Consider the following 72089-nt stretch of genomic DNA (forward strand, 5'->3'; position numbering starts at 1 on the left):
AAATGTTTATCTTTGCTTAATTAGTCTCTCATTACCATGAGAAATTCACTTTACAGTATTTTAGCTTATAATTGCTCGTGTTCATATCTTAGCTCGGAGAATATTTATAATTTATTTCTTATTTTCTGGCTCAAGGCAAGAACTAGACCAGCCCATTTTGATACAAGACATCACTTTCGCATTTTTAATCCACCCTCCCCAGGCTCTTTCCCTGGGAACACCTTACAGGTGAAATTCGAAAAATTAGAATATCGTGGAAAGGTTCATTTCTTTCAGTAATTCAACTTAAAAGGTGAAACTAATAGATGAGATAGACTCATGACATGCAAAGCGAGCTGTGTCAAGCCTTTATTTGTTATAATTGTGATGATTATGGCGTACAGCTGATGAGAACCCCAAATTAACAAAATCAACTTTGTGGTTTTCATCAGCTGTGCGCCATAATCATCACAATTATAACAAACAAAGGCTTGACATATCTCGCTTTGCATGTCATGAATCTATCTCATATATTAAACTCCAGTAGCTAATGAAAACAATTGCTTACATAAATGGACTTTTCCACGATATTCTAATTTTTCGAGTTTCACCTGTAGAGGACTCTTCATTTTATTTCTAAGTCTCTAAGAGAGGGAGAAAAGATTTCAGAAATTAATACACCTTTATGTCCTCTTCTCATGAAGGAAAGAAAAAAGTATATAGCTGTGAACATTGACAGGCAATGTACAAAATGCCCTTTTATGCTGGCCGTTTGTACACATTTAGCAACATTGGAAGACAATTCCTAGCCAAAGGGCAGCGTAAGTCAACAGACAGGCTGAATCTGAATGCAAAAATATGGAGATGACACTGAAGGATACTGAGGGTGTAGTGACTCATGATCTGGACAGTTGGTGATGCATTGCGACAGCTGCTTTGCTGAATATTTGGTGGCTGTTATTGCCCAGTAACCCACAACGCTCCACACCAAAATAGGCTTGCAAAACCAGCCCTCAGGTTTCGCCCTTGCTAATACAAAGAGCGCCACACGTAACAAGAGTAATGTGATGAATATGTGATGAAACATGCACGATATTGAGTGGAGGCAGTAGAACAGCCGCTCAGAAAAGTGGTGGCCCGGGTGGGAGATTATGAAAATGTATTGCTGAATAAAGGAATACCACAGGTTGAAAGAGTGATGTATATGCATAAGGGGAAGCGAAAGGAAATAATAGAATAATGTGCTTTAGAAAAGAACTTGAAAAGGAAAGAAAGCTGTTAATTCCTGAGGGTGGGTGGAAGAATAGGGCGGCTTTTGACTAGCATGAGAAAAAATACAGACCAGAGGAAGACAAGAAGAGAAGAACGTTTTGTAAAGTTAAAGACAAGAGCTTGATTAAATCTTTGACTATGTCCCTAATGAATGTCAAGGCAACTGGGCTTCCACTTTATTTGCAGACCAGGAGTTTGCTGTAAACTTTAATATATTCCAATTGATCTGCCTGTTTTTTTCTCCACTTTTAATTACCTGCTTGATTTAAGAGCTGCTGTTGGGGAAATTAACCGTCATTACTGCCATATTACAGAAACCCAGGTATGTACAGTGACCAGGTTCAGAAACAGGCAAATTCACCCAAATCACCTATTCCTTTCCAAAAGATGTTCAGGAGAAGAACAAGCAAGCCAGGAGCAAAGGCAACGCTGGTATGGAAAGAAAACAGTTTCCCCTTTCTGCACAGTCCAAGCACAATACCCATCCGTGCTCTTGTAGGTCTTCTTTCAATCTGCTAATATTCCATGCATGGAAAGTGAGAATAGCTTTGCTGTGATGGAGGCAGATTTATACAGGTGAATTGTTGGGCTGGCTATGCAAAGTACTGAGAGAGTCATTCTGCATACACCCCCCAGTCCTCTTGATTAGCATAAATTGCTTTCAGGATTCCATAGGTAACCAATTTCCAGCAGTACTAGTACTTAATACCATGCGTAAAACCAGGGCAGCTTTGTCCTTGTGACCAATTTATTGTATGGAGGCTGTGACAGCAATGTGATGGTTGGAAAGTTTGCCCTCTGTTCATTTTTTAAAACCAAATTCACAACAAAATGTACTTGCAACCCCATCAACACGGGTTGGAATCCAGCTTGCAAAGCATCTTGAGCTCAAGAATTTGCGTTTTGATCTCTCGGTGGTAACAACGTGGCTTTTCAGTTAGTTACAAAGATGACAAAACAGAACAATACAAATAAAATAGCACTCAACCAAGGGTGTGTGCGTGTAAAGAATATTGGAAGGAAGGTCTCACACGTATTTTTATCTTTGCAGGCAAACAGTTCTTTGCATAGGACAGGTGCTCAGTGGACCTTGTTGTCCACTGTGAATCCAATTGTTGTGTTTCGCAAAGTGAACCTAGCAAAACTGAGACGTCTTCCAAAGCAGAATGACTAGCCAAACGTTTTTTTAATTAAACAGGCTATTAGCTGAAAAGTTTGACAATGTTATAATATGCAAATTCACTGGATGTCACATCCTGTACGTTGGAAAAGCAAGCACCTACAATTATTCATACCCACTACAGAAATCACACATCTGCAACCACAGCCAAGAATACAGGCTTCCACATACGTTAATTTAAATGACCACTATTTTTCAGATTTGGAAACATTTCCATCATAAAAACCAACCAATTCAGAGACATTGGATACAGATTCAACTTGTCTTAATTTAGAGAATAATAATAATAATAATAATAATAATAATAATAATAATAATAATGCATTTTCATTCATTTCTGAAACCTCTAAGAACATAAAAGTCCCCTCCTGGATCAAATCAAAGGCCTCTCTGGTCCAGCATCTTGTCTTCACAGTGGCTACCCAGATACCTCAAGAAAACCAACGAGCGAGCACATTAGCATGATCTGGCTTGTGATCCCCATCAGTTGGTATTTAGAGACACACTGCATCTGATACTGGAAGCAATATAGGCATCATAACTAGTAGTTTTTACATTCTTATATTCCATGAATTTATTTAATCCCCTTTTAAAGCTTTCCAAACCTGTGGCCATTATTACTCCTTGTGGTAGCAAATCCCATGACTGAACTATGCCCTGTGTGAAGTACTTCATTTTATCTGTCATGCATCTTCCCACATTCATTCACCAAACAAGGTAATCTTTCCTTATAGAGTTGCATTTTAGTTGGCCTTCTCCACCCCTTTTCCAGCTGTCTATCCTTTTGGTGTTTCCGTGCGCTGCTCTGGTTCACCAGAAGCTGTCTGTGGACAAACACCGGCTCCCTCGGCCTATAGAGTGAGATGAGCACCGCAACCCCAGAGTCGTCCATGACTGGACCTAATGGTCAGGGGTACCTTTACCTTTACCTATCCTTTTGGCACTTAAATGAAATGTATATGGCTGGTGTCAGCTTTATGAGAATTCTCTCTATCACCAGCATTCTTGGACCTCTGGCTCCCACTGCCTATTCTGAAATCTGGCTGGCTTACTGACAAAGGTGGAAGCCGATAGTTCTACAATTCAAGAAATTTATTTACGTACACACAGTGCTTTTTTTCTTTTAGAAATGTTTAGGGGTACTCTCATTTTGACTCAAGAAAATCACCATTTTATAGTTCAAATCGGGGAAAATAAATACAGTAAATGGACAAAAGTACAAAGATTGACAAAATGTTTTTAAGGGTATGTGTACTCCTGCATATCCCCAGAAAAAAGCACTGCATACACAACTATATACTGTTGAAAGCTGTTATGATGGGACTGCAATGGACAAGCATTGTAGCAGGAGACTCGTGCTTTGCTTGCTTTCACAGACTGCTGTTGTTGCTGTGCTCTTACAGCTGTGCTAGGAGGATGGGAGTGTCAAATGTAAATATGCTGGCTCAAGTGGGTTTTGGGTTGAGAGCCGAAAGCCCCATTTATTGTAGACTGCCTCTTTCAGATCCATTAACGGCAGTGACTTGTGCAGCGTTGTGTTAACAAATGGATACTGTGTGCAAACATCTCGACTACCTAAAGTGGTGCCTTTCCATCTGCAATTAACAGACATCAGCCACACAATTATCTCTCTGTGTTCAAAGAGGTACACTTGCAATGTCAAGGTGGTTCATGTTTATGCTGGGGGGAATCTGAAGAAGGTTGAGAGAGAGAGAAAGCTGTGATGGTTAAAGCAGTTCTTAATTACTCTGGCCTCTGTGTATGTAAACTTTAGAGCTTTAAAGCTCAATGCCAGTACCATGAAGTGGGTCAACAAACCAATTACATAACATGCAATATCAACATTATAAGCCACACAGTTGGATTAATTGAGAGCAGTGGGCTCTGTGTATAATACAACAAAGCATTGCATGTGTTAGATACTGTAATGACCAAGTGCGCACAATTTTTCAGCAATCAACAAAATGCAATACATTGAGATGAAATACATGGCAAAACCACAAGGGCAGGAAAGCAGCCTCCATCAGTAACTAATGCACACTCTGCATATGAAAGTGGTTCTTTGCCGTAACTCTTAAATATCATGGTCAGCCTTGTTGACCTTTTTCAGCTCGTTCCTATAATTGTGTGAATCCGACACCAGGCCTAAGAGGATGACATTAACAGCAGAGCCACTCATGTTCTTATAAGGACCCTGGAAATCACGCCTTTCAATATGTCTCTGTTTCAGGTATTCTGTGCCTGGAAGAAATGCAGCAATTTTCACAGCAGCTGTACCGGTAAGAAATTATCAATAAGCAGTATGCAATGTTTATTTATTTATGGCATCTATTCCCTGCTATTTGTCCAAGCAGCTCCAGGTAGAACAAGGGCTTCCCCTTCTATTTTCACAACAGCCCTGTGAAGTAGGTTAGGCTGAGAGACAGTGACTGGCCCAAGGTCACCCAGTGAATTGAGTGAGGACTTGAACCCCAGTTTCCCAGGTCCTAGTCCGGCACTCTAACCACTACACCACCGCTGACTCCAATAATGCCCACCCACCTTTGCAACATAAATCCACCATTGCAACGGGACTTCTAGTTTCTCTTCTCCCTCCTTCAGTGGAGATTTGTGGTTGGTGGGGAGAGAAGCCCTGTTGCATAAGCAAATAGCTGCTTGGGCTATCTTGGATATTGCCCAAAGTGTTTGCTTCTGCTCCCCTGATGCTAACCATGCTTATTTGGATATAAGTACCATCTTGTTGCAGCAACAGTTATTATGTAAGTCATAAAATGAGCATCTGCTACTTTGTATATACGCAGCCTGCCACTCCATGACTATAAAATAAGAAGGAAAAGATGCTGCAACATCCAGTGACCTTCCCCAGTGGGCCATGGCCCAGCCATGCTGACCTAGGTGTGTGTTGCGCAGTCAAGCAGAGTCCCCCAAACCCCAGGCAGCCCCCGAGCGGAATAATGACATAAGACAATGTGCTATGGGATTAAAATTGGCCACAACTTTATTAAGATTCAGATGTAGGGAGACCTTGGCTCAGGCATTGGACGTTTATCCTTCCCAGCCCCCAGCTGGGGATCTGGGTAACTTCAGGATTATCCAGCATGTGTGGGGATTGGGCTAGCTCTGGAGAACATGTGTTCAAGCAGATAGCCCGCCCCCCTGTTTGCCACCACTGGAGGGGGAGGGCAATGACAACCTCTGGCCGTATGGCCAATGCCTCCCCCCAAGACCCCTTTAACTGACCCATGCCCCCCCCCATTTAGGAAGATGACTGAAGGATTCCGCCCAAGGCCTGCAACCGCCAAAGTTGTGACGAATTGCTATGGGAAAGGCGAAACCTGCCAATGCAGGGAAATTTCTTTCCAGCCCTTCAACAGCGGGCTTGTCATAGCAGCGCCTGCATGCTTGTGTGCCTGTGGGAAAGAAGTTAACCTGCAAAGTAAGCGTTAATTGAGGGAGTGGAGGGTGGGAGAAGCTCTGGAGCCAACTGCTGCTTCCCAGGTAAGCTACACCCTCCATTGTGTGTGCTGTGTGGTCCCTCCTCCTACCTGGCCAATCCCTCGGCAGCACCTCCCCAGGCGGGATTGGCGGCTGACTGGGGTAGGCGGAGACCACAGGTATCATGCCCGGGAAGGTGGCGCCAGTCCGAACTGCGAGGTGCTGCACTGGGAACCAAGGGAGCTGCACATGACCACACAAAATGTGCCTCCCATTTGATGTGGGGAACGGTCATTGCCACTGCCCCCGCTGCCTCCAGCATTCTGGGAGACTCATTGGACTTCAGTCCAACTGCACCACTGAGCAGATTGAAATAACTGTTACACTAATGTTATGCTGAATTGTAATTGGCATTTTAAATCATTTTGGCATTTCAAATCATTTTAAATTAAAGACGAATAATTAAAGTTCTGAAAACCTCGGCTTAAAAGTATAGCGGGGAAAATAAACAGGGACTGATATGGTGAGTATAACCGAGACATCTGGAAACACTGTGGGCACAATAAACAATTTAAGTCACATTGATGTCAATGAGGCTGTTAAACATGCACTTAGTTTTGACTGGATTGTGTTTTTTCTCCAGTGGAACTACAATGTGAATATTTTTGGACAGGCAGGAAACGGGGTCCATTTCACACACCAAAATAATACTTTTAAATCTCTGTGCTTTAGTCGGTGGGAGGAAAATTGTGAATATATTTTTGTGCTTTTATTTCCAAGTGCGCTGCCGGTAGAATCCTGCACAAGCAAAACCAAAACCAAGCGGAAGCAGCAGGATTGTTAAATATTAATAAGTCAGCATAATAAAAAAGTATATTGCCCAAGGAGCTAATTAACTCCATTGCTTATTGATCTGCCTGCAAGTCATTCAGCAGGTCATATGCGGTGTTTACATTTTCTGTAAAGTGCATATGACTTAATATCAATCAAAGCTGATGTCTCATGGTACCATATCAAGTAAATTATAAGGCAGCTGCTAACTGCAGCAAGGTAAATCTTACAATTTTGCAAGTCATACCCTGTATAGACGTGCAGAGTGTGCTGTTCTTTAATTACACTAACAGCCTGATTCTGTGCTCTGAAATAAAAGTTGGAAATGGTTGGGTGCGAAGGCTGGAGCAGTTGTTCAGCAATGCAAGTCCAACAATTTCTAGAAGCCAAACAGCTCTCCAATACATTTAGTGGTAATGTTCCATTGGGTACAGAATAGGCAGTATATAGACATGATCTCCACTATCAGGTGCCCATCACAAAGGGAAAGGAACAATAAAAGGACAGTGGGCCAAGTATGCAGTTAACAAAGGAATTCATACAATAATGAAGGTATTTTGTGCAGATAAGCTATATTCAGTTTGCATAAATGTAGACAGTACAATATTTTGTGATGCCTCTTTTTAGTGTTGCAACAACATGCAATTCCTTGGTTTTGAAATGATTGTTTGAAATAAGCGCATAATTTCCAGTAATGAGATCAATTAGTATGAAGCATGTGTGCATATAGCCCATAGTTTTGCAAATTTATGCTACTGAGTGTCTTCATTACAACCAGGAAGTGAAGCTGGTGGAGACGTGGTTTCTTTTCCGGAGTTGGAAGTTGCATGATAGATAGAGCCATTGTTGCTCATGGTGTGCACAAACTCATTTGTCTGGCCAAACAGTTTTTAAGTTGCTGTTTTTGTACTCCTACATTCAGGCCTGCCAGCTTGGCCCGAGGACTGTGGGTGACACATGAATGTCAGTGGTGTGCTGACATAGGATGTGCATGCCAGTGGGAGCCCCTGCCATGTGTGCAGCCCTGGTGCAAAAAAGTGGGTCCCTGGCCCCTTCATAGGGAATGTTGTGGGGGCTGGAGCACCCAGGGCCCCCCCACCCGGCACCCATGCCTCCTCTATTTTCTTTTCATCTTCCCCCTACCTATCTGCAGAGCTTGCCCTCTTCGCATGTGAGGGCTGTTTTCACTTTTCTCCCCAGAATTAGACTGTTTGCAAATGTTGTTATACACAGTGCAACCCTACACATGCCTAATCAGAAAAAAGTCCTACTGCAGATTTGGAGGCGAAACACATAGCCATGTGCACATGTATTCATTCACCCTCATTCATTTGCACACACAGTCTTTTTCTCTGTTGAAGCATAGGTAGCTCAATTGGTAGAGCACGAGACTCTTAATCTCAGGGTTGTGGGTTTGAGTGCCTCATTGGGCAAAAGTTTCCTGCATTGCAAGGCATTGGAGTAGACCACCCCTCAAGGTCCCTTCCAGCTCTACAGTTCAGTGATTCTATGCAAGTCACAGATTTCTGTTCTTCGGGGGGGGGGAATAAAAACAGAATAAAAGTTCTTTTGAATTAAAGAAACATTGAAGTATGGGTGATATCCGACATTAGTTATATGCAGAGCTGTCTCGTTGAAATCACTGGGTCTACTCTTAAAATGACTTGGCTAAAGCTCACCAAAGTGTCTGTAGCAATCAAGTTCAAGAGCAGTGTAGGCATTATGGACATTTAAAGTGGAAGCTGTGTTGAGAACAGTGCTGGATTACCAAATAGGCAGAGTAAGCACCGGCCTATGGGCCCCATGCCTCCTAGGGGCCCCGCGACAACAGATCAAAATAATATTGATTTGATCTTGAAAGAAAATTAAGAAGGGATCAGGGGATAATTTGCGGGGAGGGAAGATTTCAACTGCCTAGGGGCTCCACAGGTTTAGAAGCCATTGAAGGTTTGAAAAGGACAGTAGAGAATGTTACACAAAGAAACAACAGATCAAGGAGCCATGTTCAAACTGATCTATAGGAGAGAAAAATAACACTACATATTGAATAATTTATCTCTGAATGGTTTTAATGACTCTAATGTATTGCACTTTGGACAGTAAGGCCACTGAGATGGACTGGCTGAGCTGAGACAATGGATCAAGAAGTTTTGGTGAATCTCTCTTTATAAAAAGAAATATTGCATTTGCTTCTCCTGAAGTGAAGCTGTGCAGGGGTAGGAAACCACTGGCCCTGCATGGGTCCAAATTTGCCCCACAAACTATGCCCACCCACTCCAAACATAGAGAGTAAATAGGCAAATATTCCTTTCTTCACAAGCTTCAGCTGAAAGGGGTGATGAAAGGATGTTTCTCTGCAAGCACAGTTCAAGCCACACCCACAATGGAAGATTCTTACTTTGGGTCAGCTGATGTCATTGTGACACCAGGCCAATAGGCAGTCCTGCCTGGCAGTCTGTTATGTACTGAGCTGAATCCTAGAACAATAGGATCCAGAATGCAGCAGCCTGATTGGTCCGAGAACAATAGGATCCAGAATGCAGCAGTCTGATTGGTCCGGAGGAGCCACCCAATCCAGCTCCAGGTGAAAGTGAATCAGCGACCTGATTGGCCTACAGGAGTAGCCCAGAATTAGCCAATCATGCGGGGCCCATTGTGTAAATAATGTATATAAAGCAGACTCATTCCTTGCTACTATGAGCTGAATAAAGAGCATGAAATTCACACTTGTCTCCGAGTATATTTCACAGTCAAAATGGCCCATACGGTGGAGGAAGCCAGGAGTTGATCCACCAGTCAAATCCTGTCCTCCACTTTTATACTACAGGCTCATAAACGTACTTGCTGCATTAAGGCTGAAATCCAATGTACGCTTGATATACATAAAGAAAGTGGGACTTAGAATTCTGAGCAGAGATGTATGAACTCAGCCTGTATGTCTTTATTGTATCTTTATGCCTTACATTTGCATTCTTTTCCAGTCAGAAGCAAAATAATACTAATAATAACTCAAGGAAGCCTGGCATTACCAGACATACTGCTGCGCTGACCTTTTTGCACTATGCAGAATATGAGCCATGTCAGCTAAACTTTGTTAAGAGGAAATTGGCAAGATCTGCAGTGTGTGCATCTAGGTGGCTTATCAGTAGTTTAACAGAGATGCTGGTATGTAATTGTGTGGAATAATGGAGATTATTGTTTCAAACTCCTAAACTGCTCATTATACAAAATGATTTTCCTGGTTCCTTTGAATTCGTCTTTTATGTTCCTCGCTAAGTGAATGCAAGTAAAACTGTAGCCTTGAAATGTGACATAGCTCTTGCATCCCTGAAAGAGCAAAATGGAATGGTCCCTTAGGGTCCAATGAGCCATCAGATCAAATAATAACTTTATATGATTGTTAGAGCCTCATGCAAGTAAATGGGTATTAATATCCAACAGAAAAGAGAAATGTTATTTTTAGAGGCAGGTGTGCAGGAGGAGTCCAGTAGCTGTTAACAATTACCGGTAGTATCCTGTCTCATTTCTCACACATGTTATGTTTCTGAAGGGTTCTGGGAAAAGGTCTGGACTGCAAAATAATTTTACTGTGAGCTTTGCTCATTCTTTGGAATTTAAAAAATGGAATGGGCTGTTTCCAATGGGACCTTTGCACTAGGGCAAGATTGGGGAACCTAGGGCCTTCCAGATGTTGTTGGGATGCAGCTCCCATCACTCCTAGCCAGCATGGTCAATAGCCAGGGAAAATGGGAACTCCAGTACCCAGCACCTGAACGGCAATATTTATCCAATCTCTGAAGCTGGTTAGAGTGTGTGCAGGTTCAATCCCCGTATGGGACAGCTGCATATTCCTGCATTGCAGCAGGTTGGATTAGATGATCCTTAGGGTTCCTTCCAACTCTACAATTCTGTGATCTATGCTTTCACAAGGTGGGAAGCCACCCACATACCATAGCAGCTGCCCCCAAGACTTTGGGGGACAGTTATGATATATGGCATGAAGTCCTGCAGTTGTCAGGGAAAATTGGTGCAAAACTGGGCGCTTCCACATGCAGGCATGCTTTCTGCTACTAAAAAGCAACAACTGGGGTGTGAACAAACCCTAATTCCTATAATGTGGAAACAAAATAGAAAATTCTTTCCAGTAGCACCTTAGTCTCTAAGGTGCTACTGGAAAGAATTTTCTATTTTGTTTCGACTATGGCAGACCAGCACGGCTACCCTCCTATAATGTGGGCTTTAAGTGGTTTGCAGAAAATCTGGTCTGGTGTGCTGCACTGTTGCTAAACACCTGGTACTACAAGCTTGGAAAGCTGAGTCCTCATCATAGGCTCTTGATTAGAAGTGGATCTTAATTTTATAACTTTATATTGCTGTTTGTGATCTTCCCTGTTTAGGGAAGTTTTTTAATGACTGTTGTTTTAATGTATTTTAAATCTCCTGTTGGAAGCTGCCCAGAGTGGATGGGGAGACCCAGCCAGATGGGTGAGGTATAAGTAGTAAATTATTAATTAATTAATTAATTATCTCAACCACAGATTCCAGGGACTGAATTGGGTACGCATTCCCATTTACAGTACCTCCACTATTGGTCTGGGAAGTGGAGTAGACATGACTTTAGCTACAATCCATATGCATCCTGTATCCATCCTGTTGTTTCTCATGAAATGCTGTGTTTTGATAGCTTTCTCCACAAGCCAGCTCTGATCCAGTCTGAGAAAAATAATTATGTAGCTGCATTTCAAGCTGGTAATGTATACACAGCCCTGCTTAAAGATGCAAAGTTTCAACTATCTGTTACATTCAAGCCTGGTCTCTTTTGTAAAATTGGGTTGTTTTTGTTTGTTTGGAACAGTTTCTAAAGACTGCATTCCTCCTTGCCTTCTGCACTAAAAGTTAACAGAATTGCTTATGCAGTCTATTGAAACAAATTAATAACATTTGAAGTTCATAGCGTGTCACAAGTAGTAGCTACGGTGTGATTGAAAAGTCACATATTTTTTTCTGTTTTCTGGCATTTATAGCTTTTTCTTCCAGAATATGCTACTTCATATATAAACAATTTTCTCATTTATCATCTGCCCAGTTAAGAACGTTTTTGTGGGAGTGGGTGAAAATAAAATCTGCTCAGCTGTGAACATATATAAATACAGGTGTGGAAAGGATGTTTTTAGCCAGCTAAAATATGTTTCACGTCACGTACATTCTCTAAAAACAAAATCCCATGTGCTTTATCTTGACATAGATCTGGTTCCTCTGGTTGTTTGCCTCTGTCTCATTTCAATAAATGTAATTTCTATGTGAATATAAAAATTGAGGGCGGGGAGGAGTTTTTGTTAAGGAATATCTTTGCAATACAAGGCAAAGTGTGAACCTGGTAAAATGTGGTGTAAGCTCCACAGCCCTCTTCTCCACATTAATAGTCTGTGGAGAAAAATAAATTTACCAGAACTTGGGTAAATCAAGGTTCTAAAACAAGCAGCCTAGACAAGTAGAGCAGATCTATGCTGCAGATGGACCTGTCCCAATGCCTGGAAGATAATGGAGAGGAATGTGGGGCACAGGAAGACAGCTTGATGCACAAACCTTTCTCTCCTTCATGCAGTGTTAATCACGTGGGGACAGGAACATCTGAATAGGGCTCCCTTTGGCCTTACTCAGCCAAGGCTTTCCTTTGTTCAGGAAAAGCACACACATTTTTTCACTGCTGTACACATCTAGACATTTGAAGTTCCTACGGCGTGCACTTCGGGAACATAGATGGCTAATTTTCAGCAGCCCTCAAAACTGCAGCGTTTCTTGGAAGATGCAATTCAACCTGCAGGAAGTGCTGTTGTCACAAGCACCTATTGGATGTTGAGTGTAATGTGAGCAATGGCTAGAGGCAATCTTTCTCTCTCTGTTGAAAGAGTACTCACTGTTTATATCACTGCTTACCACTGTCTGTATTGTAGACAGTGGTAAGCAGAGATATAAACAGTGAGTACCGCTATGCGGTTTCCATTAGTTCAGTGCTAATGCAGCACATAAACCTACGTATATCACTATTCTCACTCAGAAAACTTATTTATTGTCTTCTGCCATAACATGTCACTAACAACAACAACAACAACAATTTATTACTTATATCCCACCCATCTGTCCAGGCCTACCCAGCCACAGAATATTAAAAACACGATAAAACATTAAACATCAAACTTGCCTTCAGATGTCTTCTAAAAGTCAGATAGTTGCTTATTTTCTTGACACCTGATGGAAGGGTGTTCCACAGAGCAGGTACCACTACTGAGAAGGCCCTCTGCCTGGTTCCCTGTAGTCTCACTTCTCGCAGAGAGGTAACTGCCAGAAGTTCGGCACTGGACCTCAGTGTTCGGGCTGAACGATGGGGGTGGAGATGCGCCTTCAGGTATATGGGCTGAGGCCGTTTATATGTGGAATACACACACACACACACACACACACACACACACACACACCAGAGGACTTGCCATGCACTAACTGATCTCTGGCTTATAGTGTAATTGAATTGTATTACTGTTTATAAATATTTTAAGACTGCAATCCGATGTACAAATACTGAGGAGTAAGCTTCCTTGAATACAGTGGGACTTACTTCCAAGTAGAGTGGCATAAGATTATACTGATGATGCCAACTGGGCAGAGAGGCAACTTCTATAAATGAATACTATTTCCTCACAGACATATATATATATATATATATAATTTGGGGGAGAAAATTATTATTTTATTCAAATCTGGCCAAGTGCTTTGCTCTTAGATTAGTGGCAAGTGCTATGTCCCATATTCTCTCAGACATTTTAACTAGAATTCAACTGAGTGGAAAGCTGTAGCCTTATCTGGATATTCTGAAAAGTTGCCAGAGAAACATTTCATTATTCCATGAGCATTCTAGTTCAACACATCCATTTAGAATTGCAAATCGAGATCAAAGGGGCTTGCGTGTATTTCAACTGTATTTCTGTCATCATAATTATCAACATAACAAGGCACAGACAGTTACAAATTCATTATAATCTACTACGCAGTATGTACTGAAGAACAATTAATCAAAATGTTTATCTTTCATTAAAAAGAGAGCAGTAATTTCAGCGAGAAAAATAATATATTGGGTGAGATGGCAGCAATTCTCTCATATAAGTAGCTGTCAAGAGTTCTTTTTACATACAATCCCAGAGTAAGAGGAATGAGGAAACTTTGGCTGTCCAACTGTTGTGCGACTCCAGCTCCCATCAGCCCAGCCAGCATGGTCTATAGTCAGGGATGATGGGAGTCAGAGTTCAACAGCATCTGAAAGGCTACATTTTCACCATCCCTGATGTATAACATGCATAGCATACACCAGTCACTTTTCCAGAAATACCAGCTCTTTTCTTTATTCTGCTCCAACATGGCAAATAAATAGTGCTCCCTCAGACCGTCACTTGCCGCTGACCATGAGCGATTTTGATGTCTCTTCTCTCACCCAATGAATGGGAGTCCACAGTCTCCCATGGGAGGCCATTCCAATGTTGAACAGCTCTCGCCATCAGAAAGGTCTTCTTGATGTTTAGTTGGAATCTCCCTTTTCATAATTTGAATCCATTGGTTCAAGTCCTACAGGAGAAAACAAGCTTGTGCCATCTTCCATGTGACAGCCCTTAAGATATCTGAAGATTCCAAAGCGTGCTAAAATAACCAGCTATAGCAAAGACAACCAGTGACGGGGATGAAAACAACAGCTGGTGGGTCGGGGGGGGGGTGAGAGGGGAAGAAGAGGAATAAACAGGTTGAAAAAACTCAAACTGATGTACTAACGTTATGTTGCTTTACCTACTTTAATAGGAATCAAGTTGGTTTGAGTATTTAGGTGGATTATTTTATCTGTGTAAGTCCCTGGTAGTAATGATGCTTTTCTTGTTACTACTAGTTTAAAAGCTGCTGCTATTAGCAAGAGGTACTGTTGCTTTTCACTGACTCCAGTTTTCTTTTAAGTTAAATACCGGTATCCTTACGAGACAATGATGGAGAGACTGACTTTTCTGGTTGGCAAATGAGGACAAGGGAGGATTGGTTTAATTATTCTCGATCCCTAGTCGCATAAAACACCTCAGGTTTATGGCCTTATTAATTACAGCCTTGTAATTGCTGAACTACAGAACAAATGTTCATGTTTATTTCTTGCTTTGGTTACCCTTCCCTCTTTGCTGTGCCCCCACCCTCCAAATGTTTGGGAGCACTGCTGCATGCTCCTTATAAAGCCAGAAAGTCCCTGCTTCCAAGGAAGCAACACCAGTGAACTAACTGCCTTCACTTATCTTCCACGCCTGCAGCTGGAGCACAAAGTTCCTGCCACTATTTCTCAGGGACTTAGTAACTGAACAGAGCAGTAGTGGTGGTGACCCATGGCAGGGCAGCACTCATCTCCTGAGCTGCTGGCATCCACCCTCCTGCAGACACAAAGACTTGCAGCACCATAAAATAAATTTATTTATTGGGGTGGGGGCAAAGACAGACACAAGAGCGTATTTCAGGGTGTGTGTGACAGAGAATTTTATCCCAGACATTGGATTTCAGAAAGAAGAAATAACAGTATATTTCACATTAACACTCCCATCCTAAATGTATTTTCTCTGAAATAAGTCCTATGGATTTTTTATTATTATTTAAGAGCTAACTTTTAAGTAATCGTGTTTAGGATTGAAGCTTTTTTTTAAATTTCCCCCCTTTCTGATTCAGTTATAATTGCCAGATGTTGGCAGACACGTATGTTCTCTGAATAGGATTTGCACATTTCCCCCTTCCCACCCTGCATTACTACTGACTGATCATGTATGGAGCCCTGAGAACATGCTTGGAGGCACCCTTATACTACAAATCCCGTTATATCCCAACAGATTCTCAGGGCCAAAATTCCCACTGCATAACACACATTTGCATGAATATTTTTCCCCCGCCCAAAATTGCTCAAAACAGCTCACAAAAATCTCTAATAATAATAATAATAATAATAATAATAATATCAACACCTCCGCATGCAACAGATCATTTCTTTATTGAAAAACCCAACAACCCACAATGCAGTTTAAAACCAATTACTAATAATATATATATTTTTAATTTTATCATTTATACCCCGCCCATCTGGCTGGGTTGCCCCAGTCACTCTATCAAAAGATGCCCCCTCCTCCCCCCTGTTTTCTCGTATGCCTCAAGCACTCTTCCCCTCCCATTGTGCGGGTTCGAACCGCTGACCTTCTGATCGGCAAGCCCAAGAGGCTCGGTGGTTTAGACCACAGCGCCATGCGCATCCTCGGTTGCTGCAATAAAGTGCAAGGCCATGGTGAAAAGCTTCCTATCTGCCCAGAAGAGCTTTTCCCTGAGAAAACTGAGAGGAGAAGGAAAGCCAAATATGGGAAGGGGAAATGCTACAGATCCCACCCCACCCCCTCAAAAGGAAACAATGGGGAAGAGCTGAGTGTCAGTGGAACTTGTCATTTGATTTCCAGTTCTGAAGTTCTCTTCCCTGCCCCACTTTTGCCACTATCAGGCACCTTTGGAGAAAGGTGCCATATATTATATGCCTATTGATAATAAAGAAAACGCTTTGGGGTGTATGGAAAGAGCCAGAGAGGTGCAACAGTGGTGAGGGAGGGAGGTGATTTTGTGTTGGGGCCATTTGCCTGCCCCCTGACACCACCTTATACTAGTAGCCTTTTGAAGTGAAAAGGTGTCACCATGGCACTGTGTACATTATCACTTGCCACAGTTACCACTCCATTCATATAGGCCTGTGGCAAATAGTCAGTTTAATGTGGTGGTGTGCTCCATATCTGAAACATTTTGCAATCTTATTTAGCTTTTTGTTGCCCAAATAATCAGCTTCTGTAAAATTCTCAAAACTCTGATTCATCAGAGTTTAATGGAATGGATGCAGGTGGCGCTGTGGTCTAAACCACTGAGCCTCTTGGGTTTGCCAATCGGAAGATTGGCGGTTCGAATCCCCGTGACAGGGTGAGGTCCCGTTTGCTCTGTCCCAGCTCCTGCCAACCTAGCAGTTCGAAAGCACGTCAAAGTGCAAGTAGATAAATAGGTACTGCTGTGGCGGAAAGGTAAACGGTGTTTCTGTGTGCTCTGGTTTCCGTCACGGTGTTCCGTTGTGCCAGAAGCGGTTTTGTCATGCTGGCCACATGACCCGGAAAGCTGTCTGTGGACAAACGCCGGCTCCCTTGGCCTGAAAGCGAGATGAGTGCTGCAACCCCGTAGTCACCTTTGACTGGACTTAGTCATCCAGGGGTCCTTTACCTTTTTACCTTTTACCTAATGGAATATCTTAGCTGCTGTTTTCATTGTGAGTTCTATGTTGAACTTGGATGTGGTATTATAATTGTTCCTGGCAAAATTCCTGGAAGCGCGTTTGCATAAAAGGAGGTAGTAGCCATGCAGCATTTATGCTTGTGTCTTAAATCACTGAAACAGATGTGGTGGGTAATCTGTTCACTGTAAATACATCTGTGGGGTGTAATTTGTTTCTGGAAAAAGAGGCTCTTGAATTTTCTTGGATCATAGATGATGCTGTTTGGTAGAAGGTGCTTAACTGGCAATGCCAGTCAGATTTTAATCCATCTTGATTGTAGAGCTACCCCACTGATGCTGTTATTTATTATGGAGAAAAATAGTGTTGTGCTACATGCCCCAATTAAACCAATTTTTATTGGAATTCTTTTTGCATTATTCTAATTATGTTGCCCCCTTCATGGATCACTGCCTTGTCGTGGCGAAGGGGCTTGAATTACTCAGGCAAGCTATGGACAGGTCAAGATGGACAGGTCATAGCGGAGAGTTTGGACCAAACGTGATCCACCTGGAGAAGGAACTGGCAAGCCGCTCCAGTATCCCTGCCAAGAAAACTCCATGGACAAAGACAACAGGCATATAAAAGATATGACGCTGGAAGATGAGCCCCTCAGGTCGGAAGGCGTCCAACTTGCTACTGGGGAAGAGCGGAGGACAAGTACAAGTAGATCCAGAGCTGATGAAGCGGCTGGGCCAAAGCCGAAAGGACGCTCAGTTGTGGATATGCCTGGAAGCGAAAGGAAAGTCCAATGCTGTAAAGAAAAGTATTGCATAGGAACCTGGAATGTAAGAACCATGAACCTTGGTAAGCTGGATGTGGTAAAAAATGAGATGGCAAGAATAAACATTGACATCCTAGGCATCAGTGAACTAAAATGGACAGGAATGGGCGAATTCAGTTCGGATGACTATCATATCTACTACTGTGGGCAGGAATCCCGTAAAAGAAATGGAGTGGCCCTCATAGTCAACAAAAGAGTGGCGAAAGCTGTACTGGGATGCAACTTCAAAAATGATAGAATGATCTCGATACGAATCCAAGGCAGTCCTTTTAACATCACAGTAATCCAAGTTTATGCACCAACTACCAGTGCTGAAGAAACCGAAATTGACCAATTCTATGAAGACTTACAACACCTTATAGAAATGACACCAAAGAAGGATGTTCTTCTCATTATAGGGGATTGGAATGCTAAAGTAGGAAGTCAAGAGATAAAAGGAACAACTGGCAAGTTTGGCCTTGGAGATCAAAATGAAGCAGGGCAAAGGCTAATAGAGTTCTGTCAAGAGAACAAGCTGGTCATCACAAACACTCTTTTCCAACAACACAAGAGACGACTCTACACATGGACATCACCAGATGGGCAACATCGAAATCAGATTGATTATATTCTCTGCAGCCAAAGATGGAGAAGCTCTATACACTCAGCAAAAACAAGACCTGGAGCTGACTGTGGCTCAGATCATCAGCTTCTTATAGCAAAATTCCAGCTTAAACTGAAGAAAGTAGGAAAAACCACTGGGCCAGTAAGATTCAATCTAAATCAAATTCCTTATGAATACACAGTTGAAGTGAAGAACAGGTTCAAGGATTTAGATTTGGTGGATAGAGTACCTGAAGAACTGTGGATGGAGGCTCGTAACATTATACAGGAGACAGCAACGAAAACCATCCCAATGAAAAAGAAATGCAAGAAAGCAAAGTGGCTGACCAATGAGGCCTTACAAATAGCGGGGGAGAGAAGACAAGCAAAATGCGAAGGAGATCGTGAAAGATACAGGAAATTGAATGCAGATTTCCAAAGAATAGCAAGGAGAGACAAGAGGGCCTTTCTAAACGAGCAATGCAAAGAAATAGAGGAAAATAACAGAATGGGAAAAACCAGAGATTTATTCAAGAAAATTGGAGATATGAAAGGAACATTTCGTACAAAGATTACCACAATTAAGGACAAAAGTGGAAAGGACCTAACAGAAGCAGAAGACATCAAGAAGAGGTGGCAAGAATACACAGAGGAATTATACCAGAAAGATATGGAGGTCTCATACACCCCAGGAAATGTGGTTGCTGACCTTGAGCCAGACATCCTGGAGAGTGAAGTCAAATGGGCCTTAGAAAGCCTTGCTAACAACAAGGCCAGTGGAAGTGATGATATTCCAGCTGAACTATTTAAAATTTTAAAAGAGGATGCTGTTAAGGTGCTGCACTCAATATGCCAGCAAGTTTGGAAAACTCAGCAGTGGCCAGAGGATTGGAGAAGATCAGTCTACATCCCAATCCCAAAGAAGGGCAGTGCCAAAGAATGCTCCAACTACCGCACAATTGCACTCATTTCACACGCTAGCAAGGTTATGCTTAAAATTCTACAAGGCAGGCTTAAGCAGTATGTGGACCGAGAACTCCCAGAAGTGCAAGCTGGATTTCGAAGGGGCAGAGGAACCAGAGACCAAATTGCAAACATGCGCTGGATTATGGAGAAAGCCAGAGAGTTCCAGAAAAACATCTACTTCTGCTTCATTGATTATGCAAAAGCATTTGACTGTGTCGACCACAGCAAACTATGGCAAGTTCTTAAAGAAATGGGAGTGCCGGATCACCTCATTTGCCTCCTGAGAAATCTCTATGTGGGACAAGAAGCTACAGTTAGAACTGGATATGGAACAACTGATTGGTTCAAAATTGGGAAAGGAGTACGACAAGGCTGTATATTGTCTCCCTGCTTATTTAACTTATATGCAGAATACATCATGCGAAAGGCTGGGCTGGATGAATCCCCAACCGGAATTAAGATTGCCGGAAAAAATATCAACAACCTCAGATATGCTGATGATACTACCTTGATGGCAGAAAGTGAGGAAGAATTGAAGAACCTTTTAATGAGGGTGAAAGAAGAGAGCGCAAAATATGGTCTGAAGCTCAACATCAAAAAAACTAAGATCATGGCCACTGGTCCCATCACCTCCTGGCAAATAGAAGGGGAAGAAATGGAGGCAGTGAGAGATTTCACTTTCTTGGGTTCCATGATCACTGCAGATGGTGACAGCAGTCACGAAATCAGAAGACGCCTGCTTCTTGGGAGAAAAGCAATGACAAACCTAGACAGCATCTTAAAAAGCAAAGACATCACCTTGCCGACAAAGGTCCGTATAGTTAAAGCTATGGTTTTCCCAGTAGTAATGTACGGAAGTGAGAGCTGGACCATAAAGAAGGCTGATCGCCGTAGAATTGATGCTTTTGAATTATGGTGCTGGAGGAGACTCTTGAGAGTCCCGTGGACTGCAAGAAGATCAAACCTATCCATTCTCAAAGAAATCAGCCCTGAGTACTCACTAGAAGGACAGATCCTGAAGTTGAGGCTCCAGTACTTTGGCCACCTCATGAGAAGAGAAGAATCCCTAGAAAAGACCCTGATGTTGGGAAAGATGGAGGGCACAAGGAGAAGGGGACGACAGAGGATGAGATGGTTGGACAGTCTTCTTGAAGCTACTAACATGAGTTTGGCCAAACTGCGAGAGGCAGTGAAGGATAGGCGTGCCTGGCGTACTCTGGTCCATGGGGTCACGAAGAGTCGGACACGACTGAACGACTGAACAACAACAACAACAATTATGTTGCTCTACAGTCCCATCTGAAAAATGTGCCTATTACTGCTGCATACTGCATGCCACTTTAATTATAAATGATGGTTCAATTTCTTGGTAACTGTTGTGCAGGACAGCAAGAGAGCACAACCTGTAAGCAATTTGTCATCTTCCTGTGCTACTTTAATTGACAAGACAGTTAGGACAGAAATCATTTCACGACTGTATCTGGAATGTTATTGGTCAAATTTTCCATTATTTGCACCACGGGGGCACTTCAAGTTTTCATTTGTATCCACAGAAAATGAAGGCTGAACAATGAACTAACTAAATAATCGTTATCACTTTGGCTGAAGCTAGATGATATTGGGACAGTTTGGACACTGAACTAAGTGGCATTTATGCATCAAGTACTAAAACAACTGATGTGTTGTCACACTGGGAGCATCTTGGCTCCTTCAAGTGGCAACCAATGAGGATGACGAAACTCACCATCAATTCTGCTACACCACAACTTTTAGTTTACTAGCAACTACCAGAGAGAGATAGGAGCAGCTAGTTTCAACCTCATTGTACACCACTGGTTTTAGAAGGGAAGGCGTCAGTTTGTAAGGCTTGACCCACAAAAGCAAATAATAAATAACTTTGATGAATGAATAAATAAAATTATCTGTGGTGTATAATCTCATCCTTATTGTTGGTTTGCAGTCATAGTCTTCTGAACAGGATTTAAAAGCTTCCATTTGATTTCCCTATTTAAAGGTCAATTATTTGCCATATATGTTTTTAGGAAGGCTTTGGAATGAAATAAAAAACAAAGAGGTCTTTGATTAAGGTAAAGGTAAAGGGACCCCTGACTGTTAAGTCCAGTTGCGAACAACTCTGGGGTTGTGGCGCTCATCTCGCTTTACTGGCCAAGGGAGACGGCGTAAAGCTTCCAGGTCATGTGGCCAGAATGACTAAGCCGTTTCTGGCGAACCAGAGCAATGCACGGAAACGCCGTTTACCTTCCTGCTGGAGCAGTACCTATTTATCTACTTGCACTTTGATGTGCTTTTGAACTGCTAGGTTGGTAGGAGCTGGGACCGAGCAACGGGAACTCACCCCGTCATGGGGATTCGAACCACTGACCTTCTGATCGGCAAGCCCTAGGCTCTGTGGTTTAGACCACAGTGCCACCCGCGTCCCTGGTCTTTGATTAGAATGCTTTAAAAACCACCTGTGTTTATTCTATTTAAATAGTGCTATCCAGCTTTTTAATACTAACCATGCATACCCAGAATCAAATCCTGCAGAATTCGTACCGACGAAAGAAGAATGGACAGTGAAACTGATGGGATATGCAGAACTGGATAAAATGACGGGAAGAATCCGGGAACAGCGGGACCAGAAATTCATCAAAGACTGGTTAAAGTTTACGAACTATTTGAAAGACAATTTGCAATTGAATACGCTAATAGGACTTAAAGAAGTTTTGTAGTTAATGTGTAGAAATATTATTGTAAGTATGGTAGTTAGAGTATGTATGAGATTTATGATAATGGAAGCAATGGCAGATTAAAGAAGTATAATACTAAGATATAATTTTGAAAGCCATGTGGAAGGTCTGATCTGAGGGAAGTCACGGCTATGTTAGCCAAAATTGGAAAATGTATGTGAATGTATGTTTGATTTTCTTGTTGTAGTATAGTATAAAATAATAAAAAATATGCTTCAAATCCTGCAGAATTCGGTGTATCAAGATGGTCCTGTTAGCTAGGGATGATGGGAGTTGTAGTCCCTAAATAGCTGGAGTGCCAAGACTGCCTATGCCTGATTTAGGTTGTATTCTAGTACACACTTACATGGGAGTAAGGCTCATGGAACTCAGTGAAACCTGCTGCTGAGTAGATAAAACATAAGATAAATGCGCTCCAAGAAATAAACAGGCCCACCAGGAAAGGGGTGGTCAAATCATGCAGAAATAACAGATTTATTGCCCACCACCACTACCTCCCATGGCCAACTGAAATGAAAACTGAAAAGTCTGGTTTTCACTTGGCATCAGAAGTACAAAAGGGCTTTTTCACACATAAGGGTTCTGAAAGGTTATGGGCGTGACCTGGAAATGCACGAGTAGATCGGGTGCCACAGAGTGAGAAAAAGCCTGCCTTTGGTTACTGCTACACAACCCTTTCCATCCATTTGACTGAATGCTGGTCAATGGTGGCACTGCCTGCCATTGGGAAAAGGAATTGTTGTTCCCAGCTCCACCTCAGCAAGAAGTTCATATTGCAAAGTTAGACGAAGTATGTAATTAGAGGCAGTTTAAAAGGGGAAGAATTCTGGAAGCCAGGGAAGGATTGGGAGCAAGTCCTGGGGTTCAGGGAACCCCATAAAGGTATTGATATGAATATGGCTTTGTGAAAATAAGTGTAAATATCTGTGTGTATATGTATATGTGTGTATGTTTAAAAAAATATGTTTTCTTTTTGATAATTTTTTAAAAAAATAAAAGCAAAGTAATTTCTCTCTTACACATGCATGCATATGCACACGAATATAAATTTGTAACAACATCTAAACATATAAGTAAATTAAAAGAGCTAAAACAGTGGTATATTTTTCCTGGGTTGAGCTGAAACTATGCCAGGTGATCCCTGAAATGGCAAAAGCACACATGAATGCTGATAGTCATCTAAAGGTACCATAGCAGGGAGCTGTGTTTAACTCGGAGTGGCAATACAGGTAGTCCGGATGCGTGTCTGTCTCTTTCTTTCCTAGCACTGGAGAGATGGCAGATTTTAACTGGGAAGAGATGGGGGGAGAGTGCAGACAAGCACATTCCCTGTGCGTTTCAGTTATTGCTTTCTGCTTAGCCCAGAATCTGGTTGCTGGGTCTGTATGTGGTTTATTGAATACTTAAAAGGCCATTTAATAGCTGGGCTGGGGAAAGTGTGTCCCTTCAGCTCAACAACTTGAGTGATCTTTTTCCTTCTCTGTTAGTACAGCCTGCAGCTAAGCTCAACAGTAGAAAAGAAGGGCAAGCGAGATGAACACCCATGATCATCTCTGTTGATTTGTCTTTGAGGTAAATGCAGCGTTGAGCCCTGAGGACTCTGCGTGGATCTTGCTCAGTAAAGATCCAAAGTAAACCTGTAATACTAGGAGAAAGCAGGTTATCTGGGCAGGGTTTGAGATGGGGAGCAGGGATCAAAGCCAGGAGGGAAAGTTGAGAAGGCAGAGAGTGGTGAATTGAATGGAGCTGGGGTGATGATTCCCACTAAAGCAGGAGCAATTGTTTTAGGTGGCTGAACTAAAAATATGATTTTTTGTTGCCTTGGGTAGCTCATGTGCCAGAGTTAGTCATTTGAGTTTATTAACTGCATAGCATTGTATTATTTATATGATGTTAGCCGCTCTGAGCCTGGCTCCGGCCTGGGAGGGCGAGGTACAAATAAAATATTATTATTATTATTATTATTATTATTATTATTATTATTATTACTACTACTACTACTACTACTACACATTTTGTTGTCTCAGCACTAGAAACAAGAGGAAATGTTGAGGAAATGGGAGCTCGGGAGTAATTATTACAAAGTAGCGAAAGCCCTACCCCTGCCCTCAATTCTTCTTTAGATTCAGCAAGAATCAATCTGTGGGATGTGATTGAATCTGCATTTCAAATCCTAACCTTAGATTTCACCCCATTTTTCATCCGCTTCAGAAACTCTGTCATAATACCTAGCACTGAAAGGGTTTGAGAGGTTTCTCCCCTAAGATTTGTTAATTTGGAATCTCTGAAAGTGCCTTGCATCACAAAAGCTGAGCTGGATAGTTTGAGAATGGTTCTCCTGTTTTGAAGCCGGGGCATAAGAAATGACCATTTCCTAGAAGATGCACCTTTTATGAATATATGCAGGAGGGTGCAAGTTGGAAAGATGTGTCATTCAGCTGCCATTAGGCCTGTCAAGTTTCTTGTGCTTCATTCAATAGCCCTGTAGATTCTTCAGAACTGTTCCCGCCGCAGTAACACTGTAATGTCACCAACTTTCACAGTTAAGAGACGTTGTGTGCCAGCTGAATGGCATGTACAGTGGAATCCTACACTGTTAATTTGTCTGCTCCTGACCTCAGCGGGACTTACTCCCACTGTGTATAGGATTGCAGCTGCCAGTCATTGCATGACTTAACATATAGTTCAGGTAATATGTAATTTTAAAAAGATGCATTTCTGTGCATAGTTTAATGGACAGGGCTATTCATTTATATTTTTTATATTGTGCTATTAGTGTCCTTTGTGTTCTAAAGAGTGCTCGTCCTGAAGAGTTTAGAATCTGAAATTCAGCACTGGAAATGGAAGAAGAGAGGAATGTGGAGGCAGCGAGAAAGAGACTATGCAAAAATTTCCATTTCCTGTACTGTACTTAGTTAGGCTGCTTCTACACTGAGCATTTATTGTGAAATGGTTATGCTTTGTTCACTTACATTTTATGGGAGAACGGCAGAGTGTTGTGAACTAAATTTCTTCATCTCCTATTTTTTTTCCCCTTCAGCTTTAGTTTTCTTTCACAGCTCATAAAAAAATCCAATTTCTTCTTCATTTTAATAGCAGTGCAGCTTCCCCACTTGCAGATGGCCTATCATTCAGCTGTCCTGGCTAGTTATGGTCTGTATCGTGTATTCTAGCCTTTTCCTTCTCTAGGGTCTATCTCTCTTGTCTAGGACTCGTCTTCCCTTTGTAAACAACATTGCTTTTATTGCCCTTTTTTTAAAAAATCCACCCCCTAAAGTGCAGTAAGGATGGGGGATCATGAATGTGAATGTTGAAATTCCTCAGGACCACATTCTTGGAGTTTTCCACCCCCACCTTCATGATCATATCCATAAGTAAGCTCAAGGAGGGAGAAATTTGGGCAGTAGGATGGGCAGAACACCAGCAGGATCCTCACGCTGTCTCTTTGGTCCATGGCCAGGTGCAAAACCCTTGTTCCTAGTCCCTTGACCAACTAGAAAGGAAAGTGGAATTCCTAGAAGGCTAGGACACCCCACACCCTGGTCCTTCTGTCTGTGCTGAGAAGGTGAGTAAACCCACCCAGCTTATCTACTGAACCCATTGTGGATTATTATGGACGGACCAACCGTACCATCAGATACCATTGATTGATTGAGCTCAGTGCTGTGAGTTGTGATTGGCAGCAGCTCTCCAAGACTCAGATAAAAAGCATTTTTGTACTTTTAAAGAAAAAGCTGAGCGGATGTTCCTTTTAGCTGTCACAGATGAATTCACCTGGAAACTGTCCCTAAGTGGAAAATGACGATGAGGAGGGGCAACCATCGTTTTGTATGGAAATTGGGTATTCCCCATTAAATGTTACAGGGGCCTATGCAATTAAATGTTCTAGTGTTGCAACTGAGAGCAAATACTGAAGTCCGTGTTACAGACAGCTCACTTTTCATTCATATTTTCATCTGGTTGGAGCAAATACTTCTTCTGAGATGCTTGGGTCCTTGAAATGCTATGCTTCCTGAGTGCGTTGATTCCATAAAGAAATGCCAGTGACTCTGAAATGGTGCTCCAATTTCTCTTGCTAACAAATGTTAGCAGTGGAGCTGTATATTTTTTTTTCTCTCTGTATCGAATAAGCTTGCTTGGACAAACTGCACGTTATGCTTGAATCAGTTATATGATGCTTGTGCAATATAGCCTGCCCCCCCCATTCATGTGCAAGAAGGAGTTCAAGTAATTTATTTAAGTGTATTTAAAGGAAGTGGGTGTTTGTGGAGTACCATAAGGCTTTACATTCAGCTCTGCAAGCTGTAGAGCAGTGACTTTTATCAGGAAATCACTGGCTGAAAAGTTAAATTGGTTGCAGCAATAAATGACAGTACAATCCTGTGCACTGGGATAACTCCTGAGAATATTCCTCAAATTGCAGCTTTAATTAAAAATATCTAAACATGCTTGCACAGAAGGAAAACCCACTGGATGGAATTCAGTGTTGTTGTTGTTTAGTCATTTAGTCATGTCCGACTCTTCGTGACCCCATGGACCAGAGCACGGCAGGCACTCCTGTCTTCCACTGCCTCCCGCAGTTTTGTCAGACTCATGTTGGTAGCTTTGAGAACACTCTCCAGCCATCTTGTCCTCTGTCATCCCCTTCTCCTTGTGCCCTCCATCTTTCCCAACATCAGGGTCTTTTCCAGGGAGTCTTCTCTTCTCCTGAGGTGGCCAAAGTATTGGAGCCTCAGGATCTGTCCTTCCAGTGAGCATTCAGGGCTGATTTCCTTAAGAATGGATAGGTTTGAGCTTCTTGAAGTCCATGGGACTCTCAAGAGTCTCCTCCAGCACCATAATTCAAAAGCATCAATTCTTCGGTGATCAGCCTTCTTTATGGTCTTTACACTATGACAAATCTACCACCTGTGTAAGCATTCCACCTTGCTAAGCAAAACCCCCACCCCGTTCTGGGGGTTCTCCTGACCCACCTCACAGCCGATTTCAGGGGGTAGGGGAGAAAGAGAGGGGAAGTGTTGGGTGATAACGCCAAGGCCTGTTGCCTCCCCCAACACAGTGTCGCCCGGGATTCTTCACTCCGGTGGCTGTCATGCTGATGTGGCCCATATCCAGGGACATGAGCACACGATGAGCAGAGTTCAAAACAGAAGCTCAGCCTTGAGGAGTAAAATCTAAGTCTAATTTGTTGCAAATTAAATCAAACGTAACAGAACAAATAAAAACATGGCCTCTCTCTCTGTCTTTCTTCCTCAGAGAGAGAGCTGCAAAAGCAATACAGAGCGGAAACAGCATATCTCAATTTCCTCTCACAAGACTCCAACTATCAGTGCCGGAATGTAAACAGACATGTAACAATCCCACACATCTGTCTGCAGCATGGGAGGAATGGGATTCCCAACATCCTCCCCCATTTCATGTAACCCGCTGCTGCAGTATTTCAGCTTAACTGCAGCCGCTTTTGACAACAGATCTGCAAGTATTTCTTTTCCTGGCATGTAGGACACCTGAATGAGTCCTTTCTGGATACGCTCTCTTGCACGTTATAATTTTAACAGTAAGTACTTGGTTCTTTAGGAGGGACGTGGGTGGCGCTGTGGTCTAAATCACAGAGCCAAGGGCTTGCTGATCAGAAGGTTGGTGGTTCGAAACCCCGCGATGGGGTGAGCTCCCATTGCTCGGTCCCTGCTCCTGCCAACCTAGCAGTTTGAAAGCATGTCAAAGTGCAAGTAGATAAATAGGTACCGCTCCAGCGGGAAGGTAAACGGCATTTCCGTGCGCTGCTCTGGTTTTCCAGAAGTGGCTTAGTCATGCTGGCCACATGACCCAGAAGCTGTACGCCAGCTCCCTCGGCCAGGAAAGTGAGATGAGCACCGCAACCCCAGAGTCGTCCGCAACTGGACCTAATGGTCAGGAGTCCCTTTACCTTTACATTTACTTGGTTCTTTGCTTACATGCCTCAGAAGTTAGCAAAGACAGACACGACCTGTTGTCTTGGTAAACCTGTATAGGACTCTTTACATTACCCCTCATCTCCTCAAACAGTTGCAACAACCATTCACAATCCAAAAGTGAATATGACAGAGCATTGAGTTCAGTTTCACAAGAACTTAGGCTCACTGTTGTCTGCTTCTTGCTTGACCAATCAAACAGACACTGGTTGTGCATGTAGCATACCCCGGAAGTGCTTTTGCCATCCGTGGTGTCACTTCCAAAACTTGCGTCTGCAAATATCTCAAGACTTCCAGACTTCTGAGTACTGAATTTCAGTCTGTAGTGCATAGTACCCTTCAGATAGCATGCTATGCACTTCAGTGCCCCATTGTGCAAGTGGAAGTCCTTCCACGGGGCTTCTGCTGGCTAGGCTCGTTAGGTGAATCCCACCAGTTGACTTCAATGCGAACTTTACTCCCACAAAGGTTTCCATAAGATTGCTGCTAAAGTGTATTACTGCTGCAATGGCACCCTTGGAACCATTTTATTAAAGAGGTTCTTTGATAGGGGGTGGGGAAGCTTCTCTTTTCTTTTACTATGTTTTATTTGTTTTGAGGCATGAAAGTGTTTCTGCATGAACATCTTTTGCCTGTTTTTTCCTGGGGTGGTGTTACAGAGCATCTCTACTTTTCTCTTGGTATGAAATGGGTCTTTTGTTGTGCCCATAGTGGTTTCTTAAATGTTCAGTTGTGCACACAGGCCCCAAAAGGTTGGGGACCCCTATTCTAAAATATGGGGAAATAGTTTATTAAAAACAGTTTGCTGTAGCTCCACCATCATACTGTACCCATTTATTTCATTTTCGCCATTTCCGTTTACCAATATCAAAGCCTGCATCTCCTACCCCCTACTCTCAGACAGTTCTCCTCTGTCAGCATGTGGTGTTAATCAAAGCTTCTCTTCCAATATTTGCCACTGAAGTTGTGTTGTGTGAGACTTTCCAAATGATTGCCCTTTAGTGTAGCAAATGTGCAATGAGAATCAGATTCTTAAATTGCTCCAACGGGTGAGAGGGTATTGACCAGGCAGAGCTAAAATCTGTTTGTAAATACATATTTGTAATGCATTCACTGGTCTTCTGCTGGTGTATTTCAGCGAAGAGGAGAACAGGACTACCAATACCAGATTGAACTCTAGTAACATGCATCTAACACCACAGGACTCTGATTCCTGGAATTTCACTCTGGACTGGTAGCTATGCTCTTCTCTTAAATTAAAAGGCTATGCAGTAGGGACAGCTGGGAGAGGATACAGGAAATCCAAAAACAAAATTAGACTAGGTAAAAAATAAAGAATAAATGCCCGCCCCCCAATTTATTTAGCTCTCTGATGCTATGTGTAAATGTGGAGACTGTAACTGAAATGAAAATTTTATTTTTATTTTTTATTGATGTGTTAACAAGTAAAAACAGAAGAAAGTGGTCTTTAACATACAAATCCATATTTACATATATATTACTGATACTATCAACAAAAATGATAACAATATTAAAAGTTAGAGAAAAAGAAAATGTGTTCAATGTGTTGTGCGCACTCGCACTCGCACACACACACATGCAAAACACACACAGCCAAGCAGGTAAGAGCAGTAAGTTTGGTTATTCTACAAATAGCTAAATTTCTTTTTTAATAAAGCTAACCACAGTCCTCCTTCCCAGCTGCATGTAGACTGGATGTCACATATTTCAAGGAGGACTTGCCAAAATGCAGGTGCGGCTGTGTTTTCTGATTCTTTAGGAGCTCTGTGGGCAGAGCTCAGAAGTCCCACATAAAGACTTGGCCAACTGCCCTGCAGTAAAGGACCTTGAGCCTGGGAATGTGTGAGCAATTTTGATGCAAGGTCTCTATGCCGGATGGGCACTGGAAGATTTCGCACTTAACTGCTTGAATGGTGCAACAACAGACTGAAATATATTGCAGGAAAGCAGTAAATGAAAACTGACACCTACTTCCATTTCCCTTCTAAAATGAATGGTAGGTGAAACAAAATATCGAACAGGAGACGACATGAATAAATCTCTTCTTGGAAAATGTAGCCTGTTTATCAATGCGTAGCACTGGATAGATCATGCTGCTCTTTGTGATAGTATTTTTAAGGGAAACAAAGCAAAAGTACAGCAGTTGATTTCCGGGACATAGGAACGGCTGCAGAATTGGTGGTTTCCAAACTTTTTGTTACCATAACTCACAAGTGCAGATATAATTTTGTACTGATCTAAAGTCACTGTCTTGAGCTGTATTACGATTAGTGCTCTTGATGAGCTGGGACTTTGACTAAACTCTTTAGCCCCCTACACAAATTAGTAATGCAACTCTTTGCATGCCTTGCCCCATTGAGCAGAATGGCGCTAACTCTGAGATAAGTAGACAGAAGGTTGCAACTTTAGGATCTTCATGTACACATCTTATTTCCCCTTTAACCCATCTTTCCATTCTATTCTTCCTCTCCCTCTTGCTTGTCAGCCAAAAATTGTGGGCTACCAGAGAAGCCAAGTTCTGCCCAACATTGGCGGCAAGGCTAACCACCGTGAGGTCCAGAAAGCCCTGGATCCTCAAGATTGGGGGGCTTAGTCCCATCCCAACAGACTTTGATGGGGCTGAAGACCCCTGGGCCCTATGGAGTTTGCGCCTATGTGTGCTACTTATTCAGTGACCAGCCTCCCTCCCCCCTTCTCACTCTCAAGCTTAATTGATGCATATGCATAAAGGGGTGATGTTCACAAGATAACTGAGACTCCAACCAAACCTTCTGGGAATTGCCCTGTGAAAATACAAATGGTGTGTATTGGAGGGGAGCAGGAACATTGGGATGTTGATGTCATGCGTCATGCATCATGCGACGGTTGGCACCCCTCTCCATTCTCCCTCAGAAGTTGGTGCCTCTGAGCACATCCTTACCACCATACATATTTCTAGTGTCACAATCCATGGACTTGTTTGGACACAACCCCAGAAATCTCTAACAACACATCCATTTAATTCAATGGATGGTATTTAACTGAGTTTTACTCATAAATTAACAAACATGACTAAGTTAGATCTGTTTAAGCTCTACTTTGTTTAAGTAAAACAAACTTATTCTTTTTTATAAACTTTTATTATTTTATTATTTTTAAAATAGCACCTACAGCTTCACCAAAGCAAGGCTTCCACCTGCTAGCAAATATTTATTATCCTGTGATATACACAATTGCTTTCAAACTGTCAGACTACATTTTATTTTTGACACTATATTGATGCTACTTGTAAATGTTTCATTCCTCTTGCTGTTGGAGATTGCACCCATTGATTGATCTAAGCCTTGCCCGGGCTAGGAAAACTGATCTGCTTCTGGATTATTTCCTTTAAATGAATAAAACACAGGAAATAACTTTTTTTTTTATTAGGGTGAAGCACCCTAATATGGCTTTGCTTTTGTTGTTGTTGTTACAGAAATAAAAGATAAAGATGTGATGCGGTACTTGAAAACCTCACAGTTGGTGCTGGCTTTGGAGATTATTCACTCAAAGCCAGCAGATAAAAGCAGCAAAGAATAATATGCAGAGCGCATGTCCAAAATAGTATCCAGACAGGATTCAAAGCAGAAGTCAAGAGTTGAAGCTGTAGAATCTGAAGGTATTCATTTGAGGCAGCAGCTCCTCTTAAGCAAACTTTTTTTCCCCCTGGATGCTGTTTGAAAAATAGTAAGTTGCTAATTTCCATTTTGAATGAACTCCGGACATCATGTCCTGCTTAACTGAATAATTTTCAAACATGAAACGTATTTTATGTTTTCATTTTCATTTTTCACCTGCAAATTTTCTCTTAAAAGGGGGATAGGTAGCTAGAGGGGTATGTTTGTGTGTGCATGTAATCGCCATTTAATGCCACTGGATGTGGTACCTGAGTCCTTCTGTCATCTGCTCCAACTCCATAAGGTTGGACTATGGACATCTCTGATATATTAAGTCAACTATAGCCTGTCTTCCCATGCTAAGACACTAAGTTAAGTAAAGGATGGAACAGCCGTCTCTCTTGCCAGGAAATTCATGGAAGATAAGTTGCTACTAATAGCTTCCCATACCTCCATATGGGAAGCAACATGCCTCTGAATACCAGGTGCTGGGGATCACAAGGATATTCATTTCAAGCTTCTCATCTACTTGCACTAATCAGGACAATTTCTTCCTCAGGTGCCGAACCTTTGCCCTTCCCCCATTGCACCAAGGTGCCTAGAATGTGTACATAAAGGTCGGTGTTTAACACATTATATTCCCAGAGAATCTTTATTTTTATGCAGTTGCATTGGTTAGTGAGTTGCTTCTGAAACCACACTGTCACCGAGGCATAGCCTATATAATCACATCCTGTTTGAAGTGCAATCTGGCTTTCAAAGTGTTTTTGCCACTTTTGCTTTTCATCCATTGTGCTGCATTTCTTGAGTATTCCTTTTACTTCAGAACACCTTTTAAGTTATTAATTCAGTGAGATCAAAGTGAAAAGAGGGACCATTTCTTGCATGTTTGCCTTCATTATTTCTACTGCTAAGAATTGTAGCAGGCCTAATTTCTTGAAACTTTCAGCTTTTATATTGAAATTGTTTGTTTGTTTGTTTGTTTGTTTGTTTAAAAATATGTTGCATCCTCTGTTTACCACGTGGCAACTTCCTTCACTGTGGACATAAGTTGCCAGGACTAGATTGCTCTTGCTTCCTGCCTTTTGCATCCCAGGATCATATGTTCTTGCAAACACACGTGATCTTCAACAGCCAACAAAAACTGTGCTTCCCTGCCTGCAGGATCTCTCCCTGTAGCTATCATTCATAGCCAAGGTTCGTGGAGCTTTACAGGTCTTCCTAATCCCCAGCAGTGACTGAATTCAGATTGGCTTGGAATAAGCAGAACTATTTCTCCATTTGGAGGGTAATCTCTTGGTTTACTCCTGAGCCAAGATGAGATGAACTGTAGGGAGCACATAGGAACAGCTTATCATCTGGTTACACACATACATACCACAGTAGAGGACTGAGCAACCTGTGGCCCTCGAAGTGTTGCTAAACTACAACTACCATCATCCCTGACTATTGGTCATGCTGACTGGGCTGATGGGCATTGGAGTCCTGTAGGGCCACAAGTTGTTCATTCCTACCACAGAATTCTGGCAAAGCTTATCTTTGGAGGCACATTTTTGTGATGTTATTGTTCCTTGCCACGTCCCTGTGCTATTTTTTTCTGTCCCCATAGCAGTTCTTATAGTAAACAGGCCACCTGTTTTATTGCTACCTGTTTTACTACAATTAAATGAATTTTTGCAAGCTGACACAAACTTCCTCAGTGTAGAAGCACGTAGCTACTGTGGTCATAGAAAGATAAGGACCCTCATAAATTTAAGAGAGCCAGTGTGGTGTAGCGGTTAAGAGCGGTAGACTCATAATCTGGGGAACCAGGTTCGCGTCCCCGCTCCTCCACATGCAGCTGCTGGGTGACCTTGGGCTAGTCACACTTCTTTGAAGTCTCTCAGCCCCACTCACCTCACAGAGTGTTTGTTGTGGGGGAGGAAGGGAAAGGAGAATGTTAGCCGCTTTGAGACCCCCTCGGGTAGTGATAAAGCGGGATATCAAATCCAAACACTTCTTCTTCTTCTTCTTCTTCTTCTTCTTCTTCTTCTTCTTCTTCTTGGGTAGGGATGTAGAAAGTGTTTATGCTTTTGGAGACAGCATCTTAGTCATGGGATTTTGTGATTTAATGTAATGTTACTGAAACTTTTTTGTTCTGTTTGTTTCTTTATTTGCATTGTTACCCTTCCTTTCCTCTAACATAGGGAGGAAAGTGTAACCCCATCAAGAGCAGGCAACCTCCCACCCAGCTGGTCTAGGGAACCACCCACTAACAGTGCCTCAGTCTTATCTGGATTGAGCTTCAGTTTGTTGGCTCTCATCCAGTCTGGGTATAGGGTGGTATATAAATTCAATAAATAAAAATAATATATATATTTTGCAAAATCTAAAAATCAGCTATTTTAAATTAAATTTGCCAAAATCTACACTTCCTACATGGACTGCCATATGTCTGGATTTCCCTGGACATTCCAGCGAATTCCGTTCAGATGCTGTTTACGAGAACCAAATACCGGTTATGTCCAGGAAATTCTGGACGTATGGCAACCCTAACTCCAACTCCCATCAGCCCCAGCCAGCATGGTCAAAGGTCAGAGAAGAAGGCAGTTGTTGCCCAGGAACATCTCAAGGCCCACAGAGCTCAAAGTTGCATACAGTATATGGATTGTATTCCTCACATCAATGGCTGTTTGAGCATCACAACAGCCAAAAGAGATAGCCTGGGCTGAGAAAAGTAACTAGCTCAATGCTCAAAGTCACCCAAATGAGCTCCAGGACTAGGCAGAGATTTGAACCTGGGTATCACCATTCTACCTTCACTGTTGGAGGCAGTATGTCTCAGTATGTCAGCTGCTGGAGGTCACAAGTGTGGTGGGTGCTCTTTCACTCAGTTTCTGCTTTCAGGATTCCCATAGGCATCTGGTCAGCCACAGTGAAAACAGGAGAATGAACTGGATGGGCCTTTGGCTTGATCCAGCAGGACTGTTCTTGAGATTTTATGTTCAGTTGCAAGACTGACTCTGCTCCTACTGCAACACAGTGACTCACTGTGTTTGTGTTTCAGGGATTCCAACTACCTACTCATATGGAGGTGTGCTTAGGCCATTTTGATGATTCTGGATACAATATCTCAAATAGGTATATCGCTGATACACTAGAAACCTTACCTACCTTCAGCATTGACTATATTTCTGCATGGCCAATATTGTGCCATAACAAGCAAGTCCTTGGTTTCTCATGTGCAGTTCCCACAACCTTTCCTTGAACTGGCATAGGTAGGCTGGAGGTCTGAGAACAGATGGGGGGAATGTGGAAGGAATTGCTCCACAATATCTGACTCTATCTCTAAATTGCTCAGTGACCTGGTTGCTTCATATAGTTCTTCCAGAACTCAACTTTTCACATCTTATGACTCAGGCAGTTTGAGTCGTAACAAAGTGATTAAGTGGTGCAGGTGTAGCTAGACAGATTTTGGGACAGTGTCTCAAGAATCTGGAAGTCTCTGTGGAAAGACTTGTAGCCACTGTTTTGAACAGCAACCATCTCAACAGAGTGAATAAAATGCCCCCCCCAATTTACATATTCATGGAATTACTGTTTGTGGCAAGGCAAGCATTTGGAGTGGCTGGGAACTGGGAACAAGGCATGGTGTGGTGCTTGTGTTGCAGCCCTTTGGTGAGAGAGGGTTGCTTATTTGCCAGGCTGCATTCCAGGGCAGATTTTGGTTGACTGCCCAAAGGACTCTAGTGCAGGTTTGGTCTTCTATCCCTTTCCCCACCCTCTCTTTTTAGCCCCAGACCCTTCAGGGAGCTCCATTCATGTGTGACCCTGAAATGGAGCTCCTGCAGGGGCAAAATGCATACCATTCTGGGGATTGCCAGCAGTCATGGGACATCATAGTGCTGTGTGACAGGAATGAAGCCAGCGTGCAGCTTTTGATCTCGTGGAGGTTAACTTGCATAATCGAGAAGTGCTAATGACACGTCTCAGAGTTCCTGGTGTGCTCATTGGTAGCTGTCTGTGAAAATTACAAGCCATCTAATGAGCACGCTGACAATCTGGGTGCTCAACAAGACTATTAGCATCAGTTATGGCATGATCTGAAAATTGCTCAAATAGCATATTATGCATGAGTTGTAAGATTAGCTCATGCCAACCAAATCCAGATATTTTACCCCATAGGAGAGTTGAGCTCTTCCATGCCAGCTCACGGGTTAGAAATATAGACACAGGCAGCTTCAGCTTTTGAGTTACGTTTGCTGAGAGTTTTAAGGAACTTCAGCATTTGAAAATACTTTTGCCATTTTGAAATACTGTAGTGGCAATCTACGAAGCACTCATACTTAAGAGGCTTCTCCAGGCTTTCATTAGAGCGTAACAAGAAAATTTCTTTTAGAAGTCTTCATTACCCCTTTAAATTTGCTTGTGTTTCCACTGAACACCTGTTAAAAAAAGATTTAAGAGTCATGGCTTATGTAGAATTTTTATTTTGGAAAACCAATTAAATGGATGTCACTTAGACTATTTTGAAACTTTGAAAGAGAATGTTGCAGTACCAAATGAGCTACTATTTGAGAATAACTGTGGGTGTTGGTTAATGTAGTAATTCTAAGTCTAGTTTCATCTTCATTTTATTGAGCCAAACAGGTGCTCTGTACAGAGATACTGAAGAGGCGCAACTGGAGAGGCAGCAGGAGTTGAAAAGAGATCTGTTTTGGTTAACTCCTGTGGCAATTTTCCATTCCTCAGAAAAATGTACCAGTCACTTTTTATTATTGTTTCTTTCCTTAAATCTTTGCTTGTAAAAGTATATCTCTGTTTTGGTTATCTATGTCTGGAGTGGCGATATTTAGTAGACGCATATGAGAGGTTCACCCTATCGTGCCATTGGATTCAAAGTCTGTGACAAAAAATATCTCAACCTTATCTCACAGTAACAGGACAATTGCTAGCTAAAGCTAGGCATATGCATTGATTTTTATTTTTATAAGGAGACACCTGATAGAACCACTCTTTCCTACTGTTGGAAAATGATGGTGAGAGTATTCCCGGTTCACATTAAACTTCAGCATTGCTGTTATATAAGGCCTCTTTAGCAAAGACTTGTGGCTGCTGGTAAGACACTAATTGGACACAATATTCTCCATGGGTTCCTGGACTCAATTCTTCCTTTTCACTTAACCAGAGAGCCAGGGAGGCTGTCTGTCAGGTCAGCTTCTTCCTACACAGAGAATAGGCCTGCCTCTGACCCTCAGTGCACTTGGGCTCTGTGACTTTGGGCACTTCCCAGGGGCCACCATTTTCAGGTGGGATTTTATTTGTTATTTGTTTGTTTGTTTGTTTGTTTGTTTGTTTGTTGCATTTAGAGCCCACCTTTTTCCTCCACAGAGCTTAAGGTGGCTTACATGGTTCCTCCTGTGAGGTAGGGTAGGCTAAGAGTGAGTGACTGGCCCAAGGTCACCCAGTGAGCTTCATGGCCAAGTGTGGATTTGAACCCTGGTCTCCAATGTCCTAGTTCAGCACTCTATCCACTGCACCACATACCATCATCAGTAAGTTTATTGTGCTAGCCAACGCCAGTCACATAGCAGTAAATTCTGGTTGCGCAGTTATAGTTGATTGGAAGGTCTTGCTCAGCAAACCCACTTCTCCAAAAGATTGGACTTTTTATGATGAGAAATGTAACAGGGAAATGCACTAGAAAATGTGAGGTAACACTTGCTTTGACACAACCTTGTCTAATGTCCCTGCCAATCACGATGAATTTGCCATATAAAAATTAGGTTTAACTTTAAAATAATTGCAGAAGAAACTATTTTTGAAAGAGCAATCCGACCAACAAAAGAAACAACATGCTAACAATGGCAATGCCCAGCTCCCTCCCATCTTCAATTATTACTGGAAATGGCTGGAAAGTGAGAGTACTGCATATAATATGTCATATCTGCGGGGTGTCAAATGGGTTCTTTATTGGAAAATCAGCTTTCCAAACATTAAAACGTCTAATAGGGCCATTTATTATAACAGCAATTACGAGAGACACAACACTAGTAGTATCCCTAAAGCTAATCTTGTAAATTTCCTGTGCTGTGTCAGCATCGCCACCTGTTAACCTTCAGCATCGCAGCATTCTTAGTTGTGTCTGGCACAAGACACAGCCAGGCATGGTACCTGGCCCCTTGCTAAGAACTGCCAGTGTGGATAGACCTGAATAAGTAACCTGGGGTATACAGGGGTGCAATAAACCTTGGGGCAGTGTTTAGGCTGGACACACTTCTATGCTGCCTCAAAGGAAGGTGTTCTCTTGGAGGTGTATGTTTATGTTTTGGGATGGCTCAGAGATTATTGTGCAGGTACACACTCCCAGTTTTTCTTCTCTGAAATGGTTATTTGGTGGTGCCTGTTGCAGCTGAAATTAGCCTTACCTGAGCACTGTGTGATATCCAAAAGTGAATCCTTAATCTTCTGCCTCCCACATGCCTCTCCCCACAAAAAACCAGTCAAAACACTGTTATACACCCTAAAACAAATACTACCACACAGACAAAACCATTTGCCAAGTTTGTGACTGCCTAGAGCAGGGGTAGGCAACCTAAGGCCCGTGGGCCAGATGCGGCCAAATCGCCTTCTCAATCCGGCCCACGGATGGTCCTGGAATCAGCATGTTTTTACATGAGTAGAATGTGTCCTATTTAAAATGCATCTCTGGGTTATTTGTGGGGCATAGGAATTTGTTCATCCCCCCCCCCCCGCAAAAAAATAGTCCAGCCCACCACATGGTCTGAGGGATGGTGTACTGACCCACGGCTGAAAAAGGTTGCTGACCCCTGGCCTAGAGATCACACTCATGCAGCCGAATCCAATTCAAATTTACTCTGAAATTAATCCCACTGAGTTTAAATGAGATTGAAACAAAAGCAACTGTGCATAGGAATGCTACCTTTTCATGTTTCTACACCATCCTCACTCAAACTCTTCAAGATGTCTTAAGGCTAACATTATTTCATGGCTAAAAGAAGTATTCATATATTTTAAAGAAGAAGAAGAAGAAGAGTTTGGATTTGATATCCCGCTTTTTACTACCCGAAGGAGTCTCAAAGCGGCTAACATTCTCCTTTCCCTTCCTCCCCCACAACAAACACTCTGTGAGGTGAGTGGGGCTGAGAGACTTCAGAGAAGTGTGACTAGCCCAAGGTCACCCAGCAGCTGCATGTGGAGGAGTGCAGACACGAACCCGGTTCCCCAGATTACGAGTCTGTCGCTCCTAACCACTACACCAAACTGGATATTTTTTTTTAAATTACTGGATTATTTTTCAAAAATGAAGCCGCTACCCACAATATAAATCACTCGGGATGGAGTGAGTGGTGAACTGGCAATTAGTCTTCTTTCATGTATTATGCAAAACTTTTATCAGAGATATTAAAAACAGCACCTTGCTGACAACTGAGAACCGTTATAGTACCGTACTCTAATCTTGAATCTGTGCCTTGGACAAGCGAGAGGATCTTCCCAGGTGTTGGGCAGGTGTCATTTCAAAAGGGGTGACATAAGCTCCGTGTTCAGTAAGTTTTCATGCTGGTTTGTTTGTTTGCCCAGCACTGATAATAAGCTGGTTTGCAGATGTGGAACTGCTCCATACAAATATAATGAATTGCCTTAGGTTGTGAATAGTCTCGGTGACTTTAGCTGGCTCTCTTGCCACTCTGCGAGCTACCCAGCACAAGGATGGATAATATTTAAAAATAGATTAATGTGTCTCTCCAGTGCCTTTTAAGTTGAAAGCCACTGAGCTTCTATTGCTTTAAATTAATTGAGTCTCAAGAGGATTTATGGGTATGACTGAGAAAGTCAGGCACATTCTGATCGGCCTTTAATAATATCATATAAAATGACAGAACAGTGGCACCAACTAAAGAAACATTCAAAATTTATTGGACTATTATTTGGAAACACACAGGGAGAGCTGGAAAGGGATCACAAATGCCTACAGCCTGCTAATTGTATTAAACTTAAATGAGTTTCCTACCCATCTGCCTTTTTATTAGAGACAACAGTACAATCCAAATAGCGATCATTACCTTGAACAGCACTAGATCTAAAAACAGTCTCTGGCGTTATCGTATTATAACGAAAGAGCGCATAATGGGCCTTGAGAGACCAGCAAAGTTTATTTTAATTTTTTACTTCATTTCTGTTCAAATGGTTTTCTCCATACCTGTCACTGGAATTAATAAGACAGTTTCCCAAAGCAATGAGACCCAAGGCACACGATGTGGCTGCCTTGCTGAAGCTTCGCAGGACTGTTCAGTGTCTGGAAGGAAATAGCCTGAAAACCCTGTGTATGCCACCTTGAGGTTTAAAGATGGAAGAAATGCAGGATACAAATGAAATATATACAGTGGCAGGTCTTCAGTAGCAAAGCTGTAGGATCAGAGTGTAGCCAGACATGACATTAATTGCACAAATGTAAATTAACATCTGGGCATCCAGAGGGAAGAAAACATAACTCTCCATGCCATGCTCAGACAAAACCATCTCTTGGAAGTTGCTGTTTGAGAGAGTATGTGTTAAGCTCTGCCTTCCCCATCAGACTTCCTCATGGCTGCTAGTTGCATAACAAAAACCAAACAAAACCCCAAATCCACCTTAAATATATTAATGTAAGCAATGCCACATCTGGTTTGGCTATCAGACTAGTGTAGAATGCATATGTTCCCAGGTGGAACAGTTACTTGAGGAGAGCGTTGGGGGTGTTTCTATATTTAGTGTTGACTTGTGTTAATGCAGTACAGTAAGTAGGATTTATTCTCTATAGTGACATGAATTAAATGCTAGTTTTTCCCAGGGCAACTGGAACACACATTTTAGCCATGGTTCCATTAAAAACTGAGGCACAAGAATCTTTAAATAACTGTAAAGAATTAACCTGGGGCGGGAGGCGGAATCTCCCAGTGCACCTATATGGGAAAACTTTGTGTTCATAGCTACCTCTCAAGGGATAAAGACTGTGAGTCAATAAGTAACGGCATCAATAACCCGTTAATGTGCACACTTCTGAAAGGTAAAAATACATGTGTCATTTGAAAAACACGCAAATGGAAAAGTTGCAAACTTTCTTGCACAAGCATCATAGCCCTCCCAAAGCATCATTTCAAACACAACATTGGCATTTTAAGAATAACATGATGCAAGACGAAAACAGTCCAATGTTGTGGTAATATTCTTTGTTTTTTAATGTCGCTGTTTTCAAGTGGAATTCAAGGCGCACACTGGCAAATTCAAGATGTGCGATGAAAGCTGATTTGGTGCTCTTCTGCCACAACCCTGCTTCCCCTGCCCCACAAAGCAGACTTTTTGCTGTGACAGTGAAATGGGCACGAAAGTGGGAGGGGGTAACAACTGCTTTGTGCAACATCATATCACCTCCCTGCAAACAAAACAGAATGAAGGCTCAATAAATAGTTGATGTCGCCATACCTCCCCACAAACCTTGTGCAAATAAACTGGGGTGGATGCTCAATAAACAGGTCATCTGGAAGCAGCCGAGGTCATTGACAATGTATGCAAGTTAGCATGCCTTTTCAGCTGCTTCATGGCAAAAGTTTCCTGAAGAAACCTGCTTGCTGTCTTTACAGGCCAAAACCTGGAACTCTCTAATCTTTGAAACTGCCAAGCCAAAGAACTAGCTTGCAAATTAATTTTCTGTTACAGGAGTGGGTAATGGTTACCTGAAAGAGATGTGACAAGCCCAGAGTTGTTAAAACTCTTTTGAGGACCAGAAAGCTGTAATTGACAATAACAAGGAGGTGCTGTGAATTGACTTGCTATTTCTAATTTTAATTTTCTTAATACATGAGAGCTGGCTCATTAGAGAGCTCCTTTTTATGAGGATCTTTCTCTACAGTCCTTGTTTCTTTCTTTTCCGAAACAGGGATTTTAAAGCTTTTAATTGTGGGTAGGTCCCAAAGGCTCCGTGTGTGTAACAATTAGTTAAAAATGCATTTCTAAAGCATCCAATTAAAACCTGATTAAAACAGATAATGTGTGGGAAATGCTTAAAGAGCACAAAAAGCCAGTCTGGAGACGTGAATGAGGATGGCTAGAGACCCAGGGAGTGTGGAAACTGAGTGTTTGTGGACAGGGGAGGACCAGCAGATCCATAGAGGAGAACAAATGTCAAAAGAGCAAACAATGTGAAAAGAAAAGTGAGGGAGGAAAAGGATTTTAATGTTGAATGAATTTTAAATGTGACAAACATGGGTGTCGTCATCGTCGTCGTCCCCCCCCCCACTGTTAAGATACTAGTACAACCCCATAATCATTGACCTCAGAGGTCATCTAGTACAGGATGCTGCTAAATAAACACAGGGACTACAATGCAGGATCCAAGCATAACATTCTTGATAGATTGTGGCCGCCACATAAATATTGAAGTGTAGGTGGTTTCCCATGAGGCAAGACAAAGTGATAACAGCAAGAACCTTTATTGAACTAACAGAAGTGGACAACAGAGGCAAATCAACTGCTTATATACATTTCTGAAGGCCTGGACCACTCCCACTCCCAACGTGATTGGCTGTCTAAACTTCCAAGCTGCGAATCATAACTCAGAGTTTAAGGGCCAATGGCAGAGGCCCAAACCCTGAAATGTTCTGTGATTGGATATCATGTATCGAATCAGGGGCTCAGAATCCCTGGTCAAGACTCAAGCTCAGGCAAACAGACCACTGGATTCATAACAAATACCTCCAGCAAAGGAGAGCCCTCCCATTCTTTTTCTCTCTCACTGTGTGTGTGTGTGTGTGTTGCCTGTTTTGGGAGAGTGAGAAAGGAAGGAAAATTCTAGGCATTGCCTGTTTTGGGCTATGAAATGGCCTCCTAATGGAGCTACTTCCACAGAAACTGCAGCACCATAATTTTACTGCCCATTATCGGTTCTTAGATTTCCAATTTTCGCCCAGAGGCCCCCAAAATCTGGGGGGACTCTATGGATAGTTAGTGTGGATGCAGTTCCTGAAGTCCTTCCTTTTTTCTTCTGCTTGTTGCCTTTTTTGGCACTAATGTCACTTGGTTCGTTAATATTAATATGTTAATATTTATAATTGTTATTCAAGCTTGTGGTCCCTTTTTCAGGTAAAAGAAAACAACTCAATTTGCATAGCTATGAATAACATAAAGACCTGTGAATAGTAGAAACAGGATCACTATTGGCATTCATATGCCCCTGCCTTTAAAAATACTTGCTGCTTTAATATTTTTTCAATTTCAGATCACCCTTATCAAGAGAGGCTGCTTAATGCATTCAGAGAAAGCTAATTTTTAGATGAATTATTCATAAATATCACTCTTTTCCAGTGGCAAATACACCCTAAAATATAGTATGTGGGGATTCGGTGCTGGAGCTTCCCGTGTGTGAGTCTAGGCCACCCACACACGGGATACCAGTTGCTGGGGAAATGCGGCCAGCGTTCCACGTGCGTATTGGCACGGGCGCCGGCCAAGCCTCATAACCTGAAGTTGCGTGAGTAAGTCGGAAATGATGATGCCTCGGAAATGAATGGATGCCTCGAAAATAAATGGATGCCTCGAAAATAAATGGATGCCTCGAAAACAAATGGATGCCTCAAACTAACTTGAAGTTACTTGTGACCTCCTGTACTATTACCAACGTAAAAGTAGTTAAAGTAAAGGCAAAGTTAAAGCGCTAAGGTGAAACCCCTGACGTTTTTCAAAATTAAATTAAATCCAAACCTTTTCCCCAAATAAAGACAGACACCGATATTTCTTTTATGGCTTTGGCTGACCCGCATAGGCTCTTTACGCTTTGCTGTTCCTAGCCCTATACTAAGTTTCCCCTAAACTCTCAGTCCCTGCGCCGCCAAATCTTCCGCAATGCTAAACTAAATAAAACTATACCGCCAAATCTTCCGCGATCTAAACCTATGCTAGGTCTAAGGGCTATCTAACCTTCACCGCCAAGTCTTCCGCGATCTAGACCCTAACTACCACCTGCACGCGCTTCCACCCGTCCAACCCGTCCAACCCTCAGCCCTAAAACCCTTAAACTAAACTTGACTGAACTAAACCCCAAAGTAAAAGAACGAACTGAACTGCCTAAGCGGGGAGCCTCAGCCTTTTATTGATCACCAAGCGTGACATCATAACCAATAAATTCACCAATAGAAACGCTGTTGCTGCCCCCCAAAAAGGCGGGAAGCAGATTAAATAACCATTGATAACTTTGAAAACCTCTGGAACTACAATTTCAGGCGGAGTAATCCCAGTGGCAAAATGCCCACTGATTCTTACTTCCACTTTCACTTTTAAATGGAAGGATACGAAAAGTAGTGCATAATAACCATTAATATAAACAAATAACTTCGGATCTTAACGGATCCACGAAGTGTATTCCCACAATAGTAATTTGTCCTAGTAGTAAAAACTCTCCTGGTCCTCCTGCTGCTGTGCTAGCTGGAACCAAGCTATGGCTTGGCTTGTCGTGATATTCAAACCCAGGATTGTGGCTTGTCTCCCTCAGAGAAAATACGAGCTGTAGCCAAGGTTGGGTCTTGACTTAAGGCTCATGGTTTGTTTTTCCCATCACTTTTAAAACTGCCCAAAGTCCATCTGTTGTGTTAGGACGACAGTGGATTTTAATTCACTTCAGATCCACAAACCTACAATTCTAGTATGTGCTTGAATCCATCCTGCAAAATGCTGAAGCTTCTTGGTGCATCATTTGTTTAATGAAAATTGTGATCCATGAGATTTAAGTACAAAGAGGGTTAGGGACTGCATGTCTGATTTACTTATTGTTAACCTTGGCTCTGTTTTTTCTTTTTCTCCTGCACTGTGGTGCTCCTTGTCTGTCGTCTTGATCTTGTCTAGTCCATAACAATTAAAAATTTCTCTGCAGTTCATTTTCTTCTCTGTGTGAAAATAGAAGGGGAGTTAAAGCTCTTCTCATTTGATTTCATTTGACTGATAACCTTCTTCATTAATTCCACAAGATCATATTTTAATATCTGTCTCAATGGAACATTTCCAGGTAATGATGAGTGACAGCGTAAAGAACCGCATTTCTGAGAAACAAAAAAAATGCATTCAGTGGAATGAACAGAGAATCCCATTTGTGTATAGACCTTCTAGGAAAAAATGTGTAAAGAGAGTGGGGATTTTCTTGCTATATATTTTGAGATTTGTAGGAATAAAACAAGAGGCTATTTTCACTAATGACACTCTAGCTCATTCTCCCCCAACATGGTGTCCACCAGAGGCTTTGGACTACAGCTACCCTCATTCCTGACCCTTGGCTGTGCTGGCTAGGACTGATGGTAATTGTGTTCTACAACATCTGAAGGACAACAGGTTGGGGAAGACTGCCTAGCTTGACCTATGAACCTGAATAAGAAGGCCTGACTGTTTTTGAAATGAACCTTCTGTTCTTATATTCATTGTTCTGACAGGCTATTGCACTCCATTTGGATAATCATTAATCATATCAAATCAGTCTATGGCCATGTGTTTTGGGAGCCCAAACTGGAAATATGGTGAAAATTAGTAGACTTCATCATGCTTGAGAACCACTGTAGTGGTTTGTATGTAGACTATCTGAATGGAGAAACCTGGATTCACATGTTTGCTCAGCATGGAGCTCACTGGATGACCTTGAGCAGTCACACAATCTCATCCCCATATTGTTATTAAGATACTAAGATGCATAATTCTGTGTACACCACCTGAGCTCATTGGAAGAAAGGTGGGATAGAAACGTCATAAGCAACATAGAAGTTTGGATCAGCATTTGTTGTGCATAGTGGGCCTTTATAAGAAGATGTGAACTAATCCCGGTGTTTCTTTAGAGCAGAGCTAAAGCGCCTTTGGCCCTCCAGGTGTTGCTAAATCTCCCATCATCCCTGATTTCTGGTCATGCTGTCTCAGGCTGGTGGGAATGGAAGCCCAACAACATCTCGAGGGCCAAAGGTTTTCAAGCCCTGCTTTAGAGAAGAGAACATGGGTCTACCACTCCACCTCCAGTCTCTCTCAGAAAGCTCACCCTGATAAGCAAGATGGAAAGGGGAATGGGAGGGTCTTGTCTCTTACACATGATGTGTACATCTGAGGTCCAGCATAACTGAGGCTAATGTTTCATTCCTCCTTTGCACTTCCAAGCTGGGGGAGCAATCCTGTGGCTTTCATGCTAGCTTCACAGGGGTTCAGTCTTCAGAAACAATGTCTGGCTGTTCCTTCATTCATGGTGGACTTTCAGTTGCTGTAATAACTCCTCCAAAGTAGTAGTGTTCATTGGACATTTCTAAAATAGTCTTTATGCAAGTTTATTTAAGGAAGTGACAATAAAAGTGAATATTAGAGGTATTCTGTGATTTTAAGTCAAGCAAAACTGTTGGCATGGCCTTCTCCTGCTCAAGAGACTTAGCTGGCCCCTTTCCCACCGAAGGGCATATTCTCATGACCCGTTCCATGTGTGACAGCTGCGGTTTTCAGTCAGTCAGCAGTGACTTCCAGCTGGAGTTGCTATACACTCAGTGGCTTGTAGGAATGCCAGTGGCATGTGCCAGACTTGGTGCCTTTTGACATCCCAGTAGGAGAACAGCTTTTCAATAGATTATGGTGCCATGTAAATGCTATCTTGTGTGCTCTGTCAAGCTGTCAGCATTTGCAGAGCCACCCACTGAAAGCTAGTGTGGCGGGAAGTCAGATTCTGGCCTTCCAGGTCCTTGATAATATCCTGTCCTCTTTTTAACTGCCCAGGAGTGCAAAAATGGGGGTGACAACTGAGCATCTGGTGGGCCACAATACATGGTGCTAAGCTGCATTCAGCTTGGTGGGCCACAAGTTGCATTTCCCTGCAATAAGAAGAGGCCATAAAAAGATTTAAGTCCCCCCTTCCCCAAGTTGGAATTCTATGTAGGGGGGGAAGTCCTCCTGAGTACAGTGGAAACTTGGTTCTCGAACGGCTTACTTGATGAACAGATCGGCTCCGAAACGCTGAAAACCTGGAAGTAAGTGTTGCAGTTTTTTGGAAGCCAAACACCCGTGGCTTCTGCTTGAGTGCAGGAAGCTCCTGCAGCCAATCAGAGGCCGCACCTTGGTTTTTGGACTTTTCGGAAGTCGAACAGACTCTTGGAACTGATTCCGTTCAAGAACCAATATATCACTGTATTCGGTTTCAGTTGCTGTCTCTCACATTGCATATAACATAATTAGTTTTGTTCTGAGCAAAGTAACTCCTTTAACCTCCCATGCACTTTTAAGAACCTAATCTGACCAGATAGGCTTTGTAATGTGAGGGATTTGCCATCCTGGATGGAAGAATTGATGCTATTCTCTATTAATCTGCTGGTTAACTTCCAGATATGAAATAAATCATGGTGTGTTTTTTTAAAAAAAAATAACTGGGAGCTTTCTTCCCCCTGGCCCCATTTCTGTTTTTTGACCCCATCTCTCAAATTCTGTTCACGCTTTATTTCATCCTTTGGCTATTAACTTTGATATTTTTCCTCCTGCCCTACATCCCTCCTCCTTGCACTCTTCCCATCAGTAATCTTTTTCATCTGTTTTAAGTACAAGTCAAAACATTTGCTTGTGGTAATGTTGCCGTGACTTACCATTACAACATTTAGCTTCTGCTTCTAGGCATGTACGGTAATCAAACACTAGCGTTACTGGGAACTCTGTAATTGTATCATTAAAAAAAAAATCTATAAATGCCCCCATATAAAAGTTAGATTTTCTTTCATGCTCTATTTCTGCATAGATAAAAACATAAAGCTATATTTAAATACATCAATCAAATATTTGTGGGCACATTTTCAGCCTGACAATCTGTGTTGGGCTACAGTAACAGAAGGCTTGTGGCTGTGCAGCAGGAACACACTAACTTTGAGGGGAAAGGTCCTAACCCTGTGATTATGCAGGATGGATTAAGGTCGGAGCCAGGATTTCTTTTTTAACAAGATGGGATGAGGTGAACTATGAGGGGAGCTTTGTAGTTGCCACAGCTCTTTGCTTTCTCCCTTTGAACATTTGTGAGCACTTGTAAGAGCTGCTGAATTTGTTGAAATTCCATCCATGTTTCCCTGCCTCAACCATGATTTCTTGGAAGTAACACTGTTAATGCCACCAATCAATTCTAACCAAATTAAATAAACAGAAGAGCCTGCTTCATTGTAGGCTGACTGTAACATTGCCACAATTAAGTAATACCCAGACTTTGGGAACACCAGCTGGTTCAGAACATGGCAGCGATGTTGTTGACAGGATCTACTCACTATGAGGATTTTGGAGAAAGGGGCTTTTGTTTCTGTGCACAATTTGAAGTGCTGGTTTTAACCTTTCTAAAGCCTTTGGCTAGTTTAGCATTTTCATGTAAGCTGTTCGTTTCCTTGCTTCCCCAATCTAAAACTTGATAATAGGCTAGCAAGTTTTCTTTTATTTATTTATTTTTAAAAATGGTTAATGTTTTTTGTCTTACAATTAAAACAGATGAATCAGGAGGAGGTGAATGGTAATATATTTTTTCTGTGAAAGGTATTCTTTCAGTTACTTTATTTGTAATAATGTACCTCTTTCAACAGATGCTGCATTTTAAAAGCTCTAGGAATTACGTGAATAGACCCCAGGCATCATCACAGAATATTTTAGCACAAAATCCTTTTTATCTTTCAAATGTGATTTCCTTTTTTTTAATTCTTTGACTATAAAATCATAATTCAAAGCAGGAAAGTGCCAAGGTAGTCGGCAACAGCATTCTAATATATATGTATTTAATATGAAAAGTCTCCCGTGTGATATTGTGAACTTTACCACATATTTGACACTTTGTATTATTGTGAACTGTACTCCTTGACAGACTTAATTGCTTTAGCAGTGAAACGTCAAGTATTGACAGTCAGTTACTTCGGTAAAATCTAATCAGTTTGTGCAGGCACGAGGCAGGGTGGACCAACTCACTTAACTTTTGTACCTTCGATAGAAACCATACTCATTAAAATAAATCCTGGATCACCACACACACACACAAACACACACTGTTCTCCATTCCAGCAGTGCTATTGCTGCACATCACACCAGCCATATAGTTAATGGTTTATTCACTCTCACATTCTCTCACCTATGAAAAATGTTGTTCCTTCAACCATTGGCAAGGCAGAACAATCCCAGTGTAAAAGATGAGACACAAATCTGACATGAGCAGTGGGAACAGACAGAAGCAACATGGGGGGAAAAAACTTCAATTGAAACAGGTTTTTTTAAAAATGAAAACTAGAAGCTGATGGAGCAAGAAGCTGCCGATCTGGGACATGTCCAAGGTTTAAACAAGAATTATGGATGATGCCGTTGCTATAAAATAGTGGTCACACTCCAGAGAGGTCATTAGGTATGCCTCAGGGCTTGTAGATGTCCAGCTGAACCTCTGAACTTATCTTTGAAACGCAGCTCCCCAAGCTGAAATGTAAATGACTTTTGAAGTTTTCAGAAGGGGCTTTCTCACAGGACAAAGAGAGAAGAAAGTCTAATGCCCTAGCGGGCAGTAGTATGTGTCGTGAGGTATTAATTTGGAACTGTCTAGAATTCTTACATTCATGCTTTAATATCTAGCAAAGGTAGATTATGTACTGAATCCATGCCTCACACTCTTGTAATTAGCACTTTCATTTTAGCCCCAATCCTTACTTTTTTCTAGGAGGTGGCCAAAAGTAACTTCCCACTGCACCCTTTGACAATTTTTCTGCAGTTGCTTCAAAAGTCGCCGCATGTTCTTCTGCGTCGCTCTCTCTGAATTTTCGTTTTTTGCCCCTTGGTGTAGCCAAACCCAGTTGACTACATAGGCTGGTGATTCTTCAACACATTCACTCAGGGATCACCAATGTGAGTAATCCTAGAAGGGGAAGGAAGAGCATTGATACTGAATTTTTATAATGACTTTCCTGCACTATCAGCTAGGAAAAATGATAGTACGAAACAGGACTGAAAAAGACAAATATTCAAAATTAAACTCTACTTTGGGAAATGCTTCTCCTCCCTCCCTCAGCCCAGATAGTTGTTTCCTGCTTAAAAACCAAGTCAGGAGAATATTTGGAGCAATCCTAACTTGTATTTCTTATTACTCTTAACTTTATTTCTCTCGTTCTGAGAATGTCATCAATTTTGAGTGTTTCATAAATGTTCTGAGGATATCAGTGCATTTTCTTATTTAACTGACGGCTACTTTTTCCTGGTTGAACGTTAATGATGTGGAGCCTATTGATATATATATATATCCATCCGTTTTAAATGCAGGAATCTCTATCCCATGCCCTTGTTCTGACTGGATGATGCAGCGTATTAAGAAACTCAGAATATCCCTGCTCTTTGGAGAAGTCAGTCGATTTGCTGACGAGTTGCAGCATGCCAATGAGGTACTGTGGTGCTTGAGATTTTATGCTGTCATAAAGATTTAGCTGTTATAGATTTCACCTTGACACTGGAGAGCTATTGCACTTGAAGTTTAAAGGTGCCCAAAAGAGAGCCTTCTATGCCAACTTTCAGCTGCGCTTAAACCGCCAGATTTGTAAATACATTTCAGGATTGTCTATAGACAAGAGATTCCATAGAAAGAAAAGAGTGGTTTCTTGCCCCCCCCCGCCACCGCCGCCACCACCTTCCTCCCTTTGCAGCAGTCTTTGAGGGAACCATAGGCAGCAACTCCTGGGGCCCAAGGCAGTTTTGTCCCCCATGTAGTTTTTGAAGGAGTGAGCCCCCACTCAATTTTCAGAGGGTGTTGAGCTCTGCTCCCTGGCTTCTCACAACATCAAGATGTCATGGGTTGTTGCCCCCTTAATACTCTGGAGAAGCTGGCGCCTCTGGAGGGAACTACCGTATGTAACCTATGAGCCAACACACACACACACACACACACACACACAGCTAATCCGTGCAGTGTCAGAGAAAGGGAGGGAGGGAATTTCTTTGCTGCTCACGGAACCACACCTTACAGCTTTTAAAAGGTAAAAAGGAATGTGCTTCAGCACCGTGGGGCTTCTGGGCAATGGGGTGCAGAGGTGAGATCAAAAAATAATCTCCTCTTGTTGTTGTTGTTGGTTTTTGGTTTTTTGAGGGGAGGGGGCTAACTAGTCAGTCCAAGCAAAATTTTGGAGAGCTCACTTGTTCCTGTGGTTCAGTACCTTACCACTTCCTTTTCTGCCTCTTCTACATGCTTTGTCCATGCATGGGTTCCTATACCACCAGGCACCTAGCTCATCACTTTGGGCCTTTGCCCCATGTGTGGAGAGTTGTTTTCATGAAACATCTGCGCATGCATGCATTGTCATGCACAAGGCATGATCAGAAGCCAGCACTGTTTAAAATGGCATGCGTATAAATGAAAAATTCAAGAGACTGAAATTATTTGCATTGAATTTTAGTATTTCCAATTCACCAGACGTGCAGGGGGGGGGGGGAATAGTATTGTGTCAGTATGAGCCTATTTAATTTAGGTTTAGCAACTTGTATAATTGTTCCTGGGTGTTTGAAGGTGCTTGCTGTAGCTATCATCTTCTCTGTTGTCCCCTTTTCCTTGTGCCCACCATCTTTCCCAACATCAGGGTCTTTTCCAGGGAGTCTTCTCTTCTCATGAGGTGGCCAAAGTATTGGAGCCTCAGCTTCAGGATCTGTCCTTCCAGTGAGCACTCAGGGCTGATTTCCTTAATAATGGATAGGTCTCCTCCAGCACCATAATTCAAAAGCATCAATTCTTCGACGATCAGCCTTCTTTATGGTCCAGCTCTTTACTACTGGGGAAACCATAGCTTTAACTATACGGACCTTTGATGGCAAGATGATGTCTCTGCTTTTTAATATGCTGTCTAGGTTTGTCATTGCTTTTCTCCCAAAAAGTAGGTGTCTTCTAATTTAGTGACTGCTGTCACCATCTGCAGTGATCATGGAACCCAAGAAAGTAAAATCTCTCACTGCCTCCATTTCTTCCCCTTCGATTTTCCAGGTGGTGATGGGACCCGTGGCCATGATCTTAGTGTTTTTTTTTTTATGTGGAGCTTCAGACCATATTTTGCGCTCTCCTCTTTCACCCTCATTAAAAGGTTATTTAATTCCTCCTCACTTTCTGCCATGAAGGTTGTGTCATCAGCATATCTGAGGTTGTTGATATTTCTTTCCGCAATCTTAATTCCAACTTGGGATTCATCCAGTCCAGCCTTTCGCATGATGAATTCTGCATATAAGTTAAATAAACAGGGAGACAATATACAGCCTTGTCGTACTCCTTTCCCAATTTTGGACCAATCAGTTATTCCATATCCAGTTCTAACTGTAGCTTCTTGTCCCACATAGAGATTTCTCAGGAGACGGATGAGGTGATCAGGCACTCCCATTTCTTTAAGTAATCCTTACTACAGGCATATAAAGTAGACTTGTATTAGGTGCCACTTATTGCTGTCAGGAACTAAAAATGCAATCCTGGGAATAAGCACTATTAAACACACACGTCTGAGTACACATATACAGAATTAGACTGTAAGAATGATCAAATAGCAGCTCACCTAAGGTCACTTATTTTGAATTCATGATTGCTTTGAACCATTAATTTGCTGACTCGCAGCTCACTCTTTGTGGCTGCTCTGCTACACCAGCTCTCATTGTTCCAGCATCCACATAAAGCAGCCTGGCTTTCAGAATTATGGCAGCCTTCAGGTAAACCTCCTAGGCTGGATTCAACCAACAAGTCCTGCTAGTGGAAGCCCATGCAAAGACTTCCACTATTGCAATGGGGATTTCCCCTCTCTCCTCTCCTAGGCACCTCCCCGCAAGTTGGGTCTGGAGGGTCAGGAGAATCCCAAGAACAGCTTGTGCAGGGAGCTGGCAAGCTGAAATGCTTGCAATGACAGAACAATGGCCATGGCACTTCGTTGAGTTCCTCTCTGTGTGCTTCAGTGATGATAAACAATGGATCATATCATATTCACATAATAGGTGGAAGCAACTGAGGCGGATATCCAGAAAGTGAACCTAGGCAGAGAGTGCTTAATCTTCAAGTTAGTAGAGGAGTCCTTCTCTAGATTGGTCTCTAAGAAATTGTAGTGGGAAAGTATCTGCCAGCTTCCTAAATGTCAAGTGGTATAAAGTTGAGAATCCAACTGGTGAATACAGAGATTTAAGAATTGATGTTTCAAATGGAATCATAGGGGAAAGGAATCAATGGGGAGGCATCTCAGTCTTGTCAGATGTTCCATCTGCAACCTTAACAGCATGACTTAAAAAAGAACAATTCCTAAGAGTTGCTGCAGCAGGGGAACTGTGGCCATCATCTGTGGTCCTAGTCTGTGTGCCTCCTCCATGAGAAGTCCATAGGGTGGCAACACAAGAATGGAGCTTTTCTGCAGTGGCCCCACATTTGTGGAATGTTCTTCCCAAGGAGGCTCACCTGATACTTGCATTACTTATCTTTAGGTGCCAGCTGAAAATGTTTCTTTATAGCCACGCCTTTGGCTGATTAAACAATCTATGACCTTTTAAATGTGTTTGTGGGAAAGGGGTTATTGGCTTGTTTTTGTTCTATTAAGTATTTCATGTTCTCATTTTGTATTTTTATGTTGTGAACTGTCTTGTGATCATCGGATGAAGGGTGGTACACAAACTGAATAAAAAATAAATATTACTAATATAATCAAATCTGGCCATTATGCTTATCAGAGCATGGGTATGAGTACAGATATGGATGCAGAGAGAGAGAGAGAGAGAGAGAGAGAGAGAGAGAGAGAGAGAGAGAGAGAGAGAGAATTGGTTTCTCATTTGGTAGCTCACTGTTTTAACAATATATTTAGCACTCTAACAGCTACAGTGTGTATTCTAATCTGAGATATTTATCCCCCCCCACCTTGTTAATTTGGTTTATTAGTAGTAGTAGTAGCAGCAGTAGTATACTACATTTCATCAAAAGATCACAGAAGGAGTTTTTTCAATAATATTGTCTGTTGTTGGTCACACGCTAGATAAATTGGAGTTCTTGTTATTAATATACCAAAATACCAAACTCATGAGTAGGATTTATTCCTAGTATTGAAATTTCTGGCCAGAGTTCTTGGTGTGTGTGTTGTTGGTCACAGCCTGGTTTGGCTGCCAATGACTTCTGTTGATTAAAGGAAAAATATACAAAGTAATGCATCATGGCAGCCAGCATAGGAGGATGATAAATGGTTCTTACAGCTTCACTGTTCATACGAAGAAATAGTTTTATAGCATTCTAGGAAAGAAAGCAGGATTAGAAACAGTTACTGTATGTGCAAACAAGGAGTGTGTGCTCGCTGCTCTGCTTTCATGTACGGTGAAATTGAGGGTGACACCTTAATCAGAAAACCCAGGTGTTTTCTATTAAACAGAAGAAGCAATGAAATGGATTTCATGAAGAGAAGGGATCTCTTTATCAACAGTCTGTGAGACTGTAGCTTTCCATTCAGGAGAGCATGTGTGTTAGGGCTTTTTTATGACATGTTCCATTGAGACACAACTCATCTGCAAGATATAGCTGCATCTATGGCATGATATCTATTGGCAATGCAACAGGAGATTCTCTGCACATTGATTCTCTTTGCATTCCAGAGGGAGAATGTGAAGAGCTTCCCAGAACTTTGGAAAGTGGGAACCATCAATTAATGAGGGCTGCCGCAGCGAAGGGAAAACATATGATTAATGGGTTACTTTCCTTTTGGAAGTATCTGTCTCTGAAGCCTTGATTCTACCATCTTTAAGGGGAAACATTTCTTTAAACCTGCTGACAATACAAAATACCACTTTTGTACCAAACTGTATTTAAGAATTGCACAAGTCTATTTGGTAGTTTCTTTCGTCTTGTTGGTTGTTAATAAAAATACAATTTATAAATAATTAAAATTAGAGGATTTTCAGCTGTGAGTCTGACACACACCACACCAAAATAGCACTACCACGGCAGGGTTATTGTGGGAAATGAAGTCTGCAGTCTGACTTCTGGTGAGCCAAAACATTTCAAGCCAAAATGGAAGTTGGCCAGCGTGTGTAAGTCTACACTTTCTTTTTAAGGATCTATAACTCCACTTGGCTCCTAGCTGTGAAATACGGGGCATGACCAAATCGTATTCCCTTTTCTTCAATCCATCTCCCATTAAGCAAAGGAAGGCTTTAAGCTTTCCAACCAGGCCTATAGTGATGCACACACACACACACGTTTGCACGAGGGCCCTTCCAAGCAGCCCTAGCCATCTGCCTGAATATAAGAGAATGAGAGGTGGGGAATGAGAGGTGCCCCGCAACTTACTGTAACAACTTCATGGTGAGGTCCAGCACCTATTTTCCTTGAAGAAAATCACTGACTTGGATTGAAGGTCATCGTAAGGAAGCAGCCCTGGCAGATGTATACATCTGCCCCAAATAAGGTAGTAAGGCTGTATGCTAAACTCCAGACTCTGGTGATTCCCTCTCTCCCTCCACATTTCTCTCTTTCTTAAAATGATTAGATGCAGCTTGGTGTTTGTTGTCATTAAGAAATGACAGCTGTGTCTCCTGCAAATAAGCACAGCCTATTTCATACAGGCATTCGTCCAGGGGATCATTTGCTTGTTGCTTCATCTTTGTTGGTTATGGATAATTAAGATGCACCTGTTAAAAGTCCCTGCCTTGTTCACTGACATCCCTGCTTAATTATACCACATACCTGCTTCTTTGCAAAAACAAATTATTCCAGAGAAATGTGGTTTCCTCTCTTTTTCATGCTCATTCATTTTATAGCTCTAAATGGATCTGCTGCAAATACCATAGTAGAAGCAAATTAAAGTGCCCTCCATTTATAATGCATGGCCACAGTGGACAGCGGCTTACACCAGAGGAAAGCGAGTTTTAATTTCACATGGCTAACAATGGCCAAAGCAGTTACTTTCACTGTTCACTTATTCTGGGTTTTATATATATATATAATTGGTGTACTGGTTTAAGTGGAAGGAGAGAGGATCCCTTGCCATTCCTAACCCGGTAAGGCCAAACAATTATAACCCCGGGCACTAAATGTATTGGCCATTTTTAAAATAGCAAAAAATCTTGGCCATAGAAAGTTCTTTACTTATTATAAGAATATGTGTGCAATCTGCCGGCATTTACTGTTCGTTAGTTTAACCTTCATCGAATTTAAAACGAAAGGGAATATATCCTTCATCGTTATGGCAGCTGTCAAATGAAGAAATTGATCCCAGACCGGTGCCTCAGTTGGCTTTCGGCATACACCTGGTCGCCCAACAGAAAAAGCAGGCAAGAATTTTAAAACACAATCCTATTGATTTTGCATTCCTAAAATGGTAGCCATCATTGCGCCCAAACCATTGTTATATCCCTGATAGACCTTTGTCTGGATTTTATCAGGCAGTAATTCATATGATGGATTGTCTCCTTATTCCACCATCCCCTCATATAGAAAACTAGGCTAACGAAACCTTTTCCCTTGTATGCTAGCTTTCCATCAAGACTACAGACAAGTCAGTGGTTTTCCACCCCTATGAAAACTAGTCCCAAGTTACCCAACTCCTGTCTGCCTCTTGGAGCCCAGAGCCAACTGAAACATTTCATCAGAACTTTCAAATAGCATATTGCTATATTGGTAGTTTGTCTTGCATGAACAGCCTTCATTTGTTTCCTAAATAACAATTGTTCCATAGATTAAGCCTGTTGCGCTGCAATTCTCCTGGTGCATTTTGCTCTTGGAAATTATTTGCAAAGAGCCTTGCCTCAGAAATTATTGTTTGAAATCATCATTACATCCAAACGTTTTAAGAGTTTAGATGCTTTTGAGTTGGGGGGGGGGGTAATTTCCAGGCTGAGATTGTCTCTTGGGCAATTTTCCTTCTGCCAGTCAACCAGGGAATGATTACAATTCCAGAGTTTCGTGTGTATACAACCATAGTCAGAATTATTCATCTAAGAGTTGCGGTATAATCAACTCCTCTCCCTGCCATAATGCAGTGATACTGGCAAACAAGGGAGAATATATGAACAGTCAGCTGCTGAAATGATAGTTTTCTCTGTTCCCCCAAAGGAGAAGCTTCAGAACCAACACCCAAAGTTCCCCCTCGCTTTCTGGCCTTCGTTTCATTTTAAATCATAAAAGTGATTGTCAAAAATGCTGCAGAAAAGACTTTCACACAGAATTGCATATCAGAGTCTCAACAGAACATCTCCTTTGCTTCAGATAAATGGACTGTGATTCAGAGGCACGGATGTGTGTTGATTTGCAGGAAACAAAGCAAGGTTACACGTGGCAGCCATACCATCAGCAACTGGTTCACCTTGCCTGCTTGGAAAGCAAAAGAGATTGACAAGGTTCAACTGTAGAACATAGTGCAACTTTTTTATATTATATATGAAAGCAAGATTCGTTTGAAGTCTTTGAGAATGTTCAAGTCAGCCCTGGAGGAATGTTAGGCTTCAGAGTGTTTACCTCTGGTTCTTGTTCCACATTTTACTGTTTTGAGGTGGCCATGAGGCATTGAGGAGAAGAGAAAAGCTTAAAACAGGTGAGGGATAAGGGCAAGTGAAAACTAGCAGGTTTTTGTGATTTGTAAGGGGCAGTGGGGTGTGTGTGTGTTGTATTTGTTCTTAGCCCTGAAAATATTGCCCCTTTCCTTTCCTATTGTCCAATGCAGACACACAGCATTCAACCAGAGCCTAACACCCTCTGAACATTGAGGGGGCCTGCAGGGGCGTAGCAATAGGGGTGCGGTGGGGGCGGGCCACACTGGGTGTCATCCTGAAGGGGGTGACATTTAGCGCACCCCCGCACCCGTGACTCCCAAGCCTACAGCAAGCAGCGGCGCTGATGGGCTGCCTGGGCCACCAGCAAAGTGGCGAAGCTCCCCCCTTCTGCCCTGGCTCGCTGTAGGCTTGGGTTGCCCCACTGCCCACGCTCCTGGCTGGAGGAGGCAGGCAAACAGGCAAACAGGCAGGGGAGGGGACGAGTGTCTTCGCTGAAGCGGGGTGACATTTGGTGGCCCCCCGCCACCGCCACCCGTGACTCCCAAGCCTACAGTGAGCCAGGGGAAGGGGGGAGCTTTGCTGCTTGGCCAGTGGCCAAGGAGTCACAGGCAGGGGGTGACAAAAAAAAATTCCGCCCTGGGTACCACTTGACCTTGCTATGCCCCTGGGGGCCTGGCCCCCCCTAAACACACACACACACACACACAAATATTGGGCCCCTCGAAAGTGCTTTGGCCCCTAGGAGCTGGTGCCTATGGATTGAAGGAAAGATGGAAGAAGCAGTGGTAATTGAATAGAACAGGTGCAAACCACCTCTGTACAAAAGAATGACAGAAAAAAGTTCTAAACACTGGCTGTGGCTAGGATTTTAATGCAGCTTTAGGACAGTGGTGATAAATAACACAAATTCTTTTTTATTAGCTACTTCTACATAAATTGGAAATTCCGAACCACAATTAACTTTGTCAGATATTTTTCAGAGGTTATTTAAAGTAAACTCCCATTGGTGAGCTGCAGTATTGGATTTACTAGCAATTATTTGTGCAGTCCCAAAATGCAAGATTAGTTCTTTTAATTAATAACCTTTTGGAGACTTTTACTGCTGCAATAGATTAATCATTCTAAAATATTCTACAGTTGTGTTATAGGACTCCCTGCTGATGTTGCGACTGCTGTAGTTTTCCACACAAAATTAAAAGATAGAAAGTCTTGATTGTACATTAATGAGTATAAGATTTTATGGTTTTTAGCTCGATGAGTTTGCTTTAGATCCGGAGTATAGAATTTTAATTGGGGATAAATGAGAAAAATTATCCTGAAATCCTCTGCTTCACCAATACAGTATTGTACACCAAGCATGTCTTTATTACAGTGCCGTTTTTAGTGGAAATAATTGAGGCAAAGGTTACTTGAACTTGTTACAACTATTCATAATTTAAAAATGTGGCTGTATTTCAACTTGATTGTTTGATAAAGAAACAAATGATAATGGCAATAAAATGAGCCAGCTGCCAAAAACATAAAGCAATTAGTAAAAGAAATGAAAAATGTATTGAAACAGAAGAACATAAGAACATATAGTGCCTGTTTCAGATTTGGAATAAGTTCAATGTCCATTTCTATTTGATTTTATGGTAATGATATTGGATAACAAAGATAGAAAAACTTTAAATAAGAAGTGAATAAATAAGTGTTTATGATCTTTTGTTAGAATGGGAGGTGAAGGAGGAACAAGTGAAATCAGTAATGGTGAGATGGGCCCAAGATCTAGGTTACAATATCCTCATGGAACAATGGGAAAAACTGTGGCAGGTAGATATAAAATTTACTGCTTGTTATAACCTTAGAGAGAATGTATTAAAGATGATGGCACCAAACATAATCTTCACTGTAAAAGCTCGCTAAAATGTATAAGAACATATCCCCTACATGCTGGAGATGTAACAAAGAAAATGGGTCCTACATACATATGTGGTGGAACTGTCCAGATATCTGCGTATTTTGGAACAATATATATGAAGAGCTTTAAAAGTTACTTAAATGTACTTCAAAAAAAGACCAGAAATATTTTTATTAAGTATACTGCCAGTTGAGATTAAAAAACAAAAAGAGTATTATTCATGTACGGGATAACAGTAGCCAGGGTATTGATAGCCAGAAATTGGAAAAATAAAATATTACCCAATACAGCACATTGGCAAACTTTAATGGTGGAATACCTGCAGCTAGCGAAAACAACTGGAAGGGTAAGAGGACAAATGAAACAATCAATCCACAAGGAGTGGAGAAGTAATAAAGAATATTTAATGAATAATGGTATAAGAGGAACTCTCATGGTAGAACTAGACTGAACCTGGTATTGAACAAATTTAAAACTGAAAGGAATAAAAAAAATATAAATAAGAAATACAAATATATAACTGTGCGATATAATATATTTATTACACAAAATACAGTGGGAATAATTGGAAGTCATTTTTAATATTGTTTGTTTTATAAGTTGTGGAAAACTAATCCATATGATATTTTGTTAGCTGTACCATACGGAAAATTGTTTATTATGTGTGAATTATTTTTTTTGTGCTGTTTTATTTTTCTCTGTGAATTTTTGTACTTTTTATTTTACCTTTTTCTTCTTTTCTGTGTAAATTTGTTTGTCTGATAAATATTTCAATTTTAAATTTTGAAGAATAAAAAGAAGGAGTGAATAAATAATCTTCACTTACTGTTTTCTATCACTGCTGTGGCCATTGCTCACCAGGAAAATCTCAAGCACAATTTCCAGGGCAGCAAGTCGAAATTTGGCACTTCATACCTCACTTCCTCTGTCCAAAAAGCCTCACAATGCAAAAATGTAAGATGCACTATTATTGTTAAGAAGCTTCTGCTGTTTACCACTGAGTAACAAATATTTCCATTGCCATCTAGTCTTTTTATCCATAATTTAAAAAATTGGGGGTGTTCTTTTTTCCCCTGTTGTATTTTCCCTGTTAACACTAGATTGGCCAGCGATTTCACTTGCCTAGCAGACTTCGCACTAGGCCAGAGCATGTTCTCCAATTGACAAATGAAGGATCACTCTTTGCCACAACTCGGGTCACTTTGGGACATCTGTCATACAGGCCAGGGTGAAGCACAACATCAGCCTAGGACATCCTGCAGCCCAGCTGCTGGGTTGGTGAGCTAAGCTTGTGTGACAGTGTGCCAGTCAGTGAGGAATAACTGGAGGTTTCAAGTGATGTTTTCAAGTACGGCATGCAGGATTATTGAGGGCGGTGGGGGGATGAATTGAAAAGAGCATTTCTTTCTCTCCTGATAAACAACACATAGTTTCCGGGGTGGGGGTTGTTTTATTATTTATCTCATAGCTCCACAAATATGGAAAAGTCTAAGGATGTGTTAATGTATTGTTCCTTGGAGCAAAGGCATGCCAGTCACTGACATACCCTCCAAGTGTCCTGATTTTCCAGGGACAGCCCCAAAATTACAAAAGCTATCCCAGCTTCTGATTTGATCCCAGAATGTCCCTATTCCCCCCACCAGTGCCGCTGCCAGGAGGCGGATGAGCCAGTGCTTGTCCCAGGATGCAAGAGAGCATCCTGTTGCCTCTCTAGGACCTCTCCATCGCCACTGCTGCCGGCCTCATCCCTTGGACAGCTCCTAACAGCTGCTGGAGAGCAGGCAAGGAGGAGGAGAGGCTTCTGCCAAGGCCCAGCCCCATGTGATGCACTGGCTGTGAGATGCTGGCCAAGGGCAGGGCATGAAGAAAGGGGGAACAGGGCACAAAGAGTCTTGTTGTTTTTTAAATGCTTTGTGCATCTGCATCTAATCTTGCCATTTTCTAAAATTTATTTGTTGGTGTGTGTCTTTCTTTTTGTAAACCTACCAAAGAATAAAATAAAATAAAGGGTTTTCTCAGAATGGTGGAGGGCATGTGTGCTGTGTCCCATTGGTGATAAGAAATCAGGTGGTCAAGGAGGGTCAGTTGTGGGGGAGGGAGGGAGAAATGTCCCTATTTTCATCTGAGGAATGTTGGAGGGCATGCAGTGATATTGTTTAGTCTCCTTAGAATCTGCACTTCCCTCTCCCAACTTCATTCCCCCTGGATGTTTTGGACTACGGCAATCAGCCCCAGCTAGCATAGCGAATGGTCGGGGATAATGGGAGTTGTATTTCTGCAACACCAGGAGGTCACCAGGTTGGCAATGTCTAACCTACACTCATATTTCCTGTGATGAATCACTCCCATATTTCCTCTACTATGTCTTTGCTCGTTATCTTTATAAAAAAATGCCATAAGGAGGATTGCTTCCATGTATTTTTTAAAGTCACTCCAGTGCAGAGGTAGCATCTCAAATTATTTCTTTATAATTGGCAACTCACCTGCCTCCATACAGGGGAGTCTTGACACCCAAGCTGCTCAGCTGGGGAGAATCCAGCTCCCAAGCTGAAGAAAGTAATTGCTTTAAGAGGCAAAAAAAAATGTCAATTATCTGCATGTGGAATTGGCAGGTTAGTTTTCAAATAGATAATGCTTCTGATATATGCAAACTCCAAAGTTTTCTTCACCATCTTTGAATGAAATGGGATTACTTTTGTAAGGGAGAACAGACTCTCTGGTCCCAAAAGGATGTAGAGCTTGGTCACATATCATGTGTTCATCACTTGTTCATCTACACCAGGCATAGGCAAACTTGGCCCTCCAGCTGTTTTGAGACTACAGTTCCCATCACTGGTCCTGTTAGCTAGGGATGATGGGAGTTGTAGTCCCAAAACAGCTGGAGGGCTGAGTTTCCCTATGCCTGATCTACACACATTCAGCAGTAGACATGGAGGTGTGCTGCACTGACTTCTTTTTAACGGTACTAATATAGAGTTTATGCACTATACATACTTGGTCCTTCAAGCTGCAGTGTCAAAAGACATTTTAATTATGCTCCACAAATGGAAGAACCTTGTTGAGTAGCATGAGCTGCGTTTCCCTTTGCAATGTTTGATATAAAATAGCAAATTATAGCAAATGAACAATGACTGGCAAAGTCAATGTGTAATTATGAGAGAGAGCTTCGCCATTTGCATATTTCATCATTTAAGTATTTTTTGTTGTTTTATAATTTCCATGCTTAATTACTTGGAGCAAGTAAGGAACACTAGCAAAAGGAGGTGCAGAGATTTCTTTGCTTAAACATCTGTGAGAGAGCCTGATTCTCCTCTTCCAGAGTTTAGCTAACACTTTCTTCCTTGATATATTTTGGAAGACACTTGCCAACTGTGCCCCTGGGCTGGTTCCAGCCCATTGAAGCCCTTTGCACATGAGAAGGAGGAAGGCTTGTCCGCTCCACCACAAATGCAGAGCAACATGTGAAGCAAGGACTTCAAAGGTTCAATTGCAGGTGTAGTTCTTACCCTCTTGCAAAATAGTGTGTACACTGGTACACACTAAATTATTTTATCACAGAGTGTGTGGTGTGTATCTGTGGGTGCCTGTACCAGTTCCACCACCGCGAAGATATTCAACAGCCGAGATACTGTATAGATGCTACACTGGTGAGCTTTTCAAAATAGATACCCAAGTACAGTGGCACCTTGGTTCTCGAACTTAATCCATTCCAGGAGTCCATTCAACTCCCTAAACCATTCAAAAACCAAGGTGTGGCTTCCGATTGGCTGCAGAAGCTTCCTGCACTCAAGCAGAAGCTGATGCAAAATTGTGTTAGGACTATTGATGCCTGCCAACTAGTATTAGTTGAACACAGCAGAGTGCGTGCAGTTCTTCAAGGAAGCTTTTGGTTGCAAGGTGTTGATAAAACAGCATGACGCAGGAACTCACTGCCACTAGTATCTGGATAATTATGTACAGCTTTATTTATATAGATCAGCTTCTCCACGTTACTATATACAGACTTGGATCTTAGGAAAATAACAAAGCTTAAACCTTTCCACTCACTATCTCTCTCGCCATACAACCTACTCCAACCACTATCAACTAAACACCACCACACTGAACACATGGTTACTCTTGCTTTATGGAACTCTCAACCAGTTGCCAGGCTGTTACTGAGGCCCATGTTACCAGGCAGAGAGAGAGAGAGTTTTTTCTTCTTGGCCTTCAGCCAACTCTTAATTGCTTGATGTGAGTAGCTGCAATTCTGCACATAGGCGCTTCTAAAACTCCAACAGAAGCCGTGTCCAACGTTCGGCTTCCGAAAAACATTCACAAACTAGAACACTTACTTCTGGGTTTGCGGCATTTGGGAGCCAAAACGTGTAAGTACCAAGGCGTTCGAGAACCAAGTTGTGACGGTATATATGTCCACTGTAGCTAGGTGTATTTAATGAAAGGCAAGCAGTGCAAGGGAACTATTGAGCTGTTGTTTTTCTTGTACTGCCTAGAACTCCCATCTGAGTTATTACATTCTGAAATTTACTGCTTTCGATGCCACATTAACGTAATTAACTCCAGTTCTCAAAATATAATTGCACCAGAGCAGCACCACAGTTTTGCACAACATTATAGGTTATGTTGTTTTGAACATTGTTCTCCCACATTATCCAGTAAACAAGAGAAATGTTAAGCCACTTATCCTTCAGAAAAGGAAAGGGGAATTTTATTCTAATCCCTAAACTACATACCCTGTAGTTAGAACTACCAAGGTCGGTGAAATATTTCCAAGTATAAGACTGCAAAGATTTAATGAGGCTGACCCTTGATGCACCTTGAATTTGTACTTTTAAGGTAGGTTAATATGAAAGAATTAAAAGTGTGTGTGTGTGTGTGTGTGTGTGTGTGTGTATGAGAGTTGCAAGATCAGCAATGAACCAATTAATAGAGAAATAGAAGAAGGAAAGGTTCTGCACTTCTAGCCCTCATCACAAACCAAATCAATTCAGGTTTGAAATTAGATTAGGAAAATCTAGTTGAGTTTTTTCTCAATGTCCTTTTGAAGTAAAAGAAGTAATTGCTTGCATATTTTATTTGGCAAAATATTTCTCAGCTACTCTGCACTATACGGTTTGGTATAGCTTCCTGGACTGCTGCACCTCTGAGGAATTTCAATTCATTTATTCCCCCCCCCCAAACCCCATATATCTCAGATGTCTGTCATTTCACTTAGAATCTTAATATTCTGTTCAGAATTTGATTTTCCACGCTCACAAGGTTTGTTCCCTGGAGACTTCTGCATTATCTAACGTCTGCATGAATGAAACAAGAAAGCAGCACAGCTTGATTTAATTGACATCAAGTTAATTCCCCCTCCCCCACACTTTCCCTTTTGGGGCTCTGCTTGTAAGGTTTTGACTGGATTCAATATATTTGTTTATTTTTTCAAATCTATTTTTAGTAACATTTGAATTAGCAGTTGGTTCCTGTGAGGAATGGGTTTGCTGTCTATGGATGAAGATCAGGGCTGAGGAACCCTTTTTAGCTCAGGAGTAGTGGGTGGGGCAATGGATAAGGCTCCTATCTTTGTATAGTAGGCTACATTCCAGCTAAACAAAAGGTTTTTGCACATGCACACATATGATCTCTACCTTCCATCAGCGCATGCACATGACACTATCACAGTTGAGTCAGGCAAAAGCACTTTAGGAAGGCTTTGAGCAGGTCTGCTGTGCCCAGTGGAGATGGGGCAATGCTTGGAGGAGAGCAAGACCTAGGAGGAATCCTGAGGACCAGACAGGGAGCCCTGGACGATTGCTATTGGCCCCACCCCGATGTAGAAAAAGCAAACATTTCCCTCCCACTTCCTCAAAATCTAACCCCGAAGTCAAAGAAAAGGCTGAACAAACATGAAATTTATACTGTGTTCTACTCTGTTTTCCCCAGGGCAAGGATGAAAAACTTGTTTTGATTACACTGGCTTTCTGTTATTTTTCTTTCCTGCATTAAATGAATAAAGATGCTTGCTGCAAACTGTGCCTCTTTTTAGAGAGGCGCCAAATGCCCTTGGTTTTCTGATTTCCAAAACATAAACATCTGTACAATGAGGTTACAAAGAGGTGATTCTGAATATTTAGGCGATGAATGGTGAAGAAGCAGGCAGCACATTGAATCAAGAATAGTGCATGCTTTATGATGGGATGTGTGTTAAATACTTTGGTTTAAACTGCCTAATCACGGGCAGCGCTTCACTGGAGGACTGGGAGGGGCAGGATTCCAGTCTGGTCCACTGGTGAGGGGAACTCCAGACTATAGCTGTCAACCTTCCCTTTTTTTGCAGTGGGAAACAGCACTGGAATAAGGGAATTTCCCGCAAAAAAAGGGAAAATTGACAGCTATGCTCCAGACTGCAGCACCCAAATGAGGCTCTGCACAGCTACAGAACTCCTATGGTTGCACAGAGACCATGAAGAAGCCTCAGCAATTCTTTTAAAAGGTTTCACGCCATACGTAGTCATGTATCCTATGACTAGATTTCTTCTGATTTTGGGAACACTGTCTTTTTATTTTGCCTTGTGAAATAATTTCCCTCAGTGATTTTTAGTTCAGTACATTGCTAGAAGGAAAGGTTTTAAATAAAGGTGATCACTAGCAAAAACATTCCTCAGAAGGAAGAAGTGGGAAAGTTGGCAGAAACTATCCCCCCCCCCCTCTGTTCCTTCATTCTATGGACCATTCTATGGTATGGCCCTGTCTGAAATAATCATCATTTTTTTTAAAAAAATAAATTCCTCTGTGGTTCACTCTGAGGTGCAATTTGTGCAGCAAACTGTTTTATAGCTCAGTTTTCTGACATAAAATATGTATTTCATACATCGTTTTTGAAGATATACATCAAATCCCTTTAAAAATAATAAACTGTCAGACCTGACAGTCCATTATATTTATTTTAAGGTGATTCAATATGTCTTCAGAATTGATGTATGAAATACATATTTCATCCATCGCCCTCAAATATCAACCACCATAAAATGTAGAATGATTGGTTCATAAATTTCTAGTCTGGTGATGATGAAATTATAAACATGACTTCTTTTTCCTGCTTAGCTATGCCTTTGTAAATGAGATTTCACCAGGTTGTCATTTAAAGAGATCTTAATAATCTGAATTAATGAAACGGGTGACTATTATCTCCTGCTCATATTGCATAGTGTTTTCAACAGAGACCGAAAATAAGTTATTGCTTTTGTGCATTCATCTGCATGAGGCAGGAAGCACCAAAAACAACATGGCAACATCTTGGGATTGAAATGTCCACAACTTTATTGATTACAGGTGTCAGTAGGCCTTGGCAGAGGTATTGGATATGTATCCTGAATCGACCAGCTCAATTGCTGGCTGATTACATCATCAGGGTCGATACTGGGTTAAGGATTCCTCATGGCACACATCAAATAGGGCGATCCCTCAAGGACCCACTTTGGGGAGCAGTAATTATTAATTAATTAATTATACCCCTCCCATCTGGCCGGGTTTCCCCAGCCACTCTGGGTGGTTCCCATAGAATATTAAAAACATGATAAAACATCAAACATTAAAAACTTTCCTAAACAGGGCTGCCTTCAGATGTCTTCTAAAAATCAGATCGTTGTTTATTTCCTTGACATCTGATGGGAGGGCATTCCACAGGGTGGGCGCCACTACTGAGACAGTCCTCTGCCTGGTTCCCTGTAACCTCATTTCTCGCAGTGAGGGAACTGCCAGAAGTCTGTTAGCCCCCATATGGACATTTGGTCAGAACCTTCCCCTTGGACCCCTTTACAGTGGTGCCCCGCTAGACGAATGCCTTGCTAGATGAAAAACTCGCTAGACGAAGGCATTCGTCTAGCGGAAGGCTGCCCTGCAAGGCGAATTTGTCTATGGGGCTGCCTCGCAAGACGGGAAAAAAAATATTTCCGTCTAGCGAAAACCGCGGTTTGCATTGGTGCTTTGCTAGACGAAAAAACCGCTAGACGAAAAGATTCGTAGAACAAATTATTTTCGTCTAGCGGGGCACCACTGTACTAGGGTACCCTGATACTTTGTTTATGAAGGGGGGAGGTAGTGCTTCTTTCCACCCCCTTTTGTTTAGACTAAAGATCCAACCCAATGCCTTGTTCTGCCAGCAAGTTCTGATGGTTCCTATAACATAGGCAAAAACCCCAGACCAGCAAATTCCTCCCTGGCCCCTAATACACTGACTGATTAATTCCATAGTCAAAAAAAATAAAAATCCTTCCAGTAGCACCTTAGAGACCAACTAAGTTTGTTCTTGGTAAGAGCTTTCATGTGCATGCACACTTCTTCAGATACACCTGGATTAATTCCATAGCAAGGACATGCACATTAGTTGCCTGCTTGCCTTCAGGTAAGGACAAACTATACAGGGTGGGTGGGACGTTTGTAGCCAAAGGAGCTGACTCCAAGTACAATTGGCTAATGTAAATTGGAGGCAGACCTGAGTGAAGCCAGACGCCATCCAGGTCCACTCCCAAGTCCCGCCTTCTTAGGCTGTGATTGGTCCATTAAAATTAAAATTGTGGGAAATCCCTGACAGTCCCCCTGACTGGCTGAGGCTGATGAAGTTGTTGGCTGGTCATGTGCGAAGGAATTTTTCTGCCCACAGCCATGCCAGGCCAGGCCGCAACTGCCACTGTGGCAAAAATTGTACTTTTTTTTAATGCCAGCCTTTACAGTGAAACTTGAGTGCCCTGCAACAGGTGTGTGATCATATCTGGGGCATGCCATAGCACAATACAGTAATGCTGTCACCATAAAAGAAATGTTTGGTTGGGTGGAACTGTTAAGTATGTTTGTTTGTTTGTTTGTATGCCGCCCTATACCCACAGGTCTTTCTCCTATTCTTATGTCTCCTGCCTGACTGCATCCCTTGCCACATAGTTCACCATCATCGAACAGATTACCACTGTCACCCAGAGCAATAAATCTGAGAGGACACATTTGAATGCACTATTTGGGCAGGGGATGAACCCATACCTGGAGGGCACCACGTTGGTTACCCCTGCAGTAGGGCCTGCAAAAAGAGACTGCTTTAAATGTCCTCATTTCGAGCTGACACATTGTGTCCTCCCTAAAAGAGGGCACGTGTTGCGGTGAGACCTGGAGACTGACCTCCTGGTTGTGGGTGGGTCTATTGGATAGCCAAAACACCTGATTGGTAGGTCCCTCGTTGCTGGGTTTAATCTGGCCAATGGGGTGCAGTCTAAACGGGCCAAGGGACCTATATATACCCATGCACATGACCCAGAACTTCCTATTTCGGCTCGTGCATTAGAACACCCACTCACCTCTCCCTATATTTAGGGCATTTTGCAATTGACCTTGCTATGCCGTCGTGTGTCGTCTGTCGTTGGGACGGCAGGAATTTTTCCCACTTGGCTGATTGGCTGTTGCCATTTGGGTTTCACCTGCCGTGTAGCAATTTGTCACAACTTGTAAGGTTGTGTATAGGCTCTGGTTCATGTGATAGGGATGGGAGAACGGTCTTGCCATCCCTATGTGAAGGGTATTCCGTTAAAGGAATCCAGGGACTCAAATAGGTTTGGTCAACCCCCGAGAGGGGGTTGTGCCTGTGCCTGAGTCTGGGGGAGAATCTGGGGAGTGAACAGATTCTGTTTCCAGGGTTTTCACCTACCTCAGGTATTCACCCTTGGCTGACCTATAATGGAGCTCTGGATCAACGCTACCTGCAAGGGTGCAGGGAACTAGTCGAACCATAGCCTATGCAACCACTCACTTTTCTGTAATCAATAAAGTTGTGGGCTAAATTCTGCCAAAAACCAAAACAAAAATTTGAGTCAAAAGTGTGTTTATTTAGGGGGGAGGTCTCTGGGTCTGAACACGCAACAAGCAATGAGCCAGTCACATGCAGCAGGTCACAACGACAGTTTTCTCGATTCGTGCACAAATGGGTATAGAAGCTGTATAGCATTTTCCGTTTACATGGGAAGAATTTGCCATGCTGCACGGAACAATGGAAAACCATCTCCCTGTGGCAGCCATACCGTGTGCAGCAGCTGCTAAGTAAAAAATGGGAAATGCTTGAAAGATGGCCACTGTAACTGTACTGGCATGGTTCCATTCTTTATTCATTTACACTATCATTTTTGTTGACAATTAGTTTGGCTGCCTCAGCCAATGTTATTTTGCAATATGTGCCATGACAAACAGTTTTTGAAGTGTGACTGAGAAGCTGTGTGGGAGATTTACCAGATACTTTCCCTTATTTAATCTTTTTCTCTGTATCATATAGAGAATCTGTCTAAACTTGTTCTTTTGTGAGGCATCAGATCAAGCAACTTCAAATGTAGAAATGAAGTGTTCATAATCAATGAGTAAAAGAACAAGCAAGAATCACTCAATTTATTTGCCAGCCTTCCTACTTGGTGTTTTAACACGGAGGCGGGGGGTGGGGGTGGGGTGGAGGAATGCACTAAAAGCAATTTCCCCAGGGTGATACAACCCCGCTCCCCCAGATTAAAGAAATATGCTCCTTTCAGGCCTGAAATGCCCCTTTTGCTCCAAAATATGATAGATATTTGCACTTGGTCACGTTTGACAATGAAGCCTCCTTCAAACTGTTTATCATCTCAGAAAGTCAGGACTCTCTGGTTGTATCAGGAGATGATGTTCTCTCACAGCAAAATGAAATTTCTGTTCCCTGTTTTAGTTTTGCAACACTTTGGGTCCTCGATGCTGGATAACTCCTACTGCATGTCATGGCATGTGGGGGGAGGTGGTTCGACTTCAGGTTGGAAGTCTTTTGTCAATGCCATACCAGCCCCATCTATTTCAGATTGCCAATTTTTACTCATACACTTATTGTTTTGCAGCCAGAGCAGCTGTTCCACAAAAGACTGGTTCTGGGAAATGAAGGAGAGGCAAAGACCATTACTGGGGAAGGGAGGGTTTGAACCACATCACTCTAAAACCTTAATCAACTGTGACTGACAGCTCAGAGCGCAAATGGGGTCGTGGGAAATACTTTGGAGGAATATCCACTAAACCAGGCATCCCCAAACTTGGCCCTCCAGATGTTTTGGGACTAAAACTTCCATCATCCCTGACCACTGGTCCTGTTAGCTAGGGATGATGGGAGTTGTAGTCCCAAAACATCTGGAGGGCCGAGTTTGTCTATGCCTGCGACTAAACCCTTAGTACCCTTGGAAATCATACAAACATACAGGACTGCCTGAGGATGGTACTTTTCCTATGATAACTCATGCCACAATAAATGAACTAATCCTTTAGGTGCCGCAAGACTCTGTAGATCTTTTTCTACCATGATGCTTATTTTGCTGCAGTAGCCATCTTTAAAAGCTAAGGACTAAATTGAAAATATTCCATATTTTCTATGATATCTGAGAACTGTCAGTTCATGGTTTCAAGTCTGGAGCTGATATGCTGAGAGATCCTTCTCCATATGTTCTACTAAGCTCTTCCAAGAACTGGAAAGCAGACACTTTATGCTGCATTTTCCTGTTTCTTGGCAACAAATTGAGGAACTGAATTGTGCTTTTACTCCAAAATTATCTGTTAGAATGAAGAGAGACCATTTTCCATGAAGTAAATCTTAATGGAAAAGCAACCTAGTTGGTGATACTTAGTAAGGTCTCAAACACAAAGTGTATAAATAACAAATTAATTAATAGGCTCCTCTTCATACTAGTTAAATTGGATGTTTATATTATGTAGAATCTAAGATTGACTTTGTTAATGTGGGAGTGTTTCAGGAAATTAACAGAGAGTTGATATGATATACTGCTAGAATGAGACAAGGCAGGATTTTGCAACTCCCCCCCCCCCAAAAAAAATATATTCATTTTTTTAATAAATACACATCTCTGTGAAAGATGAAAGATTCAGGACCCAATCAAAGGAAATGAATAAAATGTTAGTTTCCAGTTGAACTTAGAGTTTATTTAGCATTGTATTTAAGTACATGAGCTATGAGCTTATCCCTCCATCACAACTCAGTCCTTCACTAATTGAATAGTCTCTCTCTCTCTCTCTCTCTCTCTCTCTCTCTCTTGACATACTATATTTGGCCTTAGATTCATGCTGGTTTTCTTTTTCCATTGAGTCCTGATGGGGTTTGCTGCTTCTATTTGTAGAGATTGCATTTCATGCTACTTTAGAACATTTTCTATGCTTTGGCTGAGCAGCCTGTGATAATGCTCTGGGCAATTTTTATTTAGCTTCTCGTTTGTTGGGCAGGCAGCAACCCTACCCCATAACTTTTGTTTTATAATCTATCCCTTGACTTTTGCCTGGGTGGGTAGGCATTGATGTGTTTGGATACAAAAACTTCAAAGATCAGGTCTTGCTCATTTATTTATTTACTTCCATCATGGGCATTTTACACTATCAAAAGGGGGCATCATGGTGAAAGATAACATTTTACAGCATTTCCCCATTATTTGCTTTGTCTGGTCCTACTGAATTTCCATGGGCTTCGATTGTTCTCCCAAGTCCCTATTACTGTTACAGTGTCCTCCTACAAGAATATGTAGCAGGGTTGGAAAAGATTATAAGGTACAATTACAAGAATATGAACATGTTTAAAAGGGTATAGATACTGTAATGTGTACTTGACTGATACGGAATCAATTTCTAATTTGTAAATTGTAATCATCATAAGAAGAAAAGTCATCATGAAGAAGTTTTTGATGATGTTTCGATTGCTAGCCTGGGGGCAGGGTTTTAACATTGATTACATGACCAAAATCTTGTTCTTAGGTGTTTAAGAAATGCTAATAATTGTAGAGTGATACCTCGGGTTGCATACGCTTCAGGTTACATACGCTTCAGGTTACATACTCCGCTAACCCAGAAATAACGCTTCAGGTTAAGAACTTTGCTTCAGGATAAGAACAGAAAAGGTCCAAAGTGGTGCTTCAGCTTAAGAACAGTT

At 42.0% G+C, this 72089-nt stretch overlaps 1 protein-coding gene across 1 annotated transcript; it reads left to right on the forward strand.

The window, feature by feature from the left end:
• Positions 1-34155: 34155 nt before the first annotated feature.
• MEI4 (meiotic double-stranded break formation protein 4) lies at positions 34156-54393 on the forward strand. Its single transcript, XM_033145380.1, is given in 7 exon segments — positions 34156-34257; positions 34784-34926; positions 34928-35099; positions 35101-35270; positions 50013-50077; positions 50080-50144; positions 54340-54393. Coding segments are annotated over 7 exon segments (771 nt in total).
• Positions 54394-72089: the final 17696 nt, after the last annotated feature.

Source organism: Lacerta agilis, chromosome 3 (assembly GCF_009819535.1).
Source record: "Lacerta agilis isolate rLacAgi1 chromosome 3, rLacAgi1.pri, whole genome shotgun sequence".
In the NCBI taxonomy this organism is placed as follows: Eukaryota; Metazoa; Chordata; class Lepidosauria; order Squamata; family Lacertidae; genus Lacerta; species Lacerta agilis.